General features: G+C 41.8%; 4 protein-coding genes across 4 annotated transcripts in view; all 4 read right to left on the bottom strand.

Annotated features, from left to right (window-relative positions):
- Positions 1 to 18,946: 18,946 nt before the first annotated feature.
- LOC103361896 (centrosome and spindle pole associated protein 1-like) lies at positions 18,947 to 35,509 on the bottom strand. Its single transcript, XM_008288108.1, has 28 exons — positions 35,449 to 35,509; positions 34,851 to 35,002; positions 32,974 to 33,046; positions 32,703 to 32,806; positions 32,083 to 32,148; positions 30,666 to 30,997; positions 30,486 to 30,580; positions 29,788 to 29,884; positions 29,552 to 29,609; positions 29,181 to 29,443; positions 27,955 to 28,073; positions 27,723 to 27,864; positions 27,275 to 27,386; positions 26,006 to 26,153; positions 25,676 to 25,804; positions 25,121 to 25,233; positions 24,733 to 24,882; positions 24,404 to 24,547; positions 22,823 to 22,936; positions 22,535 to 22,601; positions 22,195 to 22,321; positions 21,593 to 21,732; positions 21,386 to 21,508; positions 21,083 to 21,123; positions 20,907 to 20,967; positions 20,246 to 20,355; positions 19,993 to 20,146; positions 18,947 to 19,385 (listed from the first exon to the last, which is right to left on the bottom strand). The coding sequence occupies exons 2-28, from the start codon at positions 34,947 to 34,949 to the stop codon at positions 19,213 to 19,215; spliced, it is 3,354 nt and encodes a 1,117-aa protein (XP_008286330.1). The 5' UTR covers positions 34,950 to 35,002; positions 35,449 to 35,509; the 3' UTR covers positions 18,947 to 19,212.
- A 2,371-nt stretch (positions 35,510 to 37,880) lies between these two features.
- On the bottom strand, positions 37,881 to 58,719 carry snx25 (sorting nexin 25). Its single transcript, XM_008288109.1, has 21 exons — positions 57,620 to 58,719; positions 56,761 to 56,845; positions 53,014 to 53,230; positions 52,141 to 52,313; positions 50,455 to 50,641; positions 49,840 to 49,910; positions 48,769 to 48,959; positions 48,446 to 48,577; positions 47,188 to 47,337; positions 46,942 to 47,067; positions 46,626 to 46,790; positions 46,156 to 46,287; positions 44,045 to 44,185; positions 43,214 to 43,327; positions 42,676 to 42,753; positions 41,971 to 42,054; positions 41,759 to 41,876; positions 41,595 to 41,661; positions 40,632 to 40,813; positions 38,920 to 39,020; positions 37,881 to 38,801 (listed from the first exon to the last, which is right to left on the bottom strand). The coding sequence occupies exons 1-21, from the start codon at positions 57,968 to 57,970 to the stop codon at positions 38,736 to 38,738; spliced, it is 2,931 nt and encodes a 976-aa protein (XP_008286331.1). The 5' UTR covers positions 57,971 to 58,719; the 3' UTR covers positions 37,881 to 38,735.
- Positions 58,720 to 60,129: 1,410 nt separating this feature from the next.
- On the bottom strand, positions 60,130 to 66,350 carry fgl1 (fibrinogen-like 1). Its single transcript, XM_008288110.1, has 7 exons — positions 66,177 to 66,350; positions 64,617 to 64,785; positions 63,369 to 63,528; positions 63,196 to 63,284; positions 62,673 to 62,761; positions 61,992 to 62,179; positions 60,130 to 61,874 (listed from the first exon to the last, which is right to left on the bottom strand). Exons 1-7 carry the CDS (start codon positions 66,237 to 66,239, stop codon positions 61,676 to 61,678), a joined length of 957 nt encoding a protein of 318 aa, XP_008286332.1. The 5' UTR covers positions 66,240 to 66,350; the 3' UTR covers positions 60,130 to 61,675.
- A 1,962-nt stretch (positions 66,351 to 68,312) lies between these two features.
- The window catches only part of LOC103361900 (calnexin-like), a 3,181-nt gene continuing 162 nt past the window's right edge, over positions 68,313 to 71,331 (bottom strand). The window contains exons 2-5 of the mRNA XM_008288111.1: positions 71,010 to 71,075; positions 69,146 to 69,265; positions 68,961 to 69,063; positions 68,313 to 68,452 (exon numbers count right to left, since the gene is read on the bottom strand). Of these exons, the coding sequence (XP_008286333.1) occupies positions 68,379 to 68,452; positions 68,961 to 69,063; positions 69,146 to 69,265; positions 71,010 to 71,075 (363 nt within the window). The 3' untranslated portion in view covers positions 68,313 to 68,378. The remainder of the gene's footprint in view (positions 68,453 to 68,960; positions 69,064 to 69,145; positions 69,266 to 71,009; positions 71,076 to 71,331) is intronic.

Raw genomic sequence — 71,331 nt, forward strand, 5'->3', positions numbered from 1 at the left:
GAGCGGTGCCCAGTGTGTACAAGATATAACATGTGAAGTCCTGCCCAAATAGTTCAGCTTTTGTTTTGTCCTATCATACCAGGGAATCTTTTTCTTTGTGCTCTGAATTATATCTGATTATTATTATCTGATTAGACAGATTGTTCCCCATTTAAAATTGCTTACAGCAGTACGACCAGCATGATTTTATGCATATGGAATATGCATGGGATGGAATATGCATAAAGTCATAGAAATTATAAAAAGAAATCTGCCTGCATGTCCCATTGGATTTGGGACATGCAAATATTATCCGTGTCTGATTCTCCCTTTGACGATTTTCCTCTGGTACAGTTTCAGTATAAATATATCTTTGCTTCATACACACCAGACGATGCCACCTTGGTGTATGTTATTCTTTTGTTTTTTGCAAATACAATAATGAACAATCATTTTTGAGTTCACATCAAATGAATTTTCTATTAGATGATACAGGTGGGCATCCAACGGGGTTGACATTTAGGCTGCAGAGGATCATCTGTCAGAGGATCTTGGTCTCTTCCTTAACTAAGGTCCCTCTTCCTTGGTTACCGGTTTGGTTTGAGGTTGAGGAAGAGCCCAGATGTTTCCAGACTTCTTCCATTTCACCACCACTGAGGTCACTGTGACTGTGGAATTGCTCAAAGCTTTAGAAATTGTTTTATACTTTCTACCTGATCTGTGCAAGGTCTGGAGAGAGTTCTTGGTTTAGTTTTTTTTTTGTCCTGACATGCACTGTGGATTGTGAGGCTTTATACACACAAGTGTGTGTCTTTCCAAATTATATTTGCCGTAGATGGACTTCAATCAAGTTCTAGACAGATCTCAAGGACATGTTCGTTGTCAGTGTTAAGCCTCACTTATGGATGCATGGCCATTACAGAGGTGCAATATAAAAGTTCTTTTCTTCTTCTTCAGACAGCTTGAAATATGGCCAATGCCGGCTGTCACTAAGGTTTGAAAACAACTTGACCAATACTAATCAGTTTTCAAAAGGCTTTTCTTATTCTCTGTCAGGTGTCGCGTATTTCAGGTGCTTTATTTATCTGCATCAAGCAAATGGGCGGAAACAAACCTAATTCAGACGTTTCAAAAGTTTGGGTTTGGACAGTTTGACAGCGGGATGGAAAAGCAGCTCGAGTGCTGCTGGCTGTCTCTCCTGCCAAACACTGGCTGCCTGTGTCTTTGAGTGTGCAGCACTGATGCCCCTTCTGCTATCATTATTTAGCTACTTAACGCCATAAAGAGATACAGAATAAAAAGAACAGAATGGGGCCATGAGGCTGCAGTAAAGAGCTTGTAATGGACTATAAAACAGCAGTAAAATCCACACACTTACCCTCACAGGCTAAACACACACACACACAGGCACACACACACACACAAACCATATCTCTATTTGCCGCTCAGACTGTCACAGATCAAATGAGGACGATAAATAAACAAATACAGAGCCGGACAACTGACCTGAAATTTAATACAAAGCGAACTGTTTTCCACCAACGAGCGCGAAATTTGCTGTAAAAGTGATTTTCAGTCTGTGAGAAAATGTCAATAACTATAATACAGGATAATAGAATAGAGGAATACGAATAGGGATATATATTAGAGCAGACAACAACAAACAAACACACACAGTCCTAGAGCTCTCCAGCACTGATAAAAGAGTCTTTGAGGCTGCGGCCCGGGGATTTGGTCTGGGCATGGCCTCGGGTCATTGCGCCCTCTGTTCCCCTCAGCAACCTGCATCACATTTTCAGCCACATTTATCCACTGAAGTGCGCCGGCATTAAAACACTGCGGCCATGCTTTGATCCTGGTGTGTGTCCATGGCATGAGTATCGGCCCCATAAACTGTAATTAACTTGTTCTTGTTTACTGACAAAGTAAGCTACACTAACATTACAATCGCATACTTCTGATGAGGAACCTGGATCAACTCTCAGATAACGCCGATCTGATCAGTGACTTTAATCACCTTTAAACATTCACTTCATATTCTGTTGCACGTTTTATGACAAGAAATGAACAACGTGGCCGGAATTGTTCTGAGAAAGTTCTGCCAAGTTTCATAAATGTTTCAGCAGGAAGTTATTCTTTTACTTCTCAGAATGTTCTTCTCCAAGGCGGCACAACTAACGATGTTCTAAAAATGTTTGATGGAAACATTGCTAAACGGTTATCCCCTAACGTTCTCAAAACGAAATGTCGCACTGAGAATCTTCTTACTTTGTTGTCATGGAACATTGTAGGAACATTTTAAAGACGTGTTCCCTCAACATCCTCAGAACTAGTATGTTCCACTTTTGTTAATATATAAAGAACGTTCTGTCATCTGAGGTCATAATAACATCTTGAATTGTTTTTTTTAAATGTTGCATTGAGAACATTTGTCTTTTGTTATCATTGTGAAAACGTTTTGTAGAGGAACGTTCTATAATGTGTTCCGTCAACGAAAACGTAAATGTCCTACCTTTAGTATGTCACATTACGGGAACGTTATAAAACATTCTGTATTTTTTTTTTTTTTTTAATTAATAAATTCTGTTGTATAAGGTCTGAATAAGATCTGGAAAACATTTAAAAATTTTGATCAGAGAACATTCTTCCTATGTTATCATGGAACATTGTGAGAATGTTTCCCTAAAACATCGTCAGATCATTGCAAGCAGAACGTTCCACTTTTATTAATATATACCATTAAATAATCATCATCATCTGAAAAAAAGAAATCTGAATGTTGGTTTGTGAACGTTCCTCCACTGTTAAGATAACCATCTGTGTTCCTGACAACATCCTCTGAATGTTGGCATTAAAACATTTTGATAACTTCATATGAACATTCCTGGAAATTAAACCATTTTAAAACATTCTTTGAACATTCAATCTTTACAGAATTAACAGAACTTGTAGGTAATGTTATCCAATGTTGTGGGAACGTTCCCTACTAGCTGGGATAGTGTACATAGGACTCACCCTCCGGATGAATAACTACATTCAGCTCCTGCCTTCAATGCTCTGTGTGCAAAAATATCAACAGAAAATGATTCGAATCAACACCAAGACATCTGAAGCCGGACTGTTTCTAGCACCAGACACTGAGCTCATCCCCAATCTGCCACCTACAGAACAGCCGCTTTGTCGGGGCGTCTTGGTTCATGTTGTGAAAGGCTCTGTTTTAACTTAGACTGTGGTCTTTTCTCAAACGTAATGAAAGTAAAAACGGGACTAAAGCCAAAAGATAAAACAGTATCTCTGTCTGCTAAGTGAAAGTCCTGCGGTTTCGAGCACCACCAGCCCTTTAAGCTCTCTATGACGCTCTTTCAAACTGGAAAAAAAAAACTCCTGTACGTCTATTTGCATTGAATATTAGGTGGCATCGACATCAAAGGACACCTTGAGCGAATCTCTCAGATGTCAGCGGCGGTATCCGACAGCTTGGGAATGAGAACGGGCTGATTTCGGTTCTGAAGGCGGACAATAAACTTGATCCATCTGTGAATATTGACATTTTCCCTCATCAAAGGGAATGCGGAGTGTTGAAGCAAAGGTTGAGGAAGACGAGGCTTCAGGTAGATTACAACAAATGAAAGTGTTGTTGATTTTCTTTTAATGAAAAGGTTAGAAGTGCGGGGGACAAACTTTTTTCCTCTCTCTTTTAATTTACCACAGCGAGCACAGCCCCAGAGCTCTTTATAACACTGGATGATCTTCCAAATCCAGCATCAGTCAAAGTCATCTAATAAGGAACGTCTTAATTTTTAATCTTTCTTTAGCGATAAAATCAGTACGATACAATCAAAAGTTGTGGCTCCTTATTATGATTCTTTTATCGATGCCCCCTGCCCCAGCCGTGCTATTTTATCAAGCCAGTCCCTTTAAAGGAGCTGGAGACCACCGCTGCTCGAGCTCTGCAGATGTAATGCCTCCAAAATGTCTCTGTATGGTGATGAATGTGACTGTTCCTTGGTTTCTCTCAATAATTAACAATTCTTTGTGTTCTGGCTGCGTTCCAGAGCGTTTAAAGAGCGCCTGTGTGCAACCACTCATCAAACAGCCTCATTCCATCAGAATGCAGCAATTACAGACTCATTTTAAAATTACCTTTTATCTAATAAGACCGTCTTAATGCAACTTTTGAAGTATTAAAACACGACCTCTATGAATAATTTCACTCGGGTTCTGGACGGCAACCCGGTACTGAGACTGTGGTTAATTAAAGTGGCAGATCGTCTTTCAGAGTCTCTCTCTGGTCATTGATTTAACCCCTAAAAACTCATCTGTGTGCATCAAAGTTGCAAAGTCAGACTTTAAAATAATGTCTTCGAGCTTTAAAATGCCCTAGACGTAGCTACACTGAGGCTATATTGGAGTCCCTTCCACTCTCTCCATGCACCCACCTTGAAACTCGAGCACACCAGCTCACCTACAGCAACCAAACATGTTAGAACAGGAAGCTGATCCTAAAGAATGCTGACATGAAAAGCTGCAAGTTGACAGGGTTGTTTTTTTAGGTTTGTTAAATGTAAAAAGTCTGACGCCTTGGTTTCACATAGTTTGGCTTTATGTCCAGAAATCTGTATAATATATGGACTGTATTCTAAATTGTCTGTAGGTGTGAATGTGAGTGTGCTTGGTTGTCTGTCTCTAAGTGTAGCCCTGTGATAGACTGGTTACCTGTCCAGGTGTCCCCTGCCTTCGCCCTGAGTCAGGGATAGACTCCAGCCCCCCCACGACCCCAGTGTGGACTAAGCAGTGTATAGATGATGGATGGATGGATGGATGGATGGATGGATGGATGGATGGATGGATATGGACTGTTCCTCCTGGTGTTCAATGCAAGGAAATGCATTTCATTACAGATGGATGAAACCTTCACATGGTCATGGCCACGAAAACAGAACCAATTCAGCACTGCGGAAAATAAGGGAGGAGGTTGTGCTGCCACATGTGGACCCAGCATGGCGAAGCATTTTATATAAAACATTGTAATATGTGTGTTCTCTGTAGGCAGAAATACTCAGCCATGGCTCATGACAGGAGGGTGCTTCAAAAAGTTCTCGGCTTCACCAGAAAACTTCACATGAGAAAGATTGTCTGCTTTGAACATCTGAGTTTTTGTGGACAGTAATACAAGGCTTAATAATCTCCAGGTATGCCCCCAAAAATAGGAGATCCCAGGAGAGGCAGAGAACTTTTTGAAGTACGTTTGTCTTCTAGCATTTAAAAAACATCATCCTAACATTGGCTAACTTTAAAACATTTTAATCTAATGTTTAAAGAACATCTTGTAGAAGCCAATAATGTAATAAAGGCCAATAACGTAATAACCTATTACGCTATTGGCCAAAAGTTGTTACGTTATCAGTTCAGGACTTTTACTACGTTATTGGCCTGCTACATTTTAAAAAGTGCAAATTTATTACGTTATTGGCTTCTTCACATCTTAAAAATATTCATAATTTCAAATAATGTTCCTGTGAGGTTAAAAGTAAACTAAGACAGAACATATTAACGTTCACAGAGGATGTTGTCAGATTGTTAGGAGATTACAATGTTCTCAAATTGACACTCAAAAAACGTTTTCCAGATGTTATCCAGGCATTAGACGATGAAATGTGTTTTCCTGAATTTGGTACAAAGGTGGAACATTTGCGATGTTGCTGTTGAGCGTGTTCTACTATAAAACGTTTCCACAATGTTACATGATAACAAAGGAAGAATGTTCTCGAAGCAACATTCAGAAAATATTTTAAGAACATTTTTTACAGTGTCTTGAGAGAACTTCATCTCAACTTTAACTATAATATGCTGGGAACTAAAAGGAAACAAACAAAAACAAATGTTCTCATAATGTTTTTAGAACAAAAAATTCTACCTGGGATATTGACTTGGTTAAAAAAACTTAATTTGCACCATTTAAATGTAAAAACCTGAAGCAGACATACAATGACAATCCCACATTTTTTTTGTCAGAATGAATCATCATCTTGCACTGAACTAGTTTAGTGGCATTAAAGTAGCCTCTGAGTAAAAACAATTGATAGATTGGATTCCTCTTCACCCACAAGAAGGAAAACTAAATTATCCTGAATGTAAAAGAGGAGGCAGCCACCAATCAGGAGGGATAATGGGGACATGTGTAATGACTCACAGGTCTGAGGAACCAAAATGACACCAAAAATTCAGAATATCTGTCATCTCTCTTGTCTCTGGGCTACAGGTTCAGCCGGATAACCCGTGTCACACATCATCCTGTCTCATAGTCGTCCCATCAATCTGTCTTTTTCCCCCCTCACCTAAATAATATTAAAACAACCCTTGCAGTGAAGTAGACAGAGAGAGAGAGAGAGAGAGAGAAAAAAGAAACTCTTTCGTGATTCAGGCCGCAGGCAAGACATCAGAAACTAGACACTCAATTTTAGCTTCACAGTAATCTCTGTGCTTCTACCTGTAATCTGTACAGTGAGACACAGGCTTGAAACTAAATCTCTCCCTTGTTTCTGGAGGGCAGAATTCAATTTGTATGCCTTCGAACAACAGACAAACTGTGCAGAGTGTGTGTGTGTGTGTGGAGCTAATAAAGCTGATGCTACCGGTTTGATTAAAGACAGTTACTCTGTCTTCTTGTTCGTCTTTGCTGCCTCATTCTCATTCTGCGTCCCGCTCGCGAAGCTTCCTCTTTGCCTCCTTTGCTCGGGAAGAAAGAATCAGACAGGGAAGAAAGAGACGGGAGGAGAGGAGCGGAGAAGAAGGTGGGCGGTTGTTAACCTTTATAGAGATGCCACTTTGTTGATTTTTCTCTGTGCTTCATCTTACACTTCAGCTAATTAAAGCCATCAAACACACTCACAGAGCTACGGGCATTTCTCAGTCTGCTAATTAAAGCATCTGTTTCCACCTGATCTCTGCTGCTTTGGCTTTGAATGCCTTCCCCGTTTTCCACCATTTGACATGAGCTGGTGTCGGCTTCTGTGCAGATGTTGGGGTTTGTCGACGCACCGCTTCATCGCCTCCCGTCCTCTGATTCCCCTGGCGGTGAGGAGACTCTGTCATCATTACTCCGAGGCTACAGTCCGGTCTCTGTTGGGATTTCACACCAGAATTTCATATCATCACCAAACTCCTCTGCTTAATGCATTTGCAGGTAAATCCAGTTAAATTCTCAACAATAAAAGCAGCTGTTTCCCAGCATTCATTAACGTGTCCTGCTGACTTGACAGCCAGCTGCTAAAAAGCATCAACCTTTTCTTTCTTTTTTTGTTGTAGCTAATCAAAGGAGCAATATGATGAAAGAGGTTGTCAAATTTTAATGCTGACATGCATAAAAAAACACTAGAAATGTCTTTCTTCTTCTGGGCTTCACGAGGGGAAAAACAAGACTCTGATATTTCTCATGTAGTTTTTGAAAGAGGATCACACACAACCTTCTTCTCTTCCTTTTTTTTAACTTTTAGCCGCAACTGAAAATCACCTTCCCCTGCTGTGAGACAGTGCAGGAGGCAGAATGAAAGTATGGAAACCCAGGGTAGAATTGTGCTTTGACACCTAACCGCCTCTGTTGCAGGATTGGTGTTGTGGATAACAGCTGGGATGGACCGGATCGCTAAACTGACAGTTCGATTCATATCGTGGCGTTTGGGTAATTTGGGGGTTTTCGGTTCGACATGTTTGTGGTGGAGCGCATGAAGAGAGGGCACGGCTAGAGTCAACATCACATTCACACCTATGGACAATTTACAACCTAAACATGTTTTTGGACCTTGTGGGAGGAAGCCAGAGAACCCGGAGAGAACCCACGCTGCACGGGGAGAACATGCAAACTCCACGCAGAAAGATCCCGGGTGTCCTCACCGGGACGCAAACCGACGACCTTCTTAGGTGTGAGGCAACGATGCTAATCAGCGAGCCACCTTGTAGCTCTAGATTTAACATCCATCCATCCATCCATTATCTATACACCACTTAATCCTCACTAGGGTCACGGGGGGCTGAAGCCTATCCCAGCTGACTTAGAGTCAAGGCAGGCGACACCCTGGACAGGTCACCAGTCTATCACAGGGCTACACTTAGAGACAGACAACCAAGCACACTCACATTCACACCTACAGACAATTTAGCAACAACAATTAACCTCAACATGTTTTTGGACCGTGTGGGAGGAAGCCGGAGAACCCGGAGAGAACCCACGCTGCACGGGGAGAACATGCAAACTCCACGCAGAAAGATCCCGGGTGTCCTCACCGGGACGCAAACCGGCGACCTTCTAGCTGCGACCACCGAGCCATCGCACAACCCTTGATTGAACATGCATTTCATTTAATTAGCAAAAAAGGTTCCCCTCTGGTTGCCTGCACAAGATTCTAACATCCAGAACGGAAACACTTCTTCATAATCAAATCTTAACTAAAAGAAAAGGTTTTCTAATTGGACCAAGTGATTTAAACCGCCTGTACTTTAATTAAACTTATCTGCAGGTTAATTCACTTAATTTTGATTCTTTCTTTTTTCTATTTTATTGTATCTTCTGTCTTCAATATGTTTTTTTTTTCCTGATCTTTTGTCGTTTTTCTGATACGAATCAGTTTTAATTATTCTTATAAAATAAAACTTGTGTGATTTTATCCAACTTGTCAGAACCGTGTTTGATTTAGTCAATTTAATTTTATGCTCTTTTCTTTTGTATCTCACTTTGAACAACCTCTGTGTGTGGGAAGGTGCTCAGTAATTATTGCAAACAAAAATGTTACTTTCATACAAAATAACCACATTATAGACTGAAGCGATCAACATCAAGTGCAGCATGAACCAGACTCGCTGTTTCAAACACTTTCTGAAGCTACACGTGTTGCACACAGTCGGCATTTCACCCATTACTTTATTCTCCGTCATGGTCACGTTTAACTCTTAATCTGTAAAGCTCCGGTTGAAGCAGGCTGAAATGATGGCGGTGGATCGTCTTGCCACTGGTTTCACTGGGTTAATAGCATTAGCACACGCCTCATCAAAGCTTATGTCAAATGCACCGAACTATAAATACATGCACCAAACTAGGATGAGCAAACACAACTGGTCAGACTTTTTTACTTGATCAATTCCACCCTCATTGGCAGATTTAAATCCTGATGGTGTCATGCTGTTCACATGTGATTTGTTCAAAAGAAAAAAAAAATGGTGAGCAAACTGAAACGAATCACTTCCTAAAATTTTCTGTTTAGTTGTGAGGAAATGTGCTGAGATACACTCACTAACTGAACAAGTGCATCCCGCAATATAAAGAAAACCAGTGGCTGAAGACCGTCTCAGATCCTCTCACTAGGAGGGAAAAGTTCACCTTCAGCGATTCGCCTTCTGAACCTACAACACAGTGAACCTGAGCCCTGAGCGATCATCAGCAGCTCAAACTGTCAGAATCAGGTCCAGCAGTTTCAAGAGTAACGCTGAACTATAGTTTAGAAAAACTACTTCAAGGTCATTAAAAAGCAGCGTCCATCTCTGATCTTCAGCAAGACAACTTTCAAAATGTTACACTTTAGTTGATATCAGTACCAAAATAACGTTTTCTGAACAGAGTTTGGCGTCCTTGTCAAAGCGACAAACATGCCTGGAGGATACACAGTTCAGCCACGTTTTGGTTCAGCTGAACTCCGCGGTCGGCACAAAGGTCAAGTACTGGACAAACTTCTTGAAAGACTCTCTTTAACAAACTGATTTTAGTGATTTGGGACACCGACAACAACGTCTTTGCACATCCCCAAATCCTGTCAGGCTGTGGGGTTGAAATAGAAAATAAAGAAAAGGTGAAGGTAAGACAAGTTGCACAGAAAATACAATAAAAACAGCCAAGAGAAACAGCTCGGGGTATACGAGGTGTGTGAGCTAACCTACCCCAGGATGGGGCACTTTCAAGGTTTTGGAGAAGCACAACCATCACAACCGAATTAAGGAATACTTATTAGGCGATTGTTGCAGTTGAGAGGTCTGCAATGGCCTCCCCCAGATGGACAATAAACACTGCTGCACCACAAAAACTGAACACAACAAAGAGCAAAAGCTGTCGTCCCGACCTCCAAACACCACAGATCCCAATCTGGTTAAGCATCGAAGGGATAAGTTGGAACAAACCTGAACTACCCTGCAGCCCACAGGACCCAAAGAATCCAGCGCCAATGTTTAAATGTCAGACACCACAGGACACCTCCACCGTCCTAGAGGGTCTGAGTTGGTTTTACATCAAGGAAGAAACCTACACAATACCAGACAGGTGGTCTTATTGTTGTGGCTGATCAGTTTTTGCCACTGGATGCAGACTATCTCCCACTACAAGCACATCTTGGTATTTTTCTAACAATAAAGTCACAGTTCTTAAGTCTCCGGGCAAACCACCTGCAAGGTATGAGGTTTAGGTATGTTACAAGGTGGGTATCTTAAGTAGGTCCATCTGGAGGGCTACAAAACTCTCTGTGAGGATGTAGGATGTCATATTTCTTGAGCTCTCGTTCACCGGGGTTCTCACCAGAACCTCTTGCACCTACCACAGAGTTTGATGGAATGTGGGGTCAATCCTTGGATGGGAGGAATGAGTGAAACTGAGCCTGAGATTTACCAGTTGATCTGTTCCAACTCTCGCCTATGGTCATGGATCTTGGGTGGTGACTGGAAGACCACAGATACAAGAAGATAAAATCAGTTTGCAAGGTTGTTGGACTCATCAAATACAAGATCCCAGACATCCAGTAGGAGCTTGGAGTAGAAACATCAAAAGGACTGTGATAAGGACGCCTCATGACACATCCCTGTGCAGGCGTCTTAGAGGACTGGAAGGAAAGCCGTGGGCAAATCCAGTTGACAAAGGAGGGTTTACATTTCCCATGTGGCTTGGGAATGCCATGGGATCACCCGAGAATTAGAAGACGTGGCGGGTAAGAAGGATCTTCCTTGACTTTCTGCCACCATGACCTTGACTGGCACCTTAGCTCAGTGTTGAGAAACAGGTTGAACGGAACATCTGTCACATCTGTCCTGAATCACAAATTAAACTCCAGGCCTCGCTCCCAATCTCAAAAAAAAAAAATGTCTGAAGGTCAAATTTTATTCAAACCCATGTGGTGCTCACACATGTTTAAATATCTTGAGAAGACACTGAGAGTTTACCCTGATAAGACTGAAATATTTACATAAAAGTTCTATGCAGCTTTAACCTCCCTTGTTCTCAGTCTTGCCTCCTCCTCCTCCTCCTCTCTTCTCAGGTATTGTTGTGCTGCTCTGCTCCTGTACTCCACTGGGAAAAATCCATAAATGGCCAAATAACAGATTTTACCAGCAAAAATATTTGGTTTGTACTCAGATAGAAATAAAAATAACCTGTTTTTCATAGTCTGCTGAGCAACATGGTCGAAGCAAACTATCTTTTCTGTCAAAAATCCATAACTCTGCAGGATGTTCACTTCAACCAATCAGAAAGCAAGGATCTTGCCAATGCTTCCCTGCATCTCCCCATGTCCCTCAACGATTTTTTTTCTCCTCCAGCAACACACACATATACGCGCATATCCTGCCGAGCAAGAGACTCAGGGTTGGCAGATGAGTAGCGCTGTCATTTGTCAGCGACATCCCAGAGGTAACATAAGGGATAGGCCGCACAAGTGTGTGTCGGTGTGTTTGCGCGAGTGTGTTTGTGTGCGTCAGCTAAATTGGGCGTAGCAGTGATGTTGTATGGAATGATCAAACAATTGATCCAAAATTTAGTTTGATGCTTCCTGGCTTGAACTTGAGGAACAGCGGCGGGAGGAGGGGAGAGAGGAGGTGAATTACAAGAGAGGGAGGCAATAAGAGGCAAAGAGACAAAGAAGTGAGTTCTTCAAATGTTGAAGGAGAGCGCGGTACTCCACGAGCAGAGTTCACAGCCTCAGTCGGAATACATTTAAATATGTTGTCATCTTTTTAATCATACTCACTGTTGCTTCTGAAATGAGCCCCGTCTGGCCCATGTGTGTGAATATGTTATCTCACAGTCTGAGGTTTATTCTTTGGAGAGATTTAGGCGCTACCTCAAATACACTACTGCCATCCAGTGGTGAGAAAAGTGAATTACAACTCATCTTAAAACAAAAAAAATCTCTCAATTACACACAAAATGATCTCATATTTTTTGGGTGCTCAGCCTGCATGAACAATGCTGACGCCACTATTCCCTCAAACACACACATATAGATGCACAAATGTGTCAACACGTTAAGAAGACACACACACATGCTCTCACACACAGTCTTCGGCAGGCAGTGCAGTCCTAATATCATCCATTATGCTGTGATCTCCACTAATAGGCCACTCCAGTGGCAGGCTAATTCAAGAGACTGATTAGCATAAGTGAGCTATGGCGTTCATTAGCCTTATCAAGGATTCATAACGCTGACCAAAATGAATGGGATCCTTGGCACGCTGTCCAAGACCAGCACTGAAGTCATTTACATAGGCAGTGTTTTCTCTCCACACACACATAAATACACTTAGAGCGGGGGATGGAGATGTATTTTGTGTTCGTTTTGTAGGTAAACGAAAAGGGAAATCTGAATGTATGCTGATAAAACATGATGAAAAGACGAGGTTTGAATATATCCAGTGTAGTGAGCTGTTAAGAACTTTTCTCTCTCTGAAACAGAAAACAGGCCATAATGGGCGCAAATGGACTGCATTAAAAAGTAAAAGAATTCAGGAACTCAGAAATACAGCAAAGTGGGCGACTAGAAATGCTTTGGTGCTCCAGATTTCTTAAGCCCCTTTCAAACATGCACTCCTTTCCATTACTCTGACGGGAACTGATCGTGTCAGCTTCATGTCTGAACGTCGCTTTTCCTCTAAAATCCAAACTCTCAGTCAGACCTAATAGAATTTATGTGTCACTTTTAACACCGCATATGTCAGAACTGCTTGCAGTCACATTACCGGAAAGATACGATTATAATGTACTGACGTAGGACGTTGTTGTAAAAAGCAAGTGACAGGAAAGTCTCTGAAGTTACCTTGTTAGAGCTGCAACCAAATCCCATCTGTTGCGTTGGAGGAGCTTTTCCCGAATCACCAATAACATGAGAAATAAATTCTCCGTGAGTACGTTGATATTTATCTGTCATGTTGTGGAAAGAAAACTCTCAGCTCATACATTATACATCACTGGATGTTCTGTCTGATCTCATGCATGTGGTAAATGTCACGCCGTAGTGGGAATACTAGTTAATGTGAAACTGATCTATGTTCAATCAATGTTGTGCTTCTCCTGACTGAAAAAAGTTCAGATTGTGGGTCGAAAAACTGATTTTAACACTATATTAAAGCTGCACATGGTAATTATCACGCAGCTCTACAGGCTCAACTCAACATTTTAGTTCATTGCTTTGGTTTTTACATCCACAACTCTCTCATTAGCATTGTTTCCTAACACAGCCGGGCACTCAATCCAGCAAAAAAAAGCACCAACACAGACCAACAGACCAGCAAAATCAGCAGATATTTGCCTCAGAAGCTGGTGGAGACCAAAACAGAGATAAAAGGAGTGAACTGTGGATCCCTACTTGTTGGGTGGCTGCTGTTGAGTGTGAAATTAGATGAATGTTTGCCAATATTGCTAAAAAGAAATAGGTAAACTAATCAAGAATAATAATATTTGCTCCAGGAGGACCAAAAAAGCAGCACCTTTGTTAAAGTATGTATTGTTCATGTACAAATTCAACACAGCAGAGACAAAGAGTTCAGGATCTGAGTTTACATTGGGAGCTACTGACTCTTCCGTAAGGGGACGCACAAACTCATGAAATCTATCCTCAAAAACGTATATATTTCTACAATGCTAGGTCTTAATAATTCAATCAATGACTAGAATTTGTTTTGTAGCATCAGGTCTAATAGCTCCAGACTTATGCAAATATGAGGCAGGCAGTAGGGAGAGAAACAGGTCAGACACAGAGGTATATTTCTGTTTCATAACTTAATGTAGATTTGTCTGCTAACCTGCTTTAGCAACACACACACACTGATTTGTGCTAAATGCTATCTAACAAGACGGCGGCCGGCTTGAGATTAACTGTTACATTAAGGACTGGCGAGATCGAATCATAACTTCAGGGCACCTCGTGTGGTTTGGGCAGAAGATGAGACCGACTCATTTATCAGATGGAACATCATTTAATGTCTGTGAATATTGTAATACTGTGGAATGTGAAATAATTCCCTTTAACTATAATTATTAAAAGTATAGGTTGATGCATTCATAATTATATTTTTCTTTAGTGGCAGCTTTACACCACCACTCCTGTATATGATGCATTCAGAGCAGATCAAAGCTCCGTCAAAGCTCTACTCTATATGGTCCACTCTGGATCAGATGTAAGTCTTTGTATGCAGAAATATTTGCATCCTTGAAACCACAGAGACCCACACATTACAAATCTCAATTTACTCCCTACAGTCTAATGTAATCTCCTTTTTCTTTTGTTGGACCCTGCCTGTCTCATAAACACTCTTTCAAACTCCGCTCCCACAGTTTCCACCACACTTTCTGTTTAAATGCTGTCGTCTACGAGCTCCTCCAGAGCAACACTTTGTGCAGCTGCTTTCACAGCCTGAGCTGGACTCCCAAAAACCAGTTAGCTGTTTTTTTTTTTATATGGAAAATGGTGCACTTCCATTTAATAATGGCTAATAGATGTGGGTTTTTTTGACACAATAAAAGCTACAAGCATGAAAAGTGGGCACTTTGCTCAGCTGGCTGCAGGCTGGATGCTGACAAGGGGAGGTGCAGCAAAAAAGGCTTCCTGGTCTCCTCTTGTGGTTTGAGTTGGGCTACTGGAAAAGCTAAAAACCATAAAATTAGTTTGGAGCAATAAATAGTTTCAACCAGCTGAGGGGATTTTTTGCCTGGACAATCAATTTTTTGGATGAAGTTGCCAGTCATGCTATGCTGCTGCTGCTGCTGCTGCTGCGGCCTTCCTGACTCAGTGTAATGCTGAGTGGGAAGCAGTGGGTGTGTGCGTGGAGGTATATTGACACTGGGGTGTCTGGTTGAGTAATGGGGGCGTAGCAGAGTTTAGATGGCTTCTATCCTCCTTCCTATCCAATGCTGGAGAAGGTCATCACTCATACAGACGGAGAGAGAGAAGAGGGGGGGAAGCGGGACGGAGTTCGTCCAGGCAGGAAAGAGGGAGAGCGAACAAGCAGGAGGGCATGAATGAGACAGAGCGCTGGCAGCGAGAGGGACAAAGACAACGAAGGCAGAATGAGTAACAACGAGGCTGACAGCGAGAGGCGGAAAATGTGTGTGAAGTGTGTTGGGAAAGAACTTCACACACATTTTCAAAAACAGGATCCAAAAATGACACGTTTTAGCCATTATTTAATGGAGCTGCACCATTTTTACAGATACAAACGTGGGTTAGCTGGTCATGGGTAGTCTCAGTCAGCCTGTGAAAGCATCTGTACAAAGTGTTGCTGTGGAGGAGCTTGAAGAGTACAGCCTGGAACATAAACTATGGGAAAGAGCCGAGTGTTTATGAGGCAGACGGGGTCCAAAAAAAGGAGGGATTGATCTACATAAGGTCTTGACTGTCGGGATTAACTTGAGATTTGTATTGTGGTTTCAGGGTTGCCATGGATGCACATGTACATGCACTTGAGCAACATCCATCCATCCATCCATCCATCCATCATCTATACACCGCTTAATCCTCACTAGGGTCATGGGGGGCTGGAGTCTATCCCAGCTGACTCAGGGTGAAGGCAGGGGACACCCTGGACAGGTCACCAGTCTATCACAGGGCTACACTTAGAGACAGACAACCAAGCACACTCACATTCACACCTACGGACAATTTAGAATCACCAATTAACCTCAACATGTTTTTGGAATGTGTGGGAGGAAGCCGGAGAACCTGGAGAGAACCCACGCTGCACGGGGAGAACATGCAAACTCCACGCAGAAAGATCCCAGTGCACAGGTGACCTTCTTACTGCGAGGCAACGATGCTAACCACCGCCCCACCTTGCAGCCCTCATGAGCAACATATTTCTGCATACAGGCGCTGCTATAGCTCAACTGGTTGAGCTGGCGTCCCATGTACAGGGGCTACAGTCCCCGATGTGGAGGTCATGAGTTCAAATCCTGCTCGTAGCCCTTTTCTGCAGGTCCTTCCCCAATTCTTCTCCCCCACTTTTACTGTCTCCCTCTACTGCTCTATCAAATAAAAGCAAAAACGGCCAAAAAAAAAGACTTTAAAAAAAATAATATTTCTGCATACAAACGCCTACATCTGACCCAGAATGGACAATCAAGAGGACCTCTAATATATCTGACAGACCTGTGTCATCTTTGCACCATCACGCTGGAACAGGCTGACCTGCTTCCCAGCACCGAGAAACGCTTTAACACACGAGCACTGTGATGAGCCACCAGCTGGACCACTGCAAAGCTCTGAAGCCTCACTAAAGCACAACTGACACTCCACTCTGTGCCGTCTAATCCACACTCCATCACACAGCGCAGCCACTCTCCACTTGTCTAAATACAGATTTTAGCTGAATTCGGCGGACAGATCACCAGACATTCTTTCTTTTGGCGCAGTAATCCACATCTTGGATTTGTGCCACTGCTTGTGTCTGCTCTGCTGCATTTTCTGTGCTAGTGAGAGAAAGTGACATCCAGAACTTCAATGGTAAACAGCTCTGCTTTCAAGCAGTATTTTGTCAGGAAATCAAACCCAGAAGACAAATGATAAACAAACAGCTACAGGCTCCGCAGCTGTTCACTCTGTTGTTTTCTCTTGTTCTGGTTTGGAAGATGAGGAACGGTAGAGGAAGGATACCCGCGGGCCTTTCGAGATATAGAGAAAAACAATCCGACCTAAAAAGGTTTTGACATATCTGCTTTCGATAATTCTAAGGGGTCAGTTTTAATGTGTGCCAGGCTGCATTGTCACCAAACAGCACAAAAGAACAAACATTAGTCAGGTTGTAATTTCGAGAACGAGCCCTGGAGCTGCTACACAGACAGTGAATAATGGAAGTGCTTGGAGACTGACTGCACAACATTCCAGTGGGATATGTGAACATTTGCTTTTTTTCACAGCTGGAAGCCCCAAATAATGTAGAGCTCGGGGAAATCTCACTAAAATAAATGTCTGCGCCGTCATATGTCTGTGAGGCTGCACGGACGCCTTGATGTCTAAATTCTAGCAAACTGAAGTTAAGCCAGTCAAGTCAGCCATGTTCACCAACTTAGTTTAGCGTGTTAGGATGTTATTTGGTCACCGGCATAATAAATGAAAACTTTAATAGTGAAATGGTCTACTTCTAAGGTATATTGGTCCTCTAAACAAGATTTTTTGAGGCAATGAAAGCTTATTTAAAGCTGGTCTTAAAACACAACAGACAATATTTGATTTCCATTCAGTGAGTGCAGCCTCACCTGAGTTAACCTTCAGTGTTCAACTGAGTCTTCTGACAAACTGCCACGCTGTCAGTCCGGCTAACTCTCCTCCTCATATATCCTTCATTACCTGCTAAAAACCCACAGAGGTTAGAAAATTATTAACCATCAATTAAATCATGATCCAAATCCTTCTACTTACATTTCTCTTATGCCTGGGATTTCATTTTGGCAAGTTCACCTCCGTCCCCGAGAATGAGTCACACTTACAATTCCAGTGAGATACTTCTGACACTTGATTTAAAAAAAGTTAAACATCACCATTAGCTCAGGCTTTTCCTTTGAGGAAAGAGTCCCAGAATCTTGACAGCAGCAAGGAAAAATAAAGTAGATCAGGCCACAGTTCTGTGAGAAACAGGGGGGTAAAACTTCAACCCAGCAGTAGTGCACAAGTTGCGTTATTAGACCTAACAATTCTAAATTATTGTAGTGCTATCAACAGATGATGACCTCAGCTGTAGAGGAAGCCAGAGAACCCGGAGAGAACCCACGCTGCACGGGGAGAACATGCAAACTCCACGCAGAAAGATCCCAGGTGTCCTCACCAGGACGCCAACAGGCAACCTTCTTACTGCGAAGCAACGATGCTAACCACCGCTCCACCTTGCAGTCCTGATACAGTCAACAAAAAACTAAAAACACAACATACCTAATATTATGTACATGCATTTGGGAATTCAAAATTCTGCCATCTTCATATAACAGCACAGGAAACTGGCTCCTGTTGGCAGTCAGGCGACACCACAAAAGGGAGGATCATTATTTATCACACCCTACCTCAGCAAACTGACTTCTGCCCCGCCTCTGAATATATTATAGTGCAATCAGTTTTATTGAGGATATATTGAGTATACAACAAATACCGTGGGCACTCATTTGAGCTGTTTCAGTTTGGTTGAAAACTAGTCTACTTTGCCAGCCCACTCTGTAGTACATACCAGTTTGGCTGCACCTCTAACAGAAACATCAAATAAGTATCTACAAAGGAAGGGAAATCAAATAGCTGAGTGATTTTTAGTAGACGCAGAAAACTAGCAAGCTAGCAGGCTGAGACGTAGCCAACACTTTTTCTACTCCATCCTAAAGGTGCCACAGACACCACATGGACAGCTACAGGTAGGAAAAGATAAATGGCAGCCCACCTGTTGATCATCATCGTGGAGCCAAACTCGTTACTCAAGACATTGATGGTAAACTCCAGGATGTGTGCACAAATCCTGTATAGTATGTCACTAGAGGAGAAATGTTTGTGTGATGTTGCCATCTAGGGGTTATTGGAGGTACTACCATGTGAAGAAGTGACCAGAAAAAACTACTTGTTCAGCGTGTCAATGTTTCGGTAACGTCTAAGTCTTCGTTTACACATTGAATGGGTCGTCTCAGTCATCGTCACAACAGCTGCCCCCTCAACAACAAACCATTCAAAACACAGTACATATAATTAAAATATAATTTATTTAAATCATAATTTAGTCAATAAAATAATAAATGCCCAAAGACAAAAACACGTAGAGTTCCCACTGTGGGATCAAATACTGAGGTTTTGATGTTAACAGATATTTAAAAGAAGTACAAACCATCATAATTTTTCAAACAGATATTCATCCGTCAGTCATAAAAGCTTTAAATTAAAACCAACCGTCATAATCCAAAATGGCTCCTTCAACCTTTGAATTAAGCGTGCTGTCAAAAGTGTCCAAACTTTGAGGGACGAGTTCCTACGTCGTCAACCGCTCCCTCCTCAACGGGCGCTCCAATCGTTTCAGCGTGTCCGATGTTTCCGGCCGCATCCAGTGATCAGTGGCGACGGTTTCAGCAGAGCTCTGATGGTCGGGATTGTGAGGCGTAAAGCCCGAAGGGGAGGAGTCGTCATCTGACAGATCCAACAGTCCTGAGAAAGAAAAAAAAAAAAGTTACAAAGGCACTTCAAAAAGTTCTCAGCCAGAAACAATGGAGGTAACTGTGAACTATAAAGGTTTATATCACTGCCACTAAAGCTCAAATGTTTGTTGTCAATTCTTTGCAAGGAGAGGAAAGCTTTGAGTCTTCTTTGCTTCAACACTTGAGTTTTTGTGGCCAGTGATAGAAGTCTTTATAGTATATAGTTAAAGCTCAAAATGGGAGTTTCGCTCCTTGTTTCTGGCTGAGGCTGAGAAGTTTCTGAATTACCCTCATATATACTCACCTTGAAATTAAATCAGTGGGTTCCGTTACAGCCTTGGTGTTCAGGGCTGCTACAGAACTCACTGGGTTTAATAAATGAAGCAATGTAGGTACTTGTTCAACAGGAATCAACAGTTTGAAGGGTTATGTGAATACTTGCTGAATTCAGACAGGCCTGGGATTTTCAAACCAATTACAGCTCTGAGAATTTTAATTAAGACATAAAAGTACTCAACTTCATTCCTGATAAACTACCTTCCTGGTTACTGCTTTTATAAAAAATAAAAATAAAAAATGAATAATTACATCAAATAAGTTACTACTGGAAGTCTTACCGGCTGTGCCACCGCGGCTGAGCGCCGTCGGTTGACCCGTCCTGTTCAGGCTCCTCCACTCGCCGCCCGGCTCTGCTTCCTGCTGCAGCCTGTTGGCTGTGTGGGCGGAGTAGTCGTCATGATGGCGAACGGGTTGGCTAGAAGCAGCTCGTTCCTGAAAAACAACAGGTGTTCACAAGACAAGAAGACAAACCGTTAGAAAATAATATTTGTACAAAATAAAGCTCACACACAGAGGCGACGTGGCCGTTACCTGTGGGTGCTGGGACTGCTTGGCGATCCTCCTCCGTTCTCGAGCCGACAGCTGACGGTTCTTCTCCAGTTCTGGGGTCTGCGGCACTGGAGAGGCGTCGCCGAGGGGGTCTAACCACAGCAAACACAGAACAAGAAGTTAATTAGAAGCAGCCATTTCAACTACACTAAGTCGAAGAGGATACACTGCAGTATGTTTTGTTGTCCCCATAACTTTCCATTCATATCTATTATCCTGCCAATATGAGGCACTTTAATAATTATAGCTAAATTATTTCAAGGTGTAAAGATGTGCAAGTAAATAAAAAGTTTTACATCCTAACATGTGGAAACTGCATCAATTTCAAACGAAGCATAAGCACTATTTGAGCAAGTTCTCGATGATCTGATTCATTATCTGTGATTAAAAGTCTGACATCTCAAACGATGCATCATCCTTCTGCCACATGAGCTGGAAACCATTAACATCTGAAGCACAACTGGCAGGAGTTCAGTTGTGTTTGTGTAGCAGATGAGAACAAAGAGTTGCTTTGGATGGTTGTTTGGTGTGAAAACTCAGGTCTTGTCAAGTCACATCCAAATGTCTGCAGCTCTATGACTAAATGGAATTTCAACACAGTAAAGCTGCTGTAGTTTCCGTAGCTGTGTCGTGGTGCTCTTACCAATGAAGGCGCTCTCTGACTCCAGCAGTGAACCTCTCGCAGATCCTCCAATCGCACTCCTCTGCAACAAACACATGACCTTTTTTCAACTAACTTGTACTTCCCAGGAGTTATAAGTCAGTTAATACAGTACATATACTTTTGTATTTCTGTGTAGCTTCAACATTATTTCTCACCAGGTAGTGATTTTGCTGCGGTGGGGACAGGTCAAAATAGTCTGCAACACAAGAGGGACATGAGGTGCCGTCAAACGATAGCAGAAGAAGTAGATCCCATTTTGACATTAACGAGAAGCATCCCAGGATGTTCAGATTTATGATCAGTCTGGTGGAAATGTATCAGAACAAAACCTACCCAGCAAGTTTAAATGTCATTTAACCATCTCTCCCTGCTAACTAAGGCACGTCAAAGGTACAAGTAGTTATCAGCTGTTTTGTTTCCAAGCAAAATTAGGGAAAAAAATCGCCCTGCGTCCTCACCGTCCTGGACTGTCGACCTCTGGCTGCTGAGCTGGTGATATGGCTCTCTGTAGTCCCGTCTCCTCCTGGTGCCCACTTCCTCCAGCTTAGGATCCTCACTGGAGCCCAGCCTCGACTCCCCATCTGCCTCACAGACAGACACATAAACCAGCTCATAATGATGGTCTGCAGTAGATTACACATAAAACTGTAGGACCGACTTGTTACCTGTGTACTTGAGCTGAAGGGAGTCGTGGATTCGCAGCAGGTTTCTGGGCTCCGTGTTTTTGGAGTTGGGCCTGCGCACCGGAGCCTGGAGCCGCAGCCTGGCCATGTCGAACACGTCCACCGCGGGACGCCCCCGATGTCTGGACAAAGGTGACAAATCAGGACAGGACATGTAGTGACTGATGCAACCCGATCAGGAAGAGAACAGGGGAGTTTCTGAAAATCTTCATCTTAGTTTTTCAAAAGTCAACTTTCAGAGCGTTTGTGTGGAAGAAAGGCCAAAACACAAAGAACAAGCTGTTTTAAACAACATCCATATACATGTGGACAAGGCCTGAGAGCTCTTTTCTTACATGACCTGACTGAACTCCTCCACTGGCATACTCCCACCCACACCCTCCGATCAGCGGATGCTCACCTCCTGTCCACCCCCATCCGGACCAAATACCGGACCTGGGTTGACAAGGCTTTCTCCATTGATGCTCCCCATAAGCATCAGAGAATCCTCCTCACTCTCCATATTCAAGACATTTTACCATTTATCTATTACTTTTAGCCATTTCAAATGCTATGACGATAACACTAAGTGTAGTTTGTCTGACCTGTTACTCAGAGGAGAGTCCAGTTCCTCCCAGTCGCCCTGTTGCATGTGACCCTCCAGACGTTTCTGTTCACTGCGAAGCTGCCGACGCAACGCTGACAGCTCCCTGAACAAGTCTCGTTGGTCTCCTGAAAGCACACACACACAGTCTATATTAGTATTAATACCAATCCTCGTACTAAGCTTCAGCCACTACATCACACTCCAGACACAAACCAGTCAGAGCTGCACTGTCAAAACATTTCTGCACAGTCAACAGGACACACTGAACCTCAGATTTGACCTGTTTGCTCAAATGTTTGATCCCGGTCTGAAAAACTGAGCATGCACGTATACAGCACCTGCGGCTCGAAGCTGGTTCCTACAAGCAGGGACAGGAGGAGACTGGAGACCCGACAAAGAACGCTCCTGAAAAAATATAAAAACACATTAGAAACTTGTATTTACCCAGGAAAAACTGTGCTGGAAAATATCCTATTTTATACCGAGACAGAAAGTTTTTAGTCCTATGTGTCATCTAACTGGACCAAGAAAGGACCGGATTTCTTTTCAAGACAGCCAGCATGTAGTAACCCCTGCAGAGACACTTTTGTGCCGTTTGTTGCTTTGCGGGTGTGTGTGGGACTCACAGACAAGGGGGCTGTAGACTGCTGGCTGTCCACAGTGGGGGGTCTGGGGGTGTACTGGTGCGGCCCATGTTTTTTCCGCAGAGTGGGGATGGGAGGCGAGGGCTCCCTGCAGACCTAAAGACACACAAAACGGCCGTTATATAAAGTTTAACCTGACTACGTGATGGGTGTTGCCAACTGTCTGCGTATTAATTTAACACCGACAAGGAGGGGATATTAAGAGTGGTGACTGGTGATAACAGGTCCGAGGTTCACTAGACCTTGTAAGTCATCTTATGATAAATATCTGTTGACAACAGTGTCAAACAATGTGATAGCAGAACAAATATTCCTACTTCTTACCAATAAAGGGCTCAGACACACCAAGCTGACACTCAGCAGCACCACCGTTACACTGCTGATTGACTGCACCTATCTACTGCCTGTACATTTTCCAGTATATTCAGCATTGTTAGCACAAGTTGCTTCTTTTCTGCAGCTTTTAGGGGCAGCGGATAGTGAGAGAGAGAACTCTGAGTCACCCTAATGAATCCATGATTTCGCCCACACTTGACGTTTTTTATTGTTTTTCTCCCGACACAAAGCAAAGCAAATCTTTCAAGAGGCAGCTGCGGCTCAGGAGGTAGGTGGTCCACTAATCACAGGGTTGGCAGGTTCGTCCTGTTCATCTGTCAAAGTGTCCTTGGGCAAGACACAGAACCCCAAATTGCTCCCAGTGGTCAGATCCACAGCCTGACTGACAGCTCATCTCCATCGGTGTGTGTGTGAATGAGTGAAGCAAACTGTGGAGTGCTTTGGATGAAAGTGTAAATATGATTTACCCAACCGCATGGAACCGGTAGGATAAGGTACCTAATAAAGTGTTTTTTTAGATTCCTAATATAGAGTTTTTCTCCCTCTTCATACATGTGCAGAACATGTATACGTCAGCTGAGGGACATTTCCATAAGTAGCTCACATGACTGTTCAATGGTTTCTGATTCTTTCATTGTCTTTGTCTCTGGGCAGCATGAAACACTCACAGACTTTCTCCATTTTTCTCTCACAGAGGCACAAAGTTTTGTTTCTTTTTCTTCTTTAGCTGTTTTTTAGCACTTTTTTTTTTAGCAATAGGCAAATAACTGGTTTTGTTTCTGCTCTGTTTCTTACATCCACGTGTAACATAACCTACACACAACCTTCTGATGACACTACTCCAAAGCAGTTAATGGAAACAAACCTAATTCAACATTTCACTTCACTTCAAACTAGCTTGACAATAACAAGAAAACACATCTATAGTATTTGTATTGATACACGTCTTTGCAACTTGAAACAGAACCCTGAGGCAACAGCTGATCACATGGAGCATCATGCTGAAGAAGAGATTGTAATACTCTCGTGTTTTCTACTGTCCCCTGCATGTCCATTGACTTGAAAGCCAGTGGGTTGCAAGACAGTTTTACAATAAGTACAACTGCCTGGCAAAAATGAACAGCAATTAAATCTTTCAAATGATTTTAAGACTAACTTTTAATGACACTAAATTACACAGTGAGAGTATTTGCTGCCAAGTCTATGAGTGCCAAATGTTGAACTAACCTCCTCCACTCGAGCCTGCCTTTCTCTCTCAAACTGTCTCCTCAGTGCTGCGTTCTCCTTCTCCTCTGCCTCCTTCTTCTTCCTCTCTGCCTCCTTCTTCCTCTGCTCGGCCAGCTGAATCAGCTCCTCGTTCTTGGCCTTTTGCTGAGAGACAAAGAAGTGACAGATGAGAGAGGTACACAAGGGCAAGATAGAGGGAAATGAGAGAGATTTGATGGGTCGGCTTTAATGTTTTGTCTGGCTTAATTGAGTAAATCCAATAACCAGAGGATCAAGTCCAATTATTAAACACAGACGTACAAAGTATGTTTCAGTTTCTAGCTCCTCACCTCCATTTCCTTTCGTTTCTTCCTCTCTTGTTCTTCCTCATACTCCCTCTGGATGCGAGCCCTCTGCTCTGTCAGCCTCTTCTCCTCTTTCTCCTCCTCCAGTCTGGTTCGTTCCCTCTCCTCTGCCTTTTTACGCATTTTCTCCTCAATCTGCAAACAAATACAGGTTAAATAAATAGTCAAGATAAACCCAGAAAAGCTCAGAAACTTTTACTTGCAAGCCATCAGGACACAAAACTCAGTGCACTGTGCTGAATAATGAACACTTTTCTAAACCAGCCAACTAGATTATCAAAACCAGTCAGCTTCTAGCAGAAGTGATGTGTAACAAGACAGCGTACCATAAAACACGGCTACATTAAAGACCACCAACTGTTCAAACCGGTACCTGCTGTTTGAGGTAAGCTTTGTACTTGTCCTGCTCCTGGAGCTGCTGCTCAGTGGGCTGGTTGGCAAAAACTTTGCCTCTGGCAAACTGTGGTGTTTGGACATGGGTGAAACCTACGATAGATGGAAAGATGAAAAAAAACTCTACTGTGAGTTGGGCAAGAGAACAATGTAACACTGATCCTTACAGCCATTCTGTGGTGCTAGTGTGGTGTCGTGCCAGTTTCTTAGTTGAGAAACAAGTCTGAAGTTGTTGTACACAGACTTGGTGAGTCAGAATCAGCGGTGCAGTTAGTGTTACTCTGTATTCGTTGAATGCTGCGATGCCTTGTGATTGCACAGAGAGTATTGCTAAAATATTTTCTGTTTTTATGTTTGACACATCTTTGTTTTACTACCACTGCTTTCTTCAATCACCATTATATTACATTCACTAAAGCTCTTTCTACAAGATAAGTCAGTAAAACAACCCAAGCTGATGTCTGGCAGTGTTTTTCAATAGTTTTTTCTTGTGCATGCATCAGAACAATGGTGGAAGTGCACTCTGCTCCAGTACCTGAGACCCTCTCGTTGGGGTCGGAGAGCTCTGCCCGGCGGGCCGTCATGGCAGCCGTGGCTCTCCTCTGCCACTGCTCCGGATTGCTGTTGGCCTCCTCATTCAGCTTGTGCATCTGATTGAGGTCAGCTGGGCAACAGGAAAGTTAGGTTAGAATAACAGAAATCATTTGTATTTGCAACTTGTACTATATACTATCATCTTAGTGTTAACTGTTTTGCACTAAAACACATAAAGTCAAATTCCTTGTATGTGAAAGTCTACTTGGCAATAAAACTGTTCTTGATGTTATTTTATTTAAATAAAGACAGTCCACACACAGGGACCCACCAATGAGTTTTCCGGTGCTGTCCCTCAGCGGGGCTCCTCCTCCACCTCTCCCCCACGGCTGGTGGTTCTTCATGTCTGCCTCCAGCTGGGCTTCATATCGGTCCTTCTCCTCCCTCTCCAGACGCCTCCGTTCCTGTTGCTCCTGGATCTACAGCACAGTATTTCTCAGTTACTAAAAACTCACACAAAACACTGAAATAAACTTTATGCATGGTTACTTTTCCTCGCAATTATGTCTAACTGAGCCAAAAGGGAACGGAGCACATCTCGGTGATCGATATATATTCTATTGCTTTTCCAGTTAACTGCATTACACTGGGATGATCATCAAGATGCTTACAGTGGAAACCAGAACCTCTCATAGGTAGAATCATAACACCAAAACAAAAGCTCTGAATATGTTCTTAGTTAATTTTCATGAAATTAAGCCTGGTTCTCTGATGAGGGCTGCATGAGCAAGTTAAGAGCTTTCTGTTCTAAAAGATGCCATCATTTCTGAACAGGGAACAAAAACATAAACAACACAGGAATTACGTTACTACTGTACAAACATGGAAAGCAACTAACTTCCAACAGTGAGGATCTACCTGGGATGGGTTTGCGTGATAGAAAAATTCCTGGCGAAAATATCCAAGCTAAGGAGAAAGGTAGAGGGGTTTTTTCCCATTTTTTAGAAGGAAATCGGGGACACTGGAATGGGACTGAGGTGGGATAAGACTTCTACAGCCAATTCTAACTACAAATTCATCTAAGCACAAAACTTATACTCTTTTAATCTTAGCTGGATCCGTTTTACCTTGTTACAAAGCCCGCTGCTCCCACTCCCGGAAGCTTCCTGCCAACATATCACACACTAGGATGGAGTGAAAGTTCAAAACTATCTGCACCTCTCTAGCAGTGCTGTTTCCAGCCAGATAAGACCTGAGCTGGAGTGGTGCTGTTCATACGGAGCCGTATTTGCGTGTTTACTCTATGAGACCTGCCAGCTTTCTCTAAAAATGTTAACAATGGTTCCTATCTGGGTTTTTTATCTGTTTGTCTGAGCACATCCCGTCAACATTCTGCTTAGACACCTTAAGCCTGTCATCACTGTTTGGATTAGTTGTAATAGAAACCCTGAATTTGTCATTTCATCCATATATATCTTGGATATGTAACCACAATACAAGCCCTGAGTTTTAGAGATAATTCTAGCAGATGATGATGGCAGAAAGAAGGCTTACGTGTTGCACCAAATTTGAATCTAGATTCAAAATTAGTTGAACCTACCTGTTGCTTTAGAGCCTCTCTGTAGCTCAGTATCCTCTCCCTGGTTGATCTGGACCTGTCCGAAGGGAAAACTCTGAGTTCCATGTCCCCAGTTGCAGGGTCATGGCTGGGTCTGTCGGAAGAGATGCAGAATCACACGGTTGAAATCTAAACCAGGATTTTTCACCTCTTTAATGACACTTAATAGTTCCACTATTGCCTAGATGTTCTATGAAAAGCCTGTTTCTCTTTAGAAAACAAGGCTATATTCTTTCCACTATGCCATAAATCCTCTATCTCTTAAAGTTTGTTGCACTGAAATGAGTTTACTTGAGTTGAGGGGTTTTGCTAACACGATTAAACCTGTGTGCATATAAAACAGATACAGCTCTGCTACCTTATCTTATTTTTAACTAAAAAGTTTTGTGAGCCTTTTTTTCCCAAGTAAAAGTGCAGAGAGGATGTTTACTGTATTGGAGGCTCAGGGAAGCTGCTCCCACTGTGCTGGCTGTGAGGACTGTGGTTTCCAAAGTGACTGGGCACAGCTCCACCTGGTGGTATATTCCAGTAGGACACGGGAAGGCCAGCACCAGGAACAGACAGGTGACCATCTGGACAGAAAAACAACACAACAACTTCCATATATCCATTGCAGTATTAATAAATTATCTTACTCCCATTTACCAGAGGTCACTACTTACAGTAGGCCATGTTTGGGTCGAGCAGGTTTCTGGTGCCGTAGTAGTGATGCGGTTCTCCATACGGGCTTCTGTAGACCTCACTTAGAGACGAAGGAGGGTGGGGAGGAAACAGAGGATTTCTGGGAGGAACAAAGTTGGACAATATATGATTCATTATGTTATAATACAGACTGAATCAGGAATCAAATCCAAGACTCTCCATAGGTCTCACTTTTCTGTCTGTGTATAAAGCTTAAGGTATATTTGATGGCATGCCAACCAACCAATAATAATCCACGTCACAATCCGCTTCATTAAATTCTTCTAACTCATCTACAGCTTTATAAGTTACTGCAAACCCAACATTTCCTCCTACTGCTGCTTCACATTTAACTTGCAGAGCACAGGGAGGCTTTTATTGTGAAAGCATGAAATCAGGTTACATTTGTAATTGTCAATAATGAACTCCTGTTTTTAAAACAACTCAAGTTTATTTGGCTGCCAAGCAGTGTTGCTTTTGTGTTGTAATTCTGACAAACTAGCTTCTCAAGAAGTGTTGCTCTTACCAACAGAAACCTAAAGTGTGACAATCTGAAATATTAGAGATCATAGCTAATGCAACTGTAGAGGTGTAACAGATAGTACATTAAATTAACAGTTCAGTAAAAATGCAAACTGTTTCCAAAAACGAAAATATCTCAAAATGCCTCATTAGCCATAATTCACACTTTAACAGTTCAGGCACTCTGGAGCTCAAGTATAAAATAAATAAATGTCCATTCAGACAACATACTAATTATTTGCTTGAATGAACTATAAAAGGCAGAAGTGCGATGTCACCTTAAAAAAGTAATGCCATCTCGCTTGGTGACCACATTTATTACAAGAACCTGTCCAGCATGTAGCATGAGCACTGAACTGCAGATTCTGGATGCACAGGAAGACTGACTGCAGCAGAAACTCAACATGTAATGTGAGTTACCACATCATGCATGTTTAATAAACACGTGTCGGCCCAGCTTGTAAGGCTAACCCTGCTAGCATGCTGTAGCTAATGGACAACTGGAGCACTGACAAAACGTTCTGGGTGAACTCGCACTCACAAGAGTATGTTGACATCAGCTGAGTTTAGTCCAACATGACGTACTGAACTGAGGAATTTTTATACTGCAGCAAACGTCATGTAGACTACTGAATGGTTCTGGATAAACACAGCCCTAGATGAAAGGTTTACGTTGAAGCATTACCTGGGGATGTCCATTGCGCTGGGGAAAGAGGGGGCGGCAGGCTGGGAGCTGGGAGGCAGGCCCAGGGCAGAGCTGTACTCCAGCACCGGGGACTGGAAGGCCACATAGGGCTGCTCAGGAGGAGGCAGGCCTCTCTCTCTAACACCAGTCTTCTCATTATGGGTGAGCGCTCTGGACGACGATCCACTCTCCCCTGTTGGTGAGGGCTCCAAGACCTGAGAATCTTTTCTCCTGCTCAGTCCAAACTGCCTGATTCGGTCCGGCTGGATCGTGGACAGACAGAAATGAAAGACTAAGAACAAATGTACTGTTAACTGTAAATACACTCTTCAACAAACTAAATGAGGCTCAGCTGTCAGACGCCCACTGACCTGCTTCTCGGGGTCATTTGCTCCTGTCGCTGCAACTTTCAACTCCAAATCCTTTTCCCTGCAACAAGGACACAAACATGTTGAGCTTCTGACTTACAGCATTTATTACTGCACTGAAATTTATACTTCATCGATCTTTTTTTTCAGCCGCTGCAAGTCTCATCTGTGTGCCTAGACTGTTAAAACGATGACTTGTTAAACTGGACATCGGTGGAGGACGATCACTGAGAACGTACCTCTTCTTGTTGCGGTGCTGTTCAGCTATCTGCTCCTCCAGCTCCTGTCTGTAGCGATCCTTCCTCCTCTGCAAAGCCTCATCTGTGTCAGCAGCTCCTGGAAAAGTGGGGTAACGGTTATAAATCATATCAATCTTGTATATATATTATCTACAGCTTGGCAAGTTTTAGCTAAGCCTGTGCTGTTTAGAAAGATTTTAAAATCTCCCTTAACTGAACAGTTTGCCTCAAAAACCCTTCTTATGATTGTCTAACATGCTGACGTCACCACTGTTGCTCCATGTGCGTAAATGCGAGCAGCTCACTCTGTCTCTGTGATGTTTTTGGATGAATTTTGGTGATGAAAATGGAAAACTGAAAGAAGTGCACGTCCGAATGTTGCTAATGTGGAAAAGTTCCTGCCTGTTTTTTCGCCGTGGACTTATGTAATTTATCCCAACGATAGCTTTCAGCCAGTTTGAGCAGCCAGGAAGAAATCAGAGTGGTGAGAAAAGAGGGAGACACCGACACTTTCCCTACATTACTGTTGATCCCTCATTTGTACATTTTTCTGTATTTTAGGCTCAGTTTTGACTTTATATTCTTGCTGTCCTCTTTGCCTTACTGTGTGTTGAGCAACTGTATTTCCCTTCAGAGATCAACGCAGGATCTCTTTATAAAGAAAGTGTTGGTTGCAAAAGACAGAAAGTTGCTCCTACCTATTATAAGACCAGTGGCGAACTCAGCCTCCTCGTTTTTGGTCGGTGGCCTCCACCTCCTTCCCTCCCTGCCAACACCTTCTGTGTTCTTGTCCCTGAAAAAGCCAAATACGAGCACACTGATGTAGAAGGATCATCCACACATGAAGCAACAGCACAAAGGAATATTCCCTCAGCTACCTTCCATCGGTCCTGTTGGATCGTGCCTTCTCATAACTGGCCTCAACCCCCAGAAGTCTGCGCCTTCTGCCTTCCATCAGCTCCAGCTCGTCTTTGAAGTAATCCTCCTCCTCCTCCTCTGACTCCTGGTCCGCTGGCCTCCCCAGCCGCTCACGATGCCTGGGAACTTCTGACAGCTGCTCCTCGTCCTCCTCCTCGGGGCAGAGGTTTTTCACTTCCGCGAGGCGCAGAGCCCTGTGAAGCCCTCTTCCGTCCTCTGTTAGAGTGGCTGCATCCCTCTGCAGGGAGGGCCGCTGTTTGGGCACAACACCAGCCGGGTTGAGCAGGTGCTGCTGGAGGAGATGATATATTGCTTTAAATTAGGGTGTGAAAACATCATTGACTGTTTTAATGCCAAGTGGCAGCAAAAAGCTTTCTGTTTGACAAGAAAGGCCAGGAATCAACCGTATGCATTTATACTGCTAACACTTGGAGTGGAAGGATGTTTCAACCACTGATCCATTATCTTGAACCAAGGATTTGAGCTATTTATCCATTACTTTTCAGCCAAACGTTTTAGCTGGTTATCCATCATCTATACACCGCTTAATCCTCATTAGGGTCATGGGGGCTGGAGTCTATCCCAGCTGACTCAGGGTGAAGGCAGGTTCACCTGGACAGGTAACCAGTCTATCACAGGGCTACACTTAGAGACAGACAACCAAGCACACTCACATTCACACCTACAGACAATTTAGAATCACCAATTAACCTCAACATGTTTCTGGACCTTGTGGGAGGAAGCCGGAGAGAAGTGGTTATCTATTAACTTTTAAATTATTCATCCATCAATTTCAACTCTTATCCATAACTTTCAACTAAAGGTTTCATATATTTATCCATTACTTTTAGCAATATATTAAAATCATTTATGAATCTATTTCAAATATTAATCCGACGCTTTAAGCAGACTCTTTAAACTTCTCCACTCATTCACACAAACTTTAGCTCAGATGGTGTTCAGGTATTACAGATGACTCAATATGTGGATTTTTTTTTTTTAATCAGCACCATGATTTCTGTTTTGTTCCATCAGGTTAGCTGCTCTACTATGTTTCTATGTAACCCCTGGCAACAGCAGAAGTTGGCCCTGCAGGACAAGATGCTCCTGACTGTATGGTTTTTATGAAGATCATTCAATAAATCTTTATTAATAATAAATAAGTAATTAATGGGAAAGTTAGCACTTTCAAGTAAGTCTGCTCTGCTATTCATTTTAGCAGCCATGAGGTAAAAATGAGGAAATTTCGCTGTTTTCTTTCGTAAAAACATAGATGGTGAAATAGTCAAAATTTGCTCAAAAAAAACCAAAACACACTCTGTCCAGCCAAATATCACATTTTTAGACCATCGGAGATCATTACATACAGACACTTACCTTGACAGATCTCCTGTTATCGAGGTGGATTAAAGGTCCAGGCCCACCGGGGTCAAAGTGGTTCCTCTGTAACATAAAACGTTGTCATGATTTCAACGCTGCGGACTGGGAAGATTCCAAGAAGTAAAAACATAAAAAAGCAATCTAAGGCTCAAGCAGCGAGAAACTGGGTCTCAGATCAGAACCTGGATCCTCAAATGTACCCATAACAACCATTACGACAGGGATATGTTTCACCAACAACATAGTTTACAGTAAAATTTGTGTTGCTGCAGACACCTGAACACAGATTATGGGATACTGAAAGCTTCAAATGATCCTCCAATTGTGTTCCAAAATACAAAACAAGGCTGATGCACTTCATGACCACACTGGATGGTCTTTGGACAAGCCCGGTTCTGTTTGCCAGATACAACAGAGTCAGTCTAGAGATGCTAATTAGCTTTTTTTTTTCCAGTGTTTCAGTCATTAAAGTTAGCATGTGGGCCTGAGAAGAGCTTATGGTGCAATTTAACTCAGCGTAAAATAAGAACAAAACTTCAACAGATGTAGAACAAAGCCTGAACTGACCTACATGTGCTACAAACAAACACACGAGCAAACAAGGCCGTGACAGTCACCTGAGCCATGTAGCGCCTGTAGTCCATCCGGAGCTCATGCTGCAGCCTCTGCTTCTTCCTCTCATACTCCACACCGAGGGGCAGGCCGACACTGCAGCCGTCCTCTGACAAAACACACCCATCAATATTTAATAGAGCCATAAGGTGAAGCGTCTCATGCCAAAACAAGACAGCTGACACTGTTGGGAAACCCTGAAACACGTTGCTCATCTGGCAAAACACACAGTTATTACTGACAGACTGTAATGAGAGGGGAGAATGTGTGCTCTACCTTTTCCCTGTGCTGCTGGCTTAGGAGGGATGTTCTCCTTAACAGTGGATCCATACGCTCTGTATGGTTTTGCCTAAAACAGAGGAAGGTTATTGATTAAAAGACATATACAATAGGATCAATATTACTTTGTAGGTTCTGATCAGTTTAAGCACATGCTCCCTGGAAGTCAAGTAATGTCTTATTTTGATTGCATAGTTTCGACACACACTGGTTATTGTACCATCTTTTATTGATTATTGGATCCACAGTGTGTCCTGACATTGCAATGTGTGCATGTGCAATAGTCACATCGATGGGAAGTGAGAGAAACTAACTCAAACGCATTATTCTGCAACCTTTATGGCTGCTTCACACAAAAGGAAAACTTGTATGTTTCTGATTTTCCATGACTAATCTACAAGAGGAGAGAAAATAATTTACTCAAATTTAAGACTCCTCAGAGACACCAAGTGTTCTTTTCTTTTCTCTTTTTTTGTTTTGAATGGCACACTTTATTGCCATGTGCACAGCAAAATGAGCAAAAAAAAGGAGAGAAACACAAAGAAAAAAAAAGATTTGGTTGTAAAAAACCAACACCACATCAGTTGTAGGGAAAGAAAGGACAGAAAGGAAGGTAAGCAGTGTCATGCAGCTGATACTCAGGGCAGCACAACTAATTTAACCATTTAAATCAGCACCACAAAGTTCTGTATGAGTGCAAAGTCAGATCTGAATGCCATCCAAAGCAGAACAATAGTCTGGGTGCCTTTACCATCTAGGAAAGCTTCTAAATGTAGCTGAGAATTTAAAGTGGCTGTCGTATATGTATATCTTTGACACAACAGATTTAGAATTTTTTTCAGAAGACCTATAATAAATCTATGAAATTGGTTGAATTGGGGGCTGCATTGGGTGAGGACACCCAGGATCTTTCTGTGTGGAGTTTGCATGTTCTCCCCGTGCAGCGTGGGTTCTCTCCGGGTTCTCCGGCTTCCTCACACACAGTTCAAAAACATGTTGAGGTTAGGGTTAGAGTGAGTGTGCTTGGTTGTCTGTCTCTAAGTGTAGCCCTGTGATAGACTGGTTACCTGTCCAGGTGAACCTGCCTTCACCCTGAGTCAGCTGGGATAGACTCCAGCCCCCCATGACCCCAGTGAGGATTAGATGATGGATGGATGGATGGACTGTATCACTCATATTGGTATTCTTGAAGTCCCTGTCTGGTCATTGGCCCCAGAGAGGATTAAGTGGTGTATAGATCAGTGGTTCTCAAAGCGGGGGTCGGGACACCCATGAGGGTGGGGGAGACAATTTCAGGGGGTCGCCAGATCATTGTATATTTTTTTAAAAAGCCTACATTTATCAAATAAATGTGTATTAGGGCTGTCAAAATTAAAAGTGTATACTTCTTCCCACTCCTTTTTTGAACTTGTTAATATAACGATTTAATTATGTGATATTATTATTCATTTCAAAATTATTTTCTTTTGTTTTTATGCTTTTTTCCTTTTATTTGTTCGAAATAAATTCAATTCATTCATTCATTCAAAGGAAAATGAAAATGTTAATGTAAAGAGATTAATCTGTGGAGCCACCACCTTGGAGGACGTAGCTCAAAAAGTTTGAGAACCACTGGTATAGATAATAGATGGGTGTTTATTTCATGAATATATGAAAGAACACATGATTGTTTTTAGTGACAAAGACATCTATGTAAATGAGTCCATCACTGAACATTACGAGTTACAGGAGTCACTGGAAACTACACAGTCCTGATATACATGGTCTCCAAGTGTATGGAAGCTTTTGTTCATGAAAATGTACTAAAATGAATGCCTATGTAGGAAGTGAATCAGTTCAGAGTAAACAAGCTGACAGTGGTCCCTGAAACTCACCTTTATTTCCATGTACGGAGGGTCCTGCTGTAAGCTGGCCTTATCTTCAGCCACTCTGGCCTTCCGCTCCCTGATGAAGTTCTCCAGCTCGTCGTCCATCTCCGGCTCACAAAGTTACACAAACCGGCTGGAAGAACAACCTGCCATAGCAGCTGACAAGAGAGAGAACACACAAACAACAGCATGAAGCTGCGTTTGAAACAAACTACAGCACCCGGTGTCGCCGGTTAACGGGAAACCGGTGCCGTTACTGTCTCTTTAACTGTCCGTTGTCAGGCAACCACAGCGAGCAGCGTCGCATTCCTAACAGCTAGCATTAGCTTGGCTGCTAACAATATAACATTTTGTTCATTATATGACAGCTACTGTGATTCTAGCACAGTTTACTAGCAATTCATGTTTAGTTAGTTTAAAGTAAAACGCAGCTAACGTCTGCTAAGATGTTAGCATCAACCAAAGGGAGGCAAAGTAAAGCCAATGAGACCGAACAACACAGATAAGCTAATGCTAGCTAACACCTAGCTAGCTCCTTCCCCTGCCGGCGCTATCTTTCTGTTCGAGCTCAGCGTTATCATCGTTAGAATCAAACCGAACCTACCAGTGAGCGGGCTCTGGACAGTGTTTGTTAGCTTGACGGCGCCTTTGTCGTTTTCTTTAAGATTCACATCACTGACAAGTGTGTTGTACCAGTTTCCGGTTTGGAGTGTCAAAATAAAACACCGCGTTTCTCTGCGCTGCTGACAGCAATTCATTATAATTACTTCATCAGTCATGTAACCTGCTGCAGCCGATTTCTTTTTGATTACTTTATGCAACAAGGTAATGAATCATTGAATGCAGCTGTTTAAAAGGTCACTCTTTATCTTCAATGTGATCTGTCAATTTAGGTTCCTGTCTTAATGTCTGAGCCTGAGGGTTATTGCATTATAATACTGTCTGATATGAAATGATGACTTGCAATCTGACTCCAATCCATAACTCAGAGCCTGTCACAGACTCATAGTAGCTTTGTGTAAAACAGATTTCCTGTCTCTGTGCTCTGTGTGTTCCCTCTGTTATTATCTGGTTGATGTAGACACCAGTGTATCTCCAGAAGTTAGAACATCGTGAAAAAGTTGAATACTTTCCATCAGTTATTTAAGAAAATAGAATAGTCTGGACTCCTTATATGTAAAGGGAAATATTTCAAGACTTTTTTTAAATTTAAATTGTGATGATTTTGACTTAAAGCTCATGAAAATCAGAAATCTAGCATCTCAAAATATTACAACAATCAATTAGAGTTTGAGTAAATTACCATATACACAGTATAAATACAGTCGGTCTAGTTCACTACATGGTGCTGGTCCACTGTGTTTTATCAAATCTAAAGTCAATGCAGGCCTCTACCAGGACATTTTAGAACATTTCCTATTTCCAGCTGCTGGCAAGCTTAATGAAGATGCAGATTTCATTAGTATCCGCCCACAGAGCCAGAACTACAACCAGATGGTTTGCAGAGCCATGACATTACTATGATTAATCAGGAGTATTGTCAAGACGGAGGTGAAAAACACTCGACCCAAAAGTACAGATGAGCTGTAGCAGCTTCAACACTAACACACCGCTGACACACTGATGCTTCACTATTAATAATCTGATGATTTCATATTATAATATGAATCAGTCAGAGGGACCAAACCAGGACTTTAAACTAGATTTTGCAGCTAATCCTTAAGTACAACTTTTCTTGCAGGTTTTTTACTTGTGATCAAATATTGTTACATCACTGTGTTGGTACTTTTAAAATATTTGAATACTACTTACCTTTGTGGGAGAGTGTCCACACCATGCAACGCTCTGTTCATCTTATTGTCTTTTCTAACTGATAGAAAAAAATAACTAGGACCGATTCAGTCACATTTGCAAATTTATAATATTAGGTGTACTCGCTTGGTTGAATATTCTCCACTATTAAAAGACAAATTGTTTGTTTTGTGGGCCAAATCAGTTTTTTTTTTCCATCAGTTTCACATTTTATTTTGATGGCCAAGTGCGACACTTCCGGTCTTTTGCTTGCAGCTTGACCGATCAGAGCTCAGCTGTGTTGCATGGCTCGTTAAGGAGGTGAGGAAGCTGCTCACACCCACCGGCCCCCGAGAGGCGACCCGCTCTGGAGGGAACACATGTTGCATTCATGTCAGAGGAAAAAAAGACCCTTCTGCAATTTTGGTTTTTTAGGGGAGAAAAAACGAGGGAAAAAAAAGAAGAAAAAAAGCAGCCCAGAACACTTTGAGGGGCACTACTAACTATATAAACTATATAATGAAATAAAAAAAGTTATAATAAAAAACCAAAAGAAAAAAGGAAGCTTTCTATTTATAATAAGTACTTTTATTTGGTGACACTTTAGTTAGAAGCACTAAATGAATTTTATTTAAAATCTAAGTCCTTGCTCTCTTATGTCAGTGTACCAGAATATCAAGTATGACAAATATGTCTTCATGGTGGCAACAAATCAAGAAAAAGCATATTTCTTTAAAGTCAGTTCTGCAAAACATATTCAGCCTGGGCAATTTCTTATTTATTGTATTACTAGTAAATGGAGGAAGTCCAAAATTACTGTAAGGGCAGGTAGAGTTTTCTACTTTTTTTAAATGCCAAATATTGTATGTCATCTTATTCAACCCACGTGAGACTTGTAAAAACAATAATAGCAATACAAAATTAAGTAAATAGTTGCATATATGTGCGTATATATACACATAATTACAAGTCATGATGAACAGATGAATAAAAACTTGGATCCCCTTGGTGCATTCATTACTTTAACTTCATATTTAAACCAAAATTGCCAAATAAATTGAACTGAATTGCCTGTTTTTGCACTTTTTGAATGTAAAGTCAGACATAATAAAATCTGTAGCTTTGGTAAACTTATATTAAACATCAAATGTCAAAAATCTGTACTTATGTTTTCAATATTTATGGATAATATTCAACTCTGTTCATTCTACGTAATAAAACACTTGAATAAACACAAACACCACACAACTTTTACTTTGCAATTTATTGCTTATATAAACGCTCTCTAAACAATTTTTGGTAAAAATAAAATCTATCAAGAATAATCATAAATAAAATCATCACAATGACTTTTACATGACATTATATTGCACAATTATAAGCCTTAACAAGAATCACAGAACACAAGTGTTGTTGCTCAGGTTGTGTGTGGAAGGAATGTTCAGAGGTCCGCGGTCGACGACGAACACCGGCTGCCTTCAGAGAGCAACAGAGCGTCTGAACGTCAGCTGTCTTTGTTGTATTTAATCAAGTCTGCAGATTATCTGCTCTAGAAATTGTCCAAACAATCAAGTCATTTACTAGACTGCCATGATTTACACTGGAACAAAACATTACTTCAATTTGTTCTGGCACAGATCTGGTATTTCAGTGCTATTGAGGAAAAAACAAAACAAAAAAAACAAAGACGAGTGTCACATAATGTCAAAAATACTATTTGTTCTTTAGTGAATGTGGGCGTTCTGGAACAAAACTGTCAGACTGCTGCCTGGATAGAAAGAAATCAAATTCCCATCTCGTTTCTCCGGGCAGGTTCAGATCTGTACCACAACAAAGTCGACCACCGGCCAAGCGTCGGCTCGGCTTCTCGTCGTCTCACTGCAAAGTAACAGAATCAGTGTGTCTCGGCTCCGACCAACACAGCTGCTTTCTGCCTGAGATTTAACCGAAAGACCATCTCGCCGTCTCGCGTGGCAGTTTATGATTGGTCAGCTACAGAAAGGCCTGAAAGATGAACCAGTGGAGCCTCAGTCCTGGTCAAAGACTCCGTGTGTGTGTGTGTGTGTGTGTGTGTGTGTGTGTGTGTTTTGGTTTGTATGTTCAGATGTTGTCCACCTCCGCTCTGAGTTCAGGACACAGCTCCTTGAGTAACATTTCCATCAACACCTAACAAGAGAGAGACAGAGAAAATCATTAGTTTGTAGCTGTAGCTGTGTTATATATGATATAATAATGACATCTGGCTTCACGACAAAGATGATGTTTGACATATTAATGTTCTTACATAGAGGAGATGTTTGTTGGCACTAGCCTCCTGCAGAGCATTGAAGATCTTGATGATTCCGTAGCGGGCATTCTGCTGGCCAACTAGATTCGCTAGTGCATCTGATTAAGAAAACAGGAGAGAAAAAATAATGCTGACACAGATTTCACAGTTATTTTTGTCTGGATATTTGTGATAATATTACCACTAATCACTGAAATAAGGCAAATAAACTACTGATAAGTTTAAACGCCTCACATTGGGAAACTCTGCTCATGTTGTGTTTTGGATGTGTTAGATAAAGTTGAAAATGCAAAATAAAAGCTGTGACAATATCAAGACACTTACTGCTACCATTGTTCTAGAAAACACAAACATGCCTCCCAGCTTTACAAGGATGCAGGAGCTTTATCCAGTTACGAAGCAGAAAATCAGGGACTGGAAAATAGTCATCAAGTTAATTATGTGCATATTCCTGCCCCATCACTGCCCGCTGCCTCTGAGCTGAACCGTTCAGAATGAGCAGCTGTCTGTCCGTCAGGTTTATTTACTTTCCAGAGCTGTTTATGTTAATTCTAAAATGTCTCTGCCACAAGTAAAATACAGCAAATGTCCTGCTGTTGGCTGCAGGAGTGAACACAAGGGTGTTCATGCACTCCCAGCATCTGTGGAACAAAAGTTAATGTGGATTACTTGTATTTTTATAGCAATGTCACCAAAACAATTACAAAATCCTTAGTGTTAGCATGTTGCACAGCCAATGTGGCTAACATTACCATTAATTTTGATCATATAGAATACAATACAGAAGAGAACAGAAATACATTATAGATCCCCAGGGAGATATTCTGCACGCCCACAGCACTGAGCTCTGTGGAACCTGCAAAGCTGAGGACGACTCAAACGCTGGAAATATTAAAACTGTTCTAAAACAATAATTATGGACTGGATGGGTTTAGGTGGTTGTTGCTCTGCAGATCTTAGAACCATGATGTCTGACAGGACTCACCATACACAAGGTTAGAACAATGGATGTGCTGTGAATTGTATTTCATATTTCAGCTGCGCAGCTCTGATTTGTCAGTCAGACACAGAGGGAGCCTTCCAATATCAATAATTCCACACTATATAGTACGCCAGAAAAGATGCATAGTACATCAAATGTAGTACAACAAAAACACTCGGATGTCTTATTACATCGGGTCAAATTTTGCATTCTGCGAGTCAGCGTCCTTTCTGGCCACTCTGACCCACAATCCTCTGCTCAGGTACATCACATACGTCACTGTGTCTCACGGGGGTATAAATGAGTTCAGCTGCTCAGAGCACACCAACAGATGACAGCTCATTTCTCACTACACACAGCGATGGTGAAAGTTTAAGGCATATTATTGTGACAAAGTAGTCCTTCCCAGTCGTGGGTATACTGCATGAAACAGCAGTACTGTGTCGGGCAGCTGTAGTGCTGCTTAAAGTAAAAATACAAAGTGTGCGATTTAGAATGCAGCCAGAGTCTTTGTCCAGAAAGGTGACAGCAACAGCCTGCCAGCATTTAAAGCTACAGACGCTGACACAGCTTTTTAATTATATGGAGAAAAAAAAACACTATTTTAGTGTTTTAAACTGAAAATTGAGACACATTCTGAAGACATGTGAAACTCAAATTAATTTCTTCCATAGGGGCCTCTATGGAACCTTTAAGATCTACAGGTCACGGTTTCACGTGTGACTACCTGGGATATTGTCAAGTAGTTTCTGTTGAGCCCGCTCCTTCGTCTCGCTGCGTTCAGAATCGGTTCGGACTTTGACGTGTGGCGCCAGCTTCCCGTTGGGCCAGAAGGTGTCCCTGAACACACTGATGTAACACACCAGCATCTGCTCACAGAAGATCCAGTTTACAGTGTCCCGGATCTGTCTGAAATACAGCAGAGACGATGTTAAGGTCAAAGTTTTGATCTCAGAAAGACAAACACGAAGGGGAAGTGATTGCATAGTTACAATATCTATCAAGCACAATAAATTGGGCTAATAAAACATCCAGTCTCCAGAGCCAGTCTCAAATCTGTCATAAAGACTAAACACCAGGTGTTCTCTTGTGTACTGTTACCTAGCAGGCTGCTTATTGCCTTTTAACACGTGTACATCCAGGCTGGGATGGTGTGAGGCTGTGCAAAGGCACCACGGAGCTTTGAGATAAGTACCAATGTCAACATGCTACCTTGGTGGTACAATATTTACCATGTTCTCCAGATTAGTATATATTATGCAAATATTTGCTAATTAATACGAAACACAAAGTAAAGTATAAGTGCAAATACCAAAATCACATGAAATCCATCCTATTTCTTTGAGATATTTCACTCAAAACAACAAATGACAGTTCAAGTTATCAGGGATCATCGTCTGGGCACCATGAATGTCTGTAGGAAATAACATGGCGGCCTAATAGTTGTTGAGATATTTCCTTCCCAATGTTGCCATCCACAAAACCACAACACTGGTTAAAAAAGTCACTCATAAGCTCAAATGTGGTCTCAGAATCATGGTGAATAAATGAGACAAATTAACTGAGCAACATATTTTATTTACAACACTTCCCAGGGTGTGTTAGAGTGAAGTCTGTTGCAGCTGTTATTTATTCAAAACTGTAGGGGGCTTTTTTTGGGAAAAAGGACTTAACTCATTCCAGTACTTACTTGTTGATAGTTCGTCCAAATGTCACCTGGACTAGTGCAATTAGAGTCTTCCTCACCCACTTAAACACTGAGCAGAGACACACAGACATAGAGAGAAGGAAACTGATCAGATAAATTCCCTTAGATGCAGTTATAATTCAGGATTTGGCCAGTAAACTGCTCACTTCCTCTGAGTTCAAAGATCTCTCCTATGAGCATGAAGCAGGGTTCAGCCAGAGCGTCCTTCCGTCCGTCCGCTTCATCGCCGTAGTCCGACAAGTCGCTGTCATCGTCACCGTCCTCCTGTAAACAGCACACGCAACGTAAACGAGGATGCAGGACGGTTACAGCGCTTCACGAATCAATGCTGCTTTATGAGCCGTGCATGAACACGTACCTCAGTGTGGGAGAAGAAATCTCCAGGTAACCTCTCCAGGAAGGAGGCCAGAGAGAAAGACGACTTCTTCTGAATGGACATCACCTTCAAACATGGAACGAGAGAGGATCATACAGTTTACATGATCACTATAGTGTCATTATTGTACATCTCCTGGTGTGACTGGTGGCCCTTATGGGAACCAACTGTGTCAGTATTTTAACTGTGCTGTCAAAGCTGCTCAGAGATATAAACATATGCAACGGAGCAAAGAAAAGATTTGGTTCGTCTCAGCTGTAATGTGGTATTGTGTGGTTTATATCTGGTGTAACTCATTACCAAACATTACGAGTTCATAATTTCAGGCTTGAGGAACAATAAAAGCTCAGCTCCAGAAGGCATGACTGCTGGTTTAATGCAGCAATAATCAAGTTCCAATGCTTCATCGCGTTTTGGGTTTAAAAACAGCTCACGAGTGAACAAATACGAAACTGAGTTCACAACTGCCCTGAGGCGCTGCATTACATGGAGCTATTTTTAATCATCCAGCCTACTGACGGAGCATTAAAGCCTCAGCTCCCAACAAACAAAGCCTGTCACAGCACATACTCATAGTGAGGAATCTACGATATGTTGAGCTTTGAGAAAGGAGTGTTTTTCTAAATGGCACATGTGTGACATACAACATTTGTCCTGTCTTATAATAAAACATGAGAAGCTGGGTACCTTGAGGTGTTCCGGAGACGGACTGAGGAACGCATAGAGAGCCTCTGACTGGCACAACCGCTCATCCATCAGCAGACGCTACAACACACAAACACAGAGCTGAGGATCATCGACAGCTGCGATTAGAAACCAGGAGGAGACGCTGCTCACTTCAGGGAGACTGTTGAGTAGCTCAAACTAGTGTGAGGATGTAGAAATTAGCTAAAGTGCTGGATAAATGGTTAAAATGAGTGAGTTTAAAAGTACAGGCTCATTGAAACAGCTAGAAGTTGATGCATTCAAATTGTCACTTCACTTGGTAATCGTCAGAATTCAAACCTGACTGTACCGACTCTTTAAATGTTTGGAAAATTATTAGAACAGTATCCACTCTTATATCGTCTTAAATAACATCCCACAAAAAAGCAGTTCAAATGAGCTCATCTGATCGAGCTGTGGGGGAACATCAGACACACAAAAAGCATATTTATGGTCAAGTTAACAAGCATTTACTTGTATTTATTACAGGTTTCCCAGCTTGTGTTGTTTGCTTGTTTACCTGCAGAAAGGCATTGAGCTGCGTTTTGCTCTTGTCTAAGAACTTCTGGTCGATGGACTTGAAGGGAAGTTTGCTGAGTGACGGTAGCTGGAGTTTCTTCAAGGATGGAAAACACTGCGAAGGAGAAACACAGTTTAAACTGCGATTTAACAATAATGGGAGGCAAATATTTAGTTTACTCTTGTCATCCTGCATTAGCCAAATAGGATGTATGACTAACAGCAGGCAACTCTCCAGATCTCACTGCCATCATAAGCAATCTAAACCAATTTATTGACTCTTTTCATCACAGAGAGGAGGCTGGAAGTGCTTCAAACGGACTTCACTCTCTGCTTTTAGTGGCGTGTAATTTCAATAATTCCATCATCAAATTATTTTGCCAGTATTTCCGCCACAGCGCTGTAGAGGGAGCTTCACCCTCAGTGATACAGTGTGATCCAATGTGGAGAGCTGAAGCATTAAAACATCAAGGCAACAGTTTCTCAGAAAGTCCCAGCATAATGGAACATTTGTGGCTCCCCAAAGAAGCTTTAGTCAGTGTGAAAGGAAATTCAATGGCTCAGATTTCTTTTTTTTTTAAATATCGTTTTTTCAACAACTTTTCCTAATTGGGTCTTGGTCAAGCATAGAAGGTTTTTGTTTCTCAAATGGTCAGAAATAATGTTAAATGAGTCAATACAAACTCGTTCTTTTTACTGTACAGGAATCGTGGTTATCATCATGTATGGTCTAACAAAAAGTTCCCCTCTGATTCAGGGTAAACACTGCTAGTGGTGTATGCAGTACAACAAGCAGAGTGGTATCTGCTTTGCATCTTTGGTGTTGTGTTACCTCGGTTAGTTTGCGGTGTAACATCTGGAATTCAGTGAGTTTCCTCTGGACTATCCAGCGACTGTTGACCGCTTCTTCCCCTTCCACCAGGCTAACACACACGCTGTAAGAAGCGACCGTCTCTCCGCCTTCCTCTGTAGCCTGAAACAAAGTTAAACACACGAGTGTCTTAGCGGCTCTACACTACATGAGACACACAGTTTGCACGTGTCGCTGCACTTAATTTAGCACCGTTACACTTTTCCAGAGGGCATGAAATCATGACTCCATTCAGTTAGCAAGTCACAAGACAGCGGGAAAGAAAATGAGCTCAACAGTAGAAGCAACTAAGCAGCGTGCTGTATACTCGTGAATTATCTCAGTGAAAGTCCTGCATAGGGAGAGCATTGTCTGTGCTGCATGACTTGTGTCTGATTTGTTTTCACATTCTGAGCTGAACTGTATACGAGAATGTATTCTGGTTGCCCTGGTTATGTATTCTGCGTGGCCTGAAGGCAGCCTTTGCTTTGCTGTTAAAGATCCCTGCACACTCTGCAGGGCTCCAACAAAAAAATCTGTCAAGTGCAACTAAACATCACCAGTGGTCTTACAGGTGCGCCTGACATTTAACAGCTGAATCTCTGTAGCATCTTTTATCACCACCACCCACACTCTGCACTACATCACAGATCAGCAACCGTCTGCTCTGTGAGCTGCTGTGATCGATTCCTCCTCTCTGCTGCTGTGCCCTGCACTTTGACTCACAGGTGCTTCAATAATGTGTGTCTGACCCGTAAGGCTGAGTCACTGCAGTTTAATTAAAAGGTGGGCAGTAAATACATTAGTGACATTTGTTCATGGTGGTTTAGTTGAGTCATTATTTTACTATTTGCTTTCTTAGAGACAATACTAAATAACCAAGCGTGTCTTTTTCTATGTTTCCATCTCCTTAATGCACTTTGGTGGTTCTTTTCCACTCTGGTAATGGTGTTTACTTTCATTTACCAACTTTCAGCACTCTGGCTGCTTCCTACCGTCACACACTATTATCCCGTCTCATTTGAAATGCCAGTTGTAAACACTGTTGATGCGCCACGTCAGAGTAAAACCATGTGGGGGCATCAGGTCACTGTTGGATTGGGGAGGGGTCAGCAGATTGTTTGTTTTGGGAGCGGCAGTAGGCCAGCAGGCCTCCAGGAATTATGAATGACCGGTCAGTAATAAGCCCAGCACCAGTCCCTGCTGTTAGCTCTGCACCCAGCGTCCACACATTCTCAGCCTTTTTGTACCATCGTCCTGTGGGAGAGCTGGAGTGGGTTGTTTATCCCGTGGTTGTTTTTCTTGTTCCAACAGAGATCATTGTCACAGTGTGTCACGACATTCTCTTCATAACAGCACACTGTCGAAGCCAACCAATTTAACTTATTATTGCTATACGAGAAGAAAGTAGGGTTCACACCAGAGTTAGTCTTAAGCTTCATTAAAAGGTTTAGGTGACTGCGTTGCATAAAACAAAGCTTATCTTGAATCTTGAATGTCTTAGGGCTATAAACACTGGCTTGGGTCAGTTTCACAAAGACAGGCTTTCGATGTAGCTTCAATTCAATCTAACCAACAGTCACAGTTGAGTCAGATACCTAAATTTATCTGCAGCACAAAGTTGACAAATTCACGCTGAATTCTGAGTAACTTAATGCTTTTTCTCAAACTAATAACGTCACCAGCTCCCCTCTATCCAGCAGGAAACAGTGAAGTCCAAACAAATCTGAAGAAATCCAACAATATTACCCCCAAACCACAAACGATAAACCAGATTTTCCTTCTTTTGGACAGTTGATGTAACTCACTGACACCATGGAAACCGCTCATCGTTTAGAGTTAGCATGTAGGGTCAGTAGCTTACTTTAAATAAGTCAGCCTTTACTTTTGTTAAACTATCTAGCTTGCATTAAACTAACCTAAGAAGACAAATGTTACACCAATCTAACACTAAAGACCATCAACATGTCTTTATGAAACCAGTCGCTAATCCTCCAAAAACCATCTTGATTGAGGGTCATCAGTAATGGCCGACGACCTTCAAAAGCTAATTACAATGTGCTATTTGTTCTGATAAAAGGAATCATTGTTACCTCAGCAGCAGTAATAGTAGCCGTCCAGTGGCCCAGGTTTTCACACCACCAGTCAGTCCTTGTGATGTGTTGCTGGAGTTCACTGTGCTCCTTCTCCATGGCTCCGATTTCTTCCTTTAGTTTGCTCACAATCTACAAACACACACAAAAAACAGCTTTTAACAGCAGGTCTGCATAATTATAATAATTACAATAAGGAATGACATTAAAATGAGTAACAATGTAATCAGGGGTTATGGTGGATATTCTTTCACGATTTACAAAGATATTTATAAGAACAGATAATTGGGCTTTTCGTCGTAGGTCAGCCACAGAGTCAACATCCTGACACTGCAGACAAGTTCACGGTACCATGATAAAACGTTTTCACTAATTTTAACATTGACATTGTACGTTTTATGTTACCCTACTATAATCATTTGAAGTGAGCCCAAGGTCTGTTTTTAGGACATTTGCTAGTGTGTTGTTACCTTTTTGTCTGGTTTGGGTGCGTTCTGGATGGAGCCCAGGGCCTGCCGCTTGTACTCCAGTTTGTCGTAGAGAACGCGTAGTTTGGTAGCAGCATAGCTGGCCTGCTCATTGATGCCTTTACTGCCCTCATCACCAACCTCCTCTCCTACGTCTAGACCCTGACACTGCACACAGAGACACATAATAATAAAATACATTAAAAACAAGTGACTGCATACATATTTTAAAAAAAAACATACAAAAAGACAAATTTGAGTATGAATACAGATGAATATTCAGAGGTGTAAGCATGTGTGTGTTATTAATGTGTCTGACCCCTTCCTCCTTTTCTTCTGTGCTACATCGTGATTGGCTGTGCTGATCGTCTCGTCTGATCAGCCTATCGTAGAGGTCAGAAACCAGGAAGGAGGGGTAGTAACGTTCTCTCATCGTCTCAGCCACCTTTGAGAGCAACAGAAATGCTTTACTGTCATCGTAGAACATAACGACGCTGTGAAATGAAGGGATGCAATCACATTATCGTAGTATACAGCTTGCAATGAGAACCAAGGCAGAATTCACCTGTTCCTGAAGTCGAACAAAGACTTGTGTTCCTCTGTTGCCCACCAGGCTCTGCTGAATCTCCTTGAGGAGAAACTTCTCGACTGGAATCTCTCTGCTCTCCACAAAGAACTTCTGGTAGATTTCGCCTACGATTTGGGGCACCTCATTCTGTCAAACACACATGAACAGACAAATGAGAACTTACTTGTGTCCTTTTTTTCCATTATGTTGTGGTAATTTTTTATAACAGTCATCGCTCCACAGTACAAAGAAAATCCACTTAACATTTAACTGGCAATACGGTCAATGCAAATGACATTTGGTAAAGTACTGTGAAGTATCTCAGAATTGCTCCAGGCAACCACGCTGAAAGTTCCACTTAAAGTGACCCGATAGCTGAGTGGTGAAGGTGCAAAAATCCCTCAGCAGTGAGTCCCTGGTTTGATTCCCAGCAGGGGAACATTTATTACATGTCATGCTACTACTCTCTTTCCCCACAGGTATTGTCTGTCTAGACTGCCACTATGAAATAAAGATAAGAAGACAGACAAAGATTAAAAAAAGACCCAAAAAATGTTTTTTAAAAAGTAGTAGAATGGAAGCCCAATTTCAAATTTGAGTTCAGGCTTTATCAAACTTGTCATATAATTAGTAGACCTGAAGACCTTTGAACAGTGTAAAGTCTGTGGGATTCCTTTGAATGTCATCAAGCACATTCCTGCTTTATCCTGACAATAAAATGATTTTTCTTTTTTTAAATACGAAACTTAAAGCTTACATTTAAGTCTTTTACATATAAATAAACCTCCATAACATTCAACTCCCTGCCAAATGAGGTCACTTAATGCCAATTAAGTTCATCAGCACCATTTTTTTTCTCCATTTCCCCCCATTATACTGGAGTTTAACATCTGGTCTGTAAGGGAACATGTTTGGCATGTTCGGCATTGGAGGAGATCATACTCCTAGTCACTCTAAGAACCAGTAGTACGACTTGGACTACGCCAGATAAACCCAGGAAACACCCAAAACGTTTCCAATTTTTCAGATGAAAAGAACTCAGAGGAAGGATTAGAGTCTGAAAAACAAAGAGCTCAATGGCGAGGCCGACTTTATAAGCATGTGTTGACAGTGTTTGTGTAATCACTGTCACAAGCAGAAGGTGGAGACAAAAGTTGCGTGCTGCAGGTTTAAGGATTGTTTTATTTCTAGTTCTAAAAGCAGAACTAGAAGCATTGTTGAGATAAAGCCCGTGGAATGTGTTTGGACAGGTTACCTTGTTGGCAGTTTTCAATGTTTCCACCAGTTCCCAGAAGCTTATCAGAGCTCTCTTATCGACTCTCTCCATGTAAACTCTGAAATGCTCTCTGTAACCCGGGTTACACATAATGTCATCAAACTGGAGAATCTGGATGAGGAGAGCAGACAGAACAAAAAAAACAAAACATGAAGGAGCACATTTTATCCAAATCACAAGCCTTTGACGCAAGTTCATATCAGAATATAAGAAATGTTATATTAAATCATTGGACAGCAGTCTCTCCAGAGTTTCTGTCCAGACCAGCTGCATCACATCTCATCTGATCAGGCTCTTCATACCTTCTGGCTTTGAGGCTCGTCACCATCATCAGCTCCTCCCTCCTCATTGTTCTCATAGTTTGGTCCACCAAGCAGGCGTATCCGTTTTTCACATTGTTTCTTAGCAACGGTCAGCTGATTGATGTATCGCTTCATATCTCTGGCCCTCAGCAGGTCTGCTTTCATAGCTGCTGACTCTTTGCCTTTTCGCTCTGAGACGGACAGAAAGTGGAGGTTAGAGGAAAGTCTGATCCAGCTCAGGTCACACAGTAACTGACAACAGCAGAGTCGTCTGGCGTGGAGCCGCCGATCCATTGAGAATATGCAGCTACACACTGCTGACCTGATGTTGTGAATAGTAGCTGGACACTAGCTCGTGAAAGCCTAGTTTACTACATGTTCTTAATTTTTTGTGTGTGATTGTACATTTCCTGCATGTTCTTCCAGTTCTGACCTGGAATGATCAGTTTCAGGCAACATTTTACAGACAGAAACCACGCACTGACTCAAACTGGTTTAAATATTTCAGATAACTATCAGTCTATCTTTTCGGGTAAGGTGAGAACCTCACTGCATGATGCAAAAAAACAAAACAAAACACATCAACACATAAAAAAATCACCAGTGTAACTAAACAAAACAGGTACACAAGTTTATAAAGCTGACACCAACAAAAACAATGCAAAAAGGAAAAGATTATGAACACTATCTACTAAACATATTGGTATTGTGAGCATGTTTAAATGCATGTCCTGAGTGAAACTTCACACATCAAACTAGCTGTTCTGAACCATTAAAGTCATTGTTTGTTTTTTGTTAACATACTGTGACAGGAGAGTAAAGTCAGTGTCTACAGGCCACACAGAAAGTGAGTGACACAGATTAAAAGGTCACGTCAGACCACACAGCTCTCAGAGAGTTGATGCAACAAGAAAAGTGAAGAACCACACTGTTGTATTTTACGCCTGCACGGCAGATTAACAGAACACGAGCTAGCTGTCGAGCTTAAGGGGATTTTAAATTGAAACAACGTCGTGCTTGAATTTTCTTGACGTCTTTGTGTCATGAGGTGAAATGTGCTGCTGTCTCTACCTTTCTGCTTCTTGAGCTGAGGGAGGCTGCTGATGGTGGTGGCATGAATAATCTCTACCACAATCTGATACCTACAAAGAGATAGAGAGGAGAAAAATGCATCAGTTGTTATGATCAATTAATAAGTAAAATGGGCCGTCTTGGGAGGAAAAACTGAATGCTGCTGAAGTAAACACGATATAAATAGAGTGTGACATGTGGTAATGGTGAAATATTCAATGCACAGTATTTTTATACCGTCCAGAACACGAAGTACATCATGTCAACATGTGGAAATGTCTTCTATATTTATAGAATTAGCCCATTTTTCAGCAACAAGTCAGCACAAAGTCATTATTTCTCAGACTAACAAGACAGTATAGCAGCATCATGTCTACGCCGCATTAAGATCTAGTATATCGCCACAGAGACACTGTCTGTTCCCATGGCAACCCCTCAGCATCAAACAGATTAGTAGTTAACGGTGTCTGGTTAACATGTTGGTTGTCATGTGCATATACAGTATGGTACATTTAAGGAAGCATATGTGGGTAGGAGAGGGTGTCAGTTTGAGAAGTTTGCATATTTATATATTTATATATTTGTATAGGGGTGTGCGTGCTGCTGCTGCCATGCCTGAGTTGTTTGAGGAAATTGACATCAGCGGAAGTTGATATCAGTTTGATGAAGTCTTCATAGGAGGCAGCGTAGGTGTAGGCTTTCTTCTGCTGCTCAGCCTGCTGCTCCCTCTGCTCCAGCTGAGACAACAGCATCCTGTTTATGGAGTCCGGATCACTGAGCACCTCGACCAAAGGCTTCAACACTGGAGCACAAACACAAACACACAAAGACATAAACAGTAAAAATGTGTATATGGGACAACGATCAAGTGACTGTACGTGGGATTTCATATTAAGTGACCCTATAAGTAAAGAGGCTCCATTATTTCATATATTACTTTTCACAGCAGGAAAGGCACAGCTGGGACTAATAACACTCATGATGATGGCTGCATTCAAAAGGTCTCACAACATTATTGTACAGAAGTAAAGGACAGATTATGTCAGATTTTTAAAAATGGTCAACAGACACATCGACAACATTAGTGTGAAGTTCCTGAAAAGTTTACCAGATATATAAAGTCTTTAGCCTTTTTATTGGCAGATATTTTCACTTAGAACCGAATCACATTAACAAATGCTCCATTCAATTAGATTGTTCACAAAAACAGTGTCAGAGCGTGAGCACACACACATCACCAGGGAGGTGGAGCTGCAACATCATTAGTGTTTTTAATTACGCCTTCGCTTTTCCTGGTATCGTGTTAATAATGTTCATACGTGCTGAGAAAAGTGTGATTACATGTAATTCGTTGCCATCATGTGTTTAATTCCCTGCTTATGGAAGTATAACAGTGACAAATAATCCATCATCACTCATGACAACAAGAGCAGAGAATGGAGGAAACGTGACCATTGTTCGTACACTGTGGAGCTGGTTCAGTTACTCAGTAAAAGAGAGGAAGATGCACGGATGCAGCTCCTCTGACTTTATGAATTTTTTTCACCTAAAGCAGTGTGTGACATATCATAGCTGCTTTTTGAGGTCAGGAACAACAGACACAACATTTATAAAGCACTTGATTTAGCCCATATTTTAAAATCAGTATTCATATTAATGAGAATATGAATCATAAGAATACAAAAACTGATGAAAAATAGCTGCCTGCTTTTAACACCACGGAGGGTTACATTTAGTTTTCTGTTTTGCTTCACAGTGGCTTCATGTTTTTCCTCATCTTACCACCCTACTTCTGCAGTGCTGGAGATAATGGCATGCAGGCTGAAATCTTTATTAAAGTTCATTACTGATGAATTGTTCTCATGGAGAAAAAATACTTCAATAATGGTCTGATTTTATGCATCACCTGTAATAATGAAGGTACAGAAAAAAAAGAAAAGCATTCCAAAAAATAGCGTACTGTTAATATTTTAGAAATCCTCTAAAAATTTAGTCCTGAAGGAGCTCATGTCTTATTAGGAGGAATCAAGCTCCTCTCTAGTTAACTCGCTCTTAAAGCACTACTTCACTTTGTGACCTTTTCTTTTACACTTGAGCAGCACATTGGGTTTTATTTCTGTAATTTGGCTAAGTATTACCGAAGCAAGTAGCAGTAATATAGTTACAATGGGGGGGCTGTGTTGCATAGTGGTTTAAGTGGTGCTTAAGTAGGGAGCATCGGTGGAATAAAGTTAAGTCTGGAGCTGTGCAAATACAGCTAGTCTGCTACACAGTAAAGGTATAGACACACAAACTCAGTACCTTTAGTAGTGATGACTTCTGTGAGACAGCAGCGTAGTGTATGTGACTTGGCATCCTTTTGTGGCAGCAGACATAGCAGCAGTATCCTGGCTACACAGCGGAGAAAGGCCATCTCTGAGTCTGGACTGACCAAACAGGGATGGAGAGGAAACGGCCGAGCACATTCCTCCGGTCTGGATGCACACATTAAAAAGATAGTGATTAGAGCTGGGACATAAACAGAAAGAGACGGCGCCGTTTGGAAGCGTTTCTCTGTCACGCCTAGATATCAGAGCATATTATACAAAATGCTGTATGACTGACGTAGCTAACGCTGCCATCGTTATTCATAGTTCAGCTGTGTTGCCTCTCAGTGTGTTTGTGAGTGAACAAGACACACTGCGGCTGCATCTCTCCCAAACTATTGAAGAGGAGGGAGACCAGACATCTCTGTAGCGTGATCAAATCATAAGTCTCGCCCGACCTGCCAAGATAATAAAACCAGATGACGTGTGAATCATCCCTCAGTCTGCTCTCTGTGTGTGTGTAAGTGTAGCCAGCAGATGCAGAGGGAGGAGTTTTATGCTGTTTACAATGAACTGAATTGCTGTAATTTCTCTCCATCTGTGTACACAAAATAATGGTGCCTGGTATGGACACTGGTGGGGAGGGAAATCTTTTCAGTAACAAATCAAAAGGTGGAACATATTGCCTGATAAACAACAGTGAGTCACACCTCTGTGCAAAGAAAGCTGCAGTTAGGAGCTTATGTGTACCGACATTACAGCACAAACAACACATTATTTTTTGCTGTTTTTTCTAATATGAGTCCTTGTAAGGAAAAGGGGTGAAAAAAAACCAACTACTTGCGATTACATATGTCTGTTTGCGTACCTTGCAGACGCAGCCTTGAGGTCGGTGAAGTGTGTGTGAAGGATTCGGATGCTGTCGTAACACACTACGTTGACGACGTCTATGTCAGCAAGCCTGGATCTCAAGTGGCCGATCATCTGCCACCAGTCCTCTGACAGCATGGAGTACAACTGGCCTTCATCACGACTCAGAGGAACATACCAGGACAGGATGTAGTCTCTGTAGGCATAGTCAAACACTGGGGAGAGACGGAGAGAGAGAACTCACAGTCCATTTTTGCCAGAAGATGAATACCACCAAACAGACAGCTGCAGCAAAATAAGATCATATGAAGCGGAACACGTCTTTGGATTTCTATTTGAATCCTTCAAAAGATGCAATCAGTACTGTTTTACTGCCTCCATGCAAAGATGCCAGTCCTCTATTAGCAAATGACTTTTTAGGTTTCAAGCAAGAAGAGCTGTCCCAGCGGTTTCCAGTGAACCATTGAACAACCCTGTGAGGTTTCATTTCCCCAAAACCCAGGTGCAGCATATGAAAAAGTGGACGATACTTCATTCACCTGTTCATTTACTTTCATTACACGGTTTGCTTACATTCAGGAGGAAACCAAAGCAGAGAAAACTCGCACAGCTCATGAGGAACACATCCAAACTCCACACAGCAGGCTGCAGCTTTGATGGTGGATTTCAACCTCAGCTGGTGGGTTGTGTACACACTCATAGTGTACATGAACTTTTAAATATGAGTGGTTCTGCTTGTTCAAACAGTGCGGCACGGAATCCTTGGTGGCTGCTTAGTGGCTCTAATTTTTCTGCAATTATGGTTTAGACAAAGTAAAGAGTTTCAGATTTCGTCTCCAAAATATTGCGAGGTCAGCTACGACTAGATGATGCCTAAGAGCCACAGCTTACTGACAAAAACAGTCCTTACTTCCTGTCGTCATCAAGTTATGACTCAATCTCAGTCTTCTCACTGATTTTGAGGCACTGTACTGTTAATGTGAGTGTGTAGATCTGTCTGTGTATGAGGGCTCTTTCGGCCCCATTATGCACCCTTTCTGTGAGCCCACATATCAGCAGACTTTCCTGAGCAACTTCCCCACAGTTCAAAATGAACCTGGTGATATATAAGCATGGTGCCATCCCACAAAATGTACACACATTAAGCACGGATGGTGCAGGGAAGAAATCTGCTGGGAAGTTTGATACTGACAGCACCTGGCTGTTGAGGGTATTCACTGTACAGTTTCTACTTTCAGTCAAACATCCGCACAGGATTTACAGATGTTCACAGCTTTCCTGACTGTTGGTAGTTTGTTAAAATGTATAAGTACTGTAATGTCATAAACAGGGAGTAATCAACTGAGCAAATCAATAGCAAATGGGACAAAAGTCTAAAAAATACATCCTGCACAAAATACACAATTATTCAATCTTGCATTCCAAACCAGCATTAACTTTATGCATTAAAGAGAAAACCAAAGAGTGAAATCTCAATTAAGATTACTGCTGTAGTAACTGCACACCAATGTTACTGGTTCAGTTTTGCTTTGAAGAACAGTGGGGAACTCCCTTATCACTGAGTCAGAAGTTAAGGGGAAATTCTGCAAAAGACGTGAATCAAATCAATCTTTTCAATGAAACATCCTTCAGCCTTTAAACTGTTTGGCATCTGTGCACTATACAAGCATAACCAAAGCCCAGACAGCCGTACCCACACACGACACTTAAAGTCTGATAATGAAATCTGATCTGATGCACGGTGCACGATGTAGAAGACAAGACCTCCTTTCTCTCATGAGATATACACAACAGCCAGCTGTGGCAGGAATATCTGTTGGCCCGCTTGGGATTGGACCTCCTCCTACGCGCCAAAGACATGCAAGTTAAGCTAATTGGTAAATCTACAGCCTGCATGCGAGAACGATATATCCCGTAACACAAACCTGCGTCCCGCCTCCAGCCACTGTGACTGTGAGGAGTGCTTTAGAAAATGGGCGAAGAGGATGGATGGAAAAAGCGAGCACTCAGATAGCAGACAAGGATCAATTGTGCATTAGTGGATTTGTTCCATCTCTCAACTCGCAATTCAAACAACATCTTACTGGCATCCAACCTCATTGCCTCATATTCATGTACAAAACAATTCCCAAGAATCTCACATAAAGTTAGGAAAGTGTTTTTAAGTGGTTTCTTACTTGCTATTCTCAACAGCCATGTTAAGCTATAACAACAGATCCCTTGGAAGAACTTAAGTACTTTGCTTGGTTTAAATGCATCATTTTAAATAACCGTGCAGAAACACAAACTGACACAGCAGGTATTAAATGCAGACCTAATATGTCATCATAAACTTGTGCCGCACTACAACCAAAGGACCTTTTCAAAACACACGGGAGCATGTGCAAATACACACCCTCGCAGTAAATCCTGCAGCCATCTGTTACTTGACAGCCACACGTACTGATCCACTGACTGTGCATGTGTGTGTGTGTGACGGTCTGTGCCAACGCTGTGTGTGTTTTTTGAGCACGGCCTTCTACTGGTGTAAAGAGTGGGAGGGATCAGTGACAGGTCACGGTTGCTGGCAGAAACAGAGCTCCATCAGTCAGCAGTTTTCTCAAAAACAGAAGTCGCAAACAGTCAAAAAGATTTTTATGAACAAGCCAAGACACTCGCTGACAAGTGGACACTGCTCTTTGAGGGCTGAATGAAAACATGTCTTATAACAGTGTACTCACCAGTGAGAAGAAAAAGGAGGTCATTATTTTACATCACCAAAATCAAATGTTCTGTTACATAAGGTTCATTTACACATGAATGGCAGAGGTGAGCATTGCATTGCCAAATCATACAGTTTGCTGTGATACTAACATTTTCATTTGATAAAACTGGACATGGCATAATGTTAACAATATTTTTAGAAGTTGAACTGAGCCCCTAGCTGAGTAGTTAGGATGCATAATACATGAATGCCATCAGCAGTGAGTTCCCAGTTTATTCCTGACCAGTCAGACCATTTCTGCACCCCACTACATCTCCATGGCATATTAATTTATTTATGTTGTGGCTGCAAACAGCTACAACAAGTGCAGCTAAAAGCAAAGTACATGTCTATATTTGATACCAAAGGGCACCAAAAATACTTAGATTTTAAGGCAAATGCCACTGATGGACTTGCGTGGCATAGAGAGAAACTACATAACATAAGAAGTGGATTCAGATTTAGTCACTAATTCAAGCCCACATCCCTGTAAAACCTAATGGTGATAAAAGTGAAAACACATCTTTTATCTAACACGTGTGAAAACGTCATTCTTGTGTTGTAATGTACACATCACATGTAAAGCCTTTAACAAAAATGCTCCCATTTGACTCTCAAGCGAGCTCAGCGTCTGACTGTCATGTGACCTAATTCAAGAACGCTGATTTGCTGATGCGTTTTGTCCTTCAGGTTTGCGTTATTAAGAACAAATGATGCTCCATGAGTGGCAGAAAACCACAGATTACATGTTTTTTTTCAGGTATCTTTGTCTTTATTGTTTAAAAAAGGGACAGTAAATGTGGCAGGGAGTGCAGGCGAATGACAAGGACGAGGGGACTGGCCATTCGGTTGTCTCTCTATTATTTTTGTTTCAATAGTCACAGCTAACTTCCACACAATGACCTAAACCATGTCGCATTCACACATGTAAGAAGATCCTAATGGATTCCCGTCCACATGACCTGAACATAAAACACCTCTCAAGCAGAGGTGATTTATTACCTTCCTTCAGGGCTTTGTCCACATTGTGCGACACCACCACCCTCCTGCTCTGGCTCGTCTCCTGAACCGGCACCGAAAAACGACCCTGAAAAACAAAAACATGCATCGGATCACTTCCCTTCACTTGAATCACAGACACACAACAGAAAAATCAGGAAATATTGAGCAACAACAAGAAGGGAAGGAAGAGGAGCCTGACAACTGTGTGTCTAATGAGCCTAAAATCCTAACAAAAGCAGCAGCCCAAATTTGTCATCGCTCGTGCAACATGTCGACCAGAGAAATGCTTGTGACAAATATGCCTCTGCTGTCAACATCAATAAGTCATCAGCAGCAAACAACACAGCTGAAAGGCAGCTGCTGGGCTGCAAGCTGCAAGGACACAATCACTTTCCTTTGCAGAACACATTGCCGTCTATTGTGGGTTCGTGTAAAAGTGTATTCATATCTGTGTGTGTGTGTGAAGTGAGTGAGTCTAAATCCAGACCTCATTTATTATAGAACAACACAGGGAGGATGCGAGGACAGGGAGCGAACATGAGAGAGGAGAGAAACATGGAGACGGAAGGAAAATAACTCGGGGGTGGGGAAACGTGAAACTGTTGATGGGAGCAAAGGAGGATGCAAAAAAAAATGGAAAATGTGAAATGTGCAGCAGATTTGGCTCAGCAGTAATGTGTGCCACAGTTAGATGTGACAGAAAAGCCATTAAATGTGAGGAGAATTGGTCGGATTTTCTGCCTATGATTAAGTTCAAGTAACATCATGAGGTTATAATTAATAGTTTCATGCTGATGTGATGAGTGCTGCCAGAGTTGTTCTACATGTCAGTGAGAACAAGGAGAAAGCAGCATCTTACCATGAGCTTGTTGAAGAACTCCAGCCGTGCAGCTGACTGCCTCCTGTTTCTGTCAAAGCAGCTGACTTTGAGAGGACTCTTCCGGACTAGCAGAACAAAGCTCCCAGCCAGGAAACACAGGAGGGCGAATGATACATAGATGAAGAGCTTCAAGAAGAAAGAGGTGAGGGTCAGGCCTCCCCAGGCGAGCTGGAACACTACTGCTGCCACCACGCCCAGGCAGAACGCCGGGACGAACCGGAAAGATGAGCCCACAGAGGAGGTGGAGGTGGCAGACATGGGCCCCTCTTCTCCTCCGGTGCTGCTAGTCCCTCCAGCCGGTGGTGTGGTGGTAGTCGAGGGGGTGGGCATACTGCGACCCCACCATCCATATATGTGTCACTGCTTGTTCGGCTGAAACGTGGCTCCGCGAGTCTATATGCCAAGTCCCAGCGGTAGGTATACTGTGTGCAACCCTCGACTACAACACTGTCTCCAAGAAGCGGCATCCCCGCTCTGACATCTCCTCACCGACCCACACCGCTATGTTTTCCGGGCTCCTAGCATCGGCCCGCCCGGCAGCAACAGGCACGGAGCCCCGCAAGCTTAGTCATCCGCAGCACGGTGCTCCAGACGGCAAAAACAGGACTCCGGGGTCTGTCTTGAGAGACGGAGCTGACAGAGAGCAGACAGAGAGAGAGACGCGGCTGATGGGATGGATGGAGCAACAACCACCGTCACCTTGGAGACTAATGGGTGCAAGGGTAGCTTAGTGACTGTTGCTAACCAACCGCGCTAGCAGGAAGCTAAGCTAGAAAGCCAGCATAAGTTACCGTTACCTGCTTTAAAACGAGAAATACACAAGAAGAGTCAAAAAGTGTCACTCTACTGTGTAGTTTAGACACCAAGCCGAGTCCAGGACCGGCAGGTAGCTAACTAGCGTGCTTGCTAAGTAACCAATTAAACATCAGCTAACGCTAGCTTACTCACCTATCGATAAAAAAGGTGTCCAAAAACAACACTACACTCTCGCTGCGCTCTCCGTAAAAGAACGCACAAAGAGGCCTTGTAATGGTGAGTTAAAACTAACAGAGCAGAAAAATACGTCCAATCCGAAATTCTTGAAAGATAAAAAACAAACAAACAAACAAAAAAACATCAAGTAAGTGTTGTTTTCGTTGAGCTCCAGCTGACTGACAATCTCTCTGAACTGAAAGGGTGTCAGCCAATCAGCGCTGGCTTTAAACACTAACCGTGCGCCTGTTTCAATTTTCAAGGCAGTTTGAATGGGCGGGGCTTATGTCTGAGCCTAACTGAATAGGCACATCCACAGGGATGCGTAAAGCACCGCCCAACTGGGAAGCTACTTGGGGGGAATGAAAATCAAGCGTACCACCAGATAAAGGATCATGCCTGTTTTCTCTGTCGAAAGATTTTTCTCTCAGATGCTGGGTTGTACAAAGGCGTCTTTGTGTGTCAATACAAAATAATGTTTTTACAGCGATGACAAATCACATTTCAGCCATATTACCGGATAATTTCGCACACTTTACCTACAAACACTGGATGTTAGTTCTTGACTGTTTTTAAAGGGGTGGCCAGGTAGACACAATATATTAAGTTTTTTGTTTTTATTTTTTCCCCCCAGCAAATTGTATTATTATTTGTAGAAATATGTCAGGACGACTCATGTGCAGCATAATAAGGGTTTTTATATAACCCTGAATTGATTAGAAATCTGGGATGTTTAGCATTTTAAATTGTTAATAAAGTTTATCAGATCATTTTAATTTAAGTTATATGAGCACACATAAGAAATTTATGGAAAAAGTGTTTTGATTGGGACCTACACTGCCACTACATAGGCAACCATTACCTACAAGTTCAAAGTTTTTTTTAATGAAGACATTTTATTCAAATGTTCAAATTACCTTTAAAGAAAAGAAATGTCCAGTAATGTTCTTATCAAGTTAATATAATGATATAATCCAGGTAGAACATTTTGTTGAGGGGACATATTTTTGAACATTTTCGTATAAAATTTTTTGACAACATGACACTTTTGTGGAAGCTTTGATTTTTATGAAAATATCTCCAAACTCACATGATATCCACTGCACTTAATTCATGTGTACTTGATGAATTTTTCAGACAAATCAGGATTTCAGCGGTGCAGAATCTTATAGGGCTGCGTTTCGGTCACTATTTTCTACTTGTTCTGTCGTCTGACAACGGAAACAGAAAAATACATAGATGAGAAAAGCTCTATTGGGAACTTAGCTTCATTAAAATGCAGTTTTCGCGAGCACAGGGTACAGGAGAGAAGTAAATAAATGTAAAGTGCCACTACAACAAATAGCTTTCAATGTGTTTTTTCTTAAGGTGTCTGTGCTGCTGTAATATAACATCTAAAATGTGCACAAACCACCATTTGATTCTATGATAATTCAAATTTATTTGGAAACTTTTGGACTAAACCAGTTAGTATTCGTTTAATGTACCAACATTATGACATAATTCAATGGACACAATTTATTTCCTTGTTTTATTCCTTGAATCATGGTATCAATGCAAATGGCAGCGTGTATGGAGATGCAGCCACTACATTAAACTGTAAGTGAGAGACAAAGCACAGCGTATGTTCAAAATGGAAAACCCCAAACCACGAGTAACATCTCTGCCATTCTTTGTTTCAATGAATGTAAAAAAAAATCTTCTACATGTGAATCTTCATGACATTTCCCAGGGCTGCTCTCAGCACAATCCCTGCCGTTGTAGCTTTAAGAATAAGAAGACGTGTTTCTTTGACTTTACGTTACTGTTAAACACACTGTTGCTGCAGCCATTTTCAGTTACATGATAATGGCTCCTTTCACCGCCTTCGGTCCAATGTTTCTGCCTGTGTCTGGCACGTTCACTGACATCAGATTCCCCTTTTCTCCACCAAAACAGACAGCTGTGTGTGCATTCTACTTCCTCTTGCAACATTCATGTCTCTAAAACAGGCAGCGAGTTTCACAAGTCCCGATGCTCTAAATTACTCTTACAGCAGTGGAAGATGTGTTCAGATCCTTTACTTCAGCGAAAGTACAAGTTCAGCAATATAAATTACAAGATTACAAGTACGGCATGAAAAATCCTACTTAAGTAAAGGTAATGTGAGTGTTAACAGCCAAATGTAGCCGAAGTATGACTATAAAGATTCGCTTTGGTCTCTGTGAGGGATATACTGTATATATCATTAGATTATCAATAGTGAAGCATCAGTGTCTCAGCAGCATGTTTCTAGTGTAGCTGCTGCAGGTGGAGCTACTTTAAACTACTAAATATCCAATTTTATTTGCAGAGACAGCAAATAAATTTGAGGGCTCGTCACATGATTAGTGGGCAAGGAAAGACGAAAAAAGCAAAATTCTGATACACAAATCTGTTGTAGTTTTTCTCTTGTCTTTTATCTTTGGCGAGACATTTGCTGAAATAAAACCACGTGTGAGATTTAGAGAGAAAAATCCCTATTTGGTGAAGCTGTCAACAGCTTAAAGACATCTGAAATGTGAGCCCGACTGCATACTGCTTTTTTGGAAGAGGCAAAAGAAAAGGTTTAAAACCACTGATTTATTCTGTAACTATGTGTTCCTTTTTAAAACCTGAATGTATTATCTATTGTATAAAATCTTTGCTGTAAAAGTAAAGCTGTCAGAAGAATGTAGTGCAGCAGGAGGTGCAATATTTTCTTCTGAAATGTAGTGAAGTGGAAAGTATAATGCAGCAGGAAGCACAAATACTCAAGTGTCAGTGCCTCAAAATTGCCCTTAAGTACAGAACTTGAGTAAAATTTAGTTATTCAATTCCAAATGTGTTGCTATATGAGTAATCAGAGCCTTGTTTCCGTCCAGATGGTCTCACAACACAGAAAGTGTACCTCTAATCAGGAATCATTCAGTGTTTAGCATACAAATATGTTCCTGTGTAATTTAAGAAGATTATAGGATTAGATTTCTGTCAGAGTGTGTTTTTACGTTTGAAATGTGATTCTACACCAAGTATTACATAAATCTAAATGCCAAGACAAGAAGATTAGGAAGGCGGGCTGTGCTGGATCCGATTGGGGTCATCGATGGCATTGATTTTGAAGTCGACGGGTCGCAGCCTCATGATGCTGGTCTTCAGCGAGTACCACCACCCTCTCCATGTGTACCAAACCACACCGTCGTCTGTCGCAGCGCTGTAGTGCCCACTGGGGTAGTATCTGCCATTAAGATGGGCCGAGTGGCACCTGGGGAGAGTGAACAGCATCCATTTATTCTGACTGTAATTTATTCATACTTAATCTACACTCTAATGAATGACTGTAAGCATCTTGTTGCATCTGTTTGCATCATGAATCCCGTACTTGTTAAACCACCAGCCTCCTTTGTCCTCCTGTGCACAGTTTCCTTTGTAGTTGTCGTTGTCCTGGTCGTAGGTGCTGAACTTGATGTCCTGGTGACTGGCCCACTCTGACACACCAGTCTGGTAGGTACCAGACAAAGCATCTCCAGCTGTACCTATGTAGGCGCCGAAGGTAAGTCGGTAGTGATCCTGCAGAGCGAGATGCATAGAGAGCTGGTCAGCTTGCAGAAGCTTAAAAATAAAACCTAGAAAGCCGGCTGCTATCCAGGAGGCCACTGGATCAGCTCAGAAGTAGCGTCTGCATGTGACTACCAGTAAACTACGATTTGTTGTGACAGCACTTGGGTTTTTTAAAGGATGTAATGTGTTCAATATTGAACTCGGGAGTTATGTGATTATTTTTTTTTTACTTTGGACGGGCTAGCAGTTTCTCCTTGTTTCCAGTCTTGATACTAAGCTAAGCTAACCAGCCTCTGACTTTAGCTTCAACCAAGCTTTTAACCTTTGTTTTGATTTTTTCATCCATCTGTGCAAGAAAGCTAAAAGACAAGCTGTACAAAATGAATCACGTGTGAGATTTAAGGTTGTTTTCTTCAGCAGAATCAAATATTACCACCCAAAAACTACTACATCCAATATCTAAATTTTTACCAACATTTTAGTGACCGCTTAGCATCAATACCTTTTCATCGGCTACTTTAAAATTCTTGTACTCGGCGTAGCGCTGGTTACCGTCAAAGTCTTCCAAGCTGATCCTCAGGGAATAATTTCCTGGAACAGAAAGATGGACTTTTAAAAAAAAACAACATACCAAGAAGGATCTGTGCCAGCTGGGGTTTTTTTAAGCAGCAACAATTTCTTCATGATGGTCTTCACTCACTGGTATGCATGTTTCACATCTAATTGCTAAACTTTATTGCAGTTTTTTTTTTTTTTTTTTAAATAGCTTCCTGATGGTGCTGGAAACTATATTTATGATAGAAAACATCAAGTACTAAGACAGTAAAGTTGTAGGCCATTAAACAAAAACAATGAGCATAAAGATGCTAAACAATTTTCCATGGAGCTTAGAGAAAATGTAGAGTCTGATGATAAGCACCGCCTTCCACATTACATACATGGGTTGTACATCAGTATATTGTCAATCTAGGAACTTTAAATGGTCGGTAAAAACATAATAAATGGTTTTCAGAAGTCTTACTAACCTTGTGCAGTGATGTAATTCAAGTTGTCATTTCCAAGCCAAAATTCTGCATCCACGTCTCCAAAACCGTTCTTATATTCAGCCCATGACCTGATAGATGGAGATAGAGACATTCAAATGATTTTGAATTCAGATTATTTAATTAGTGTACTTGAATAATTACCAGTGACACACCTGTTAAATGTCTCTGTTCCATTGATGCGTCTCTGTATGACAGTCCAACCTCCACCTTCACTCATATCACAGTAGACCTGAACTGGAGAGGGGCTGCCACTGGGTTTGATTCTGTACAAACCACTGGATTTGGAGCCAGAACTGAAGATCTGTGAGCAGTCTGACACACAAAAATACATATATATAGACAAATACAGGCATGAACAAAAGTTTACATACACTTGCAAAGACCATGGCATATCATGGCAGTTTTGAATTTCCAATATGGCCTATTTAATACACTCATTAGACTCTGAATCTGAAAAAGTAAATCGTTAACTGTTCGTTAATCGCTAACTTCAGGAAAGTCACATGGAGCCATTTTAAAGTGGCTACAGATTCCAGAATCAACTGTGCAACATTAAAGTGGATGGCACAGTTGTGTGACTCAGAAAGAAAACACAGGATATCCCCTGCTGTCGAAAGTCAGGATGGTCAAGCGCCAACTGAGAGGCTGCTGTGCAAGAAGGAAGCTCTTCTTCTAGAAGTAGCCCCTTGAGGCTTAACTTAAGTTTACTGCCGATCACACGGACAGAGAAAAGGCCTTCTGGAGGAAAGTTCTGTGGTCAGATGGAACAAAAAATGAGTTATTTGGACACAATGACCAGAAATATATTTGGAGAAGAGAAGCTGAGGCATTTGAGCTGTCAAAATGCACTGAAACACTGATCTGATGCTGACAGTTTTCAAGCATGGTGGTGGCAGTATTATACTCTGTTATGCTCTGGAACTACTTTACACAAATTAAATTGAATAATAAAGAGGGAGCATTACCTCCACATTCTTCAGGAAGGCCTAAAATAATCAACCAGAAGGTTAAGTCTTGGGCTCATTTGGTCCAACAAGACATTGACCCCAAACACACATCAAAACAACCAAACATTAGTATTGTTGTTTGTTTTTGAACCAGCATATTTGTAGTATTTCCAGGAGACCTGTATTAAATATGTGAAGGAACCACATAGCATGACATTTTATGGTGACACATGTATTTCAGTAATTCCATCACGGAACAGTCAGAGTTATAGGAGTGACTGGAAACTCAAGGCTGAAATGTATGTAAGCTTTTGTTCACAAGTGAATACAGATATACAAACACAGTCTGTATTCATCACATTATCTGGTTCCTGTTTCTGCTCAATGAGATGTGAAACAAGATGTTTTTAGTTTTCAAATGTTTGCTTCCAGCCCTGAGGCCGTCGTCCTGACCTGCGTACTGGGCGTCCTGGCTCTGGTCGACTCTGTCTTTCTCCTTGTTGCCAGGTTGGTAGAGCAGTTGTAATCTGTGTAGGAGGAGCTCTCGTTTCTGAAGCTGCCCCTTCAGAAGCTTCTCCTGTTCCCGCAGACGAGCCACCTCCTCACGGCAACTGTCTGACGCCTACATACACACAGACACACACATGCTGTATCTGTATTCCTGTATTTGTGAGAATCTTCATTCATATTCGTTCACACATCTGAGATAAAGTATGAGTATAGTACACAACAACACTGAATACACTCCTCTGCAATAACACTAAAATAATACATTTAGAGCATGAAACTGACGGAACACATTACGTCTCATAGAATATTAGTTTCACTGCAGTCAGTCTAAGTTTAAACTCCATTATACTACTCTGACCATAAACTCAAGATCCAAGTCTAGCCTATCTTAAAGACAGTGTAGAGCAGTTAGTCTGGCTCTGTCCACAGTTAACAAAATTTGTGTACCACCACCTTTAAAGTTCAGCAATTAGCACATTATCACTTGTTTATTCTGTGTGAAACCAAAGTGTGAAAACATTTCATGTTTCTGGGGAATTATGTGAAGTCTCAGTTCCTGGGAAACTTTACAGCAATAACACAAACAAAATGATAATTAGTGAGCTTCATGCTACGCGTCCATGGGGTGCGTTATTCCCATGCTTCCCATTCATAATCAGCAATGTGTGACAAAAAAGAAACAGGACATTGGTCGCTGATCACACGATTCGGCAGCCACATAGTAATGAAGTCGATCATAATGTTGCTCAGCATCTCAACACAGCACGAGAAAAGCAATTGACCTATTATCTTTCTGTTTACGGGTGGGTTTCTAGCTCCAGTTAAGTGTCCTCCATCACAGCAAAGGACTAACATCAAGTTCTTGGGGGAAAACTCCAGCAAAACCAGGACATTCCTCAACAAAAAACTGATGTCAACGTCCAGAAGGTCAAAGAACTGGCGTGGTGTGATCACAAACTAATGATCAGACAGATGGCTCAACAACTGGGATTGAACAGGGAGTTGGTCAGGACCATCTTATTGAACAATTACCACTCGATACCGCTCAGAAATACAAATGTTTACGAGTGTTTCATTACTTCCCTGCTTTACTTACAACGTGGTGCTCACAGGCTCAGAAACAACAGCTACTCTTTCCAGAACATAATTAGCTTTTCCGAGTGCTGCTGAATGTTTTCCAATGTTGTTAAATACAAATTGAGCTTGGACATTTGACAGTGTGAAAAGCAACGTTTCGTTTGCTGGAATTAGTCCTGAAAGTTTGAACAGGCTTCTGAGTAAATTCGCGTCAACCTCGTCGCTCCATGCCAAACGCTCCACATAATCTACTACAGGGACACGCAAGCACGAGGGCAGAAAGTGGTAACACATTGTGAAGATTTGAAAAAACACACACATTTGGACGAGTATAAAGCACACAAAGGATGAAGATCTGCAGCTTAGAATTTAAGCAGTTAGCCAACGTAGCCAGCCTGCCCGGTCAGGTCTTTGTAAAGTACTTACACACAGAGATTGAATGCAAGCTGTGATGATTATCAGTCCTGCGAGCAACAGAGGGCCTCTCATCTTCTTCTTGTTTGGATATCACAACACTAAAAGGCGAGAGCTTCTCAGAGCTTTATCTGCTTGATTGTTGCCCAAGAACACCGTACACCTTCCCCACATCTGGACAAAACAAACCTGCAGCCAAGGTGATGTAGAAACTGACCAAATACCTGATTCTCTACAGTCATAAATACACAAAATATGCAGGGAGTGTTCGGAGCACATGCACACCAGCCAAAACTCCTCCACAAACATGTGCATTTGATAGACTGTCAAAAAGTGTAGTCAAACGTTGCTCGGCGTCGCATCCCTGCATGTCTGCTTGTCGTTCCGTTCTTTGTGAGTGTCATTAAAAAACTCAAGTAGTCATTTAGTTGAAGAGCAGCTTTGTGCCATTTCAAATGCCAGCAGTTAAATGCCACTGAAGGTCAGCTCTCGCAGGAGGAGGCGGAACACAAGGAGAGAAAGGATTACAAAGACACTTGATTGAATAATGTGGCTGTCATTGATTTCACACGATTTAAAAAAAGAAAAAAGAGACAAGTCAGGTTTCTGGGACGAGACGGGGTTTTAATAACAGACCGTGACACAGTTTTAGACGGTGACGCATTTCGACTGTGATGCAGTGTGTTTGGTAACCGGCTGCTCTGAAGTCTTATTTCTTATTATTCCTTTTCTTATGTGAACAAACAGCAACAAAGAAGATAAAGACGGAAATTGTTTTAGTCATCAGGTAATGACTGTAGCTCCAGTTCATATACAGATTTGTACTGTTGGCATACTGGGAACAAACTGGTATAAATCTTCTCACTTAAGTCTCAGCAATAACAAATATGATGGCATTTTCCAGAATTATATATGAAAATACTGAATAGAAGTGTGGTGACAAATTAAAGGAAAACCCCAAATCCTTGACCCCTACAGTGAGGAGATCTGGTGGCTCCATTATGCTACGAGGAACGATCCCAACAACACCGTGCCTACTGTCAAGCATGGCAGTGGCAGTATTATGTTCTGGGGCTGTTTTGACTAAACCAGGCTAGAATTAAGGTTTTAGACTGGCTTCCCCAAAGTTCTGAGTTAAACGCGATAAAGAACCTGTGGACAGTCATGAAGAAACAAGTCTATACCAGAAAGCCAACAGATTTAGTTGCACTGCACCAATTCTATCAAAACAGTGTTCACCCCTCTGGTAGAGTTTCAGAGGATCAATGCCAAGACACCTTGAATCTGTTCTTGTGATGGCTCGTGGCCACCAGGTGTGTGTGCTGAACCCAAACGAAGAGGAGACGGGAAATAAAGGGAGGAACAGGTTTATTTAGGGGAATCCAGGGAGTGTGGGGCATCAGGAGGCAGGTGTGCAGGTTGCAGTGGCGATGCAGGAGGGGGTTTTCTATGCTGGTGGTCGTGGAGGATGAGAAATAAAGCGCAGAAAAACACAAGAGCTCGAAGCTGCTGCTAACGGCCTGAATGTACCACTCATGGTGTTCATAGTCATCTGGCACAGGAGTCCAGGTGACCAACGGCTTTATCCTGTCCACTGATGAGGCGATGAGCAGCTGTTCCAGTGAGGGAGCGTCCTCCTTTGATCGGCCTCGCCCAGCCTTACAGTGAAATGCAACGCCAGCCAAACACACAGAGAAAACAGGAATCCAAAAACACAGTGAAACATGTCCATAATCACCACAGCTCTGGTCGTATGTCGTAGCTCAACACCTGACTGAGACACCTTATGTTGGCCTTCCCTTTTTATTTGTCACCCACCTGTATATACTTTGCTAAAATTTCACCGGGACAACATATGAAACAGTTCAACAAAAACAGGAGTCTAGAAGTCACTAATTCGTAATTAAACCACATCATTTTGTCACATTGAGGATTTTATTAGCTGGGAATGACTGAGGTAAATTGTTCCATCAGCAGCTACCAGGTGGTGTTACCAGCTTCACATTGTCTCATAATCTCAAACACAGATGCTCTATAATGAACATTTAAATCCTTAATTTTTTGCAGGCCTTCTTGAATTTCTCCCACTTTATTGTAATGTGATTGTGTGTGTGTGATATAATGCTGCGTAGTACCCATTATAACCCGACTGCACAGATTTTCAGCTTTCAGTCATCTAACTGTTCGACTTAATGAGGCAACACCATAATATGTTTAGTTGTTCATTGGACATGCTGCTTTATGTTTCCTCTTGTGAATTGGTGGAGCGTCTCCTCGTCGAGGTTGTCCTAAAACACAAAATTCACAATCAAGTTTTGTCACCCACACTTTGAAAGGTTTAATAATCAGAGATATAAACTATGCAGGCAATTAAGGATCAGCAGGCGGCTACCTGCCAATATCTGTAAAAATCTCCTAAAAAGTTCACTTCCAACAGAAAACTATACGTACTATTCTATAGTTTTGTCCTCTAACATAATATGTAGGAACGTAAAGACTTGTTAAATAATGATATTGAAAGACATTTAAGTAAATATGCAAACAAAACTTGCAACTAGTTTGGCCTAAAAGAACTTAATGTTAGTCGTTATTCTTATTATTGATATTTTAGTTGTTTTATGTTTGTTTTTGTCTCAGTATCACAGTGTTTTTAGTATATAAAATGTATAATGAGCTGTCTCTCTTTAAATCTTCCAGCTAATACGACTTGCCATTGCATGTCAGTGTTATGGAGAATAATAAGTATTGATGTTGCACCTCCAAAGTTATTACATTAACCTATAAATGGTGGATTACTTGTGATGTTGGTTGAATCGCTCAGGCGTGACATCTCAGGATCGTCTGGCTGAGCATCGTCAGACTTCTTGTAGTAATACGGTTGATCAGGAGGTCCGAATCTCTGCATGCCAACAGATCACACAGTTAGATTGTTTGCAGCTGTCATAGTTGACTGTCGCACATCGTAAACAAGCATAACGCACCTTATCAGGCCACATGAAGCTGATGAAGAGAATGACGGGGAGTCCAATAGTGAGGACGTAGACACTGATCAGCCAGGGACGCTGGTTGATGGATATCACGAAGCTCTCGATGATACCCGGCTACAGTACAAACACATACAGATACCGTCTGTCATTTAGTGAATAATAACATCCATAGTTCATTCACTCGACTGCATATAAACAGGAATAAATGTTAACATGCAGCAGATCCAAAGGCGACCAGGCCTTTTCTGTGAGGGCCCCTCGGCTTTGGAACGACCTACCTGAGGAAATAAGGCTGGCAGATTCAGCATCGTCTTTAAATCACCCCTTATAACCCACTTTTATAGACTCACTTTTGAGTGATGTTCTCTTTTATTTCTCTTTTAGATTTTCGCCCCATTTCTTTTCCATTTATATTGGTACTGCCTGCTGTCCTTATCTCTTTTCTCTTTCTTAATCTACTTTTATCTTCAGCTTTTATCTTAATTTCCTTCTGTGATGTCGTCTTTTAGTTTTACTAGTTTTATTATAATACACCTTCTAATAGCGACCCAGCCTTCAGTTCTTTGTCATTTTTATTGTGGGTATTTTTATATTTTGAGTGTTCGCCTGCACTTTTATACATGTTGTGTTCCTGTTCCTGTGTTGCTTTGTCTCTCTGTGTGCTGTATTTCTTTATTATGTAAAAGCACTTTGTGAATTCGGTTCTTAAAGGTGCTGTATAAATAAAAGTCTACAAATGACAACGATCAAAGATCAAACCATAAAACCAAATGTAGAATTAGAAGAAAGACAAGTTTTTTGGGGGGTTTGTTTGTTTTAAAAGAGAAAAAGAAAGAGAAGAAATGTCAGAAAAGCTGCAGTTAACATGCTGACTGTAGGACTAGTTTCATCCTATATGCATTTATACTGTAAGATAAAGTGATGTGTGAGTCATGCAGAAGTGTGAAGCAGCAGCAGGTGTTGTTGTGTAGTTGTGGACCATCCTTCAGCTCACAGTCTCATCTTCCTGTAATAGCAGACTGACGGTGTTTGTTTCAAGTGTTGACAGTCATACTACTAAGTGACCAGTCAGAAGATTACACTTTAGCGCTACTACACTGCATAAATGTAAGGACAATCCCACACACCGTATGAGTCGTACATGTAGGTACGTTACCCATCACGACACTTCTGAACATGTTGTTTTATTTTTAGCCTTTTTGTAGTTTTTCTTGTCTTGCTTCTTCCACCTGCTCATCCGTATCCAGCTGCTGTAACATGTACATTTCCCTTCTGAGGCATCAATAGAGTTTATCTTATCTTGTGTTGTCTTATGTTATCTTACTGGTGTCGACATCAATAAAGTTTGAATAAAACACACAGAGAGAGTGAGGCACTCTGGTGGCTCTGTTACGCTGTGAGAGGCGTTTTGCTGGATCCACTTGGAGGGAAGAGTGACTGCAAATCAATACAAAGAGGTTCTAAATGATTACGTTTATCCCGTGATTACATATTATGATCAAACACCTTCTGGAGATTTTGGACCGACACGTTAGACAGCGTTCCTCACTAGATTAGAATTTCAATTCAATTCAATTTTATTTGTATAGCGCATATTTACAACAACAAGTCATCTCATAGCGCTTCACAAAGGCAGAGACAGAAACACCCAACAATCCAAAACATTTGGATTCCCTATAAGCTTCAAAGACTTTCAGATTTAATGCTGAGGCTAACTAAATTTGTTCCGGTGCCGCACGGTGTTTTAACACCTTACGAAGGGAGTTTGTGCTGGTTTTGTCTCTAATTTGACGCCCTGTGTGTGTCCATATTCATACTTCTAGCAGTGAATAAGTGTAAAACACAGTGAAAGCGTTACCTCGGCTGACACTGATGTCACACCGACTCCCAGCATCATGCACAGCAACACAACACTGCTCTCCATCTGCGAAACAAATGATTTTATGCATGTTCACTTAAACACACAAAACAAATTGTCCACATACACACAGCAACAGTCAATAAACTGCACCTGTACACATGCATGGACTAAACATACTCAGATAAAACCACACTGAAAGATCCTGAATGAGGGAAAACCATGGCTTCTGTTGTGATGATTAGACAGGGACAGACAGATAAAAGAAAAAAACAAAGAGGAAGGAGGAAATTAAATGAAATTGGATGCAAGAAAAAGGAAC

Source organism: Stegastes partitus, unplaced genomic scaffold (assembly GCF_000690725.1).
Source record: "Stegastes partitus isolate 25-593 unplaced genomic scaffold, Stegastes_partitus-1.0.2 Scaffold541, whole genome shotgun sequence".
NCBI lineage: Eukaryota > Metazoa > Chordata > Actinopteri > Pomacentridae > Stegastes > Stegastes partitus.

Bases quoted from the DNA above. Each gene is read 5' to 3' on its own strand.
- snx25 (XM_008288109.1), bottom strand. From the start codon at position 57,970: ATGCCCACCCCCTCGACTACCACCACACCACCGGCTGGAGGGACTAGC. The intron at 56,846-57,619 runs GTAAGATGCTGC...TTTGTTTTTCAG, and splicing joins AGTTCTTCAACAAGCTCATG to GGTCGTTTTTCGGTGCCGGT. The intron at 44,186-46,155 runs GTAACAATGATT...ACTTTGTTTCAG, and splicing joins CTACTATTACTGCTGCTGAG to GCTACAGAGGAAGGCGGAGA.
- fgl1 (XM_008288110.1), bottom strand. From the start codon at position 66,239: ATGAGAGGCCCTCTGTTGCTCGCAGGACTGATAATCATCACAGCTTGC. The intron at 63,529-64,616 runs GTCAGGACGACG...TTTGTGTGTCAG, and splicing joins CCAGGACGCCCAGTACGCAG to ACTGCTCACAGATCTTCAGT. The intron at 62,762-63,195 runs GTTAGTAAGACT...TTTCTGTTCCAG, and splicing joins GAATTACATCACTGCACAAG to GAAATTATTCCCTGAGGATC.
- LOC103361896 (XM_008288108.1), bottom strand. From the start codon at position 34,949: ATGGACGACGAGCTGGAGAACTTCATCAGGGAGCGGAAGGCCAGAGTG. The intron at 22,937-24,403 runs GTTAGTTCAACA...GTGTGTCTTTAG, and splicing joins GGCAGGCTCGAGTGGAGGAG to GTCTGCAGGGAGCCCTCGCC. The intron at 21,124-21,385 runs GTGAGGACGCAG...CTTGTGTTGCAG, and splicing joins GAGGTCGACAGTCCAGGACG to ACTATTTTGACCTGTCCCCA.